The sequence below is a fragment of the Lepisma saccharinum genome, chromosome 25 (genome assembly GCF_977018435.1).
Source record: "Lepisma saccharinum chromosome 25, izLepSacc3.1, whole genome shotgun sequence".
Classification (NCBI taxonomy): Eukaryota; Metazoa; Arthropoda; class Insecta; order Zygentoma; family Lepismatidae; genus Lepisma; species Lepisma saccharinum.
Window position 1 is genome coordinate 34,276,041 of NC_139253.1, and position 72,089 is coordinate 34,348,129.

General features: G+C 37.6%; 1 protein-coding gene across 1 annotated transcript; it reads left to right on the forward strand.

Moving 5' to 3' along the window:
• The first annotated feature begins 11,795 nt into the window (after positions 1–11,795).
• LOC145978711 (uncharacterized) lies at positions 11,796–24,949 on the forward strand. The gene is made up of 2 exons (XM_083111517.1): positions 11,796–12,965; positions 24,890–24,949. Exons 1-2 carry the CDS (start codon positions 12,248–12,250, stop codon positions 24,892–24,894), a joined length of 723 nt encoding a protein of 240 aa, XP_082967643.1. The 5' UTR covers positions 11,796–12,247; the 3' UTR covers positions 24,895–24,949.
• Positions 24,950–72,089: the final 47,140 nt, after the last annotated feature.

Consider the following 72,089-nt stretch of genomic DNA (forward strand, 5'->3'; position numbering starts at 1 on the left):
CAACGCGGGATTTTTTCGAAAGTCGGTCTGGAGAATTTCGAGACTTTTGACCCAGACAAGAAAGAAACACTACCTTCTACGTTCCTTGAGGATTTTAGGAGGGATTGTTTGTTGTATGGGATCGACCAATCTGACTACCTGAAGCTGATACAGAAACTACTAAAGGGGAGTTCCAAGATATGGTTAGGTCAACAGTGGCCGAAGTTTAACAACTACGAGGAATTCGAGAGAGCATTCTTGCAGCAGTTCCAATGCAGACAACTTGTGGAGAGAAGAATAACACAACTACGAAATAAACGTTTCGAAGCTAATTCCCGAGATACGTATAAGCGGTTCTTCTGGGAAAGAGTGAGCGAGTTTCGTACTCTGAAACCCGGCATCGACACAGTGGAGATCCTGACTGCAATACGAGCGATGTATCCCAGCTTCGTTCAGCGACAACTTACAGGAGATACGCTAGAAGATTTGAATAAGATGTCCCTCATATTAGAAGATCTGGACATGTTAAAAGAATCCGAGCGACCGTCGTGGGAAATCAGACCACCCCGAGGGAAAAATGGGAATTTCGAAATGAAAAGGCAAGAAAATTTCCCTCGAGTGAATATGGCAGCTGCCCAGAATTCAAATAATGGACGAGGACGATACCACACCGAGAACCACCGAGGATTTTTGGACGCCGGGGGGCGGAACCCCCCAAAACGACCAGAGCTTCCGTTCTGACCGTGACCAAAGAGGGAGAAGCCAGAGGTGGCAACAGCGCAACAGAGGCGACACCGACCGGGAATATGGTAGAAACCAGGCTGTGAACCTAGTTACAACAACCTGTGGCCCGCAGAACAAGAGTAGTTCCGAAGACTGGCAGGAGGCTACAACAAGTCGGGATTTAAATCCCCGAGCTCCGGTTTACGAACCCGAATCGAGAATGCAGAAGTAAATGAGGAGAGAAAATTACCCCACAGCACATAGATAACCTCAAAAAATGGAACTGTTCTCAAGAAAAGAGAAAGATGTGGCTTCAACAACTAGAAAAACCTAGAGTACTGAACATCGAAAGAGCCTTTAAACTTGTAAGTTATTCTGTATACTGGTGTAAATAATTTAACACAATTATAATATTATTATTATTAATAATATTAAAAAAACTGAGAACTTATATATATATATCTATATACATATCAATATCTGAGCATATATCATGTTATGTTAATGCCAACATTAATAACGTATTATTTATATTCTTATTACCCAGAATGGATATTATTTAGTAAAGAAACATGTATTTTAAATGGTTTGGATTGATGATAAGAAATATTTTATGTATTAACTCAATAATTCTGAACTATATCCCAAAGAGTGATTTTTCATTATAACTTAGAGTGTGAATGTAGTAAGTTTACATATGTATATGCATACAAAATAGGATAAATCTCATAAGTGTTAGCAAGGTGTTTGTTAAATGATCAATGTTACAGAGTCAAGAACTGCAAATGAATGTTGAGTAATCCTGCAATTTTATGTTTGGTTAATATTAAAGGTAATGATGTAAAATTAATTGAAAAGTGCAATTTAGTCTATAGAGAAAGACAACTATATATTCCAGGGTTCGAGTCCCTATTCGAGCGCCTATGTGTAATAATTAGGCAAGATTTAACGTTAATTATTAATTGTGTTTTGATGAATTTCCCCTTCGCATATAGTCTTAAGCTCAGAAAAAAATCATGTGTAAGGAGAGGGGAATGTTATAACGATAAAATCTCGCTGATTATCAGGTAAATCAATTAATCATCGTAATAAGCAATAATATGCATTGGATTGTGGCTGTTCACCGGGAGTTGGACGGCGGAGAGCGAAGGACTAGCCTGTTTCCCGAGAGAAGAGGCCGAGCCTCGGGTAAAGAAATATAAAAATACAACTTTATTACCAATGGTCAGATTCAACTGAAATTAAAGACAGCCCAGCAGCAGATTATCATCGACGAAATCCCCAAAGCAGAATTTGATAGCAGATAAATTAAGCCCGATATTAAAGGTTAAACAGCTAGACTGGATAACAATAGCTACAGACTCCCTGGCACTGTCTTCGGAACGAACGTGCAGGTTACAATAGGCCCGGTCTTTGGGTAACCTCTACTCGAGGTGCTGCTCGAGAAGGGTCAAAGAACTCCAAATATACGGGCGAAGATAGCAGGACAAGAGGCTACGATTTGAGGACAATTTAGCAAAGCTTGGACAGAGAGGGTACCGTAACGAACCTTTTGAATAGCAAATAAATAGACGAGCGGAGAAGCGGAAGACACCAGTTTTACTCAGATTTTCTTCGGCGTGTTATCGTACACAATCTTTCGCGAACCACCCGCTTAAAGTATCCGCTTTGTGTGTCGCACCGTTCCGTGTTGTGTTGTTTCGCACGTGTCTGTGTACTATCAATATGGAGTAGAGACAGAGAAAGGCCCTGCTGGGGGGCGTCCGACCCAGTTGCCAATCCTTGAAGATGCGGAGATCCAATCTTTTCGCCCGGAAGCCATCTATTGACCACGCCGCAAACATCCACGACTTCACCACGAGGACTTTAGCCTGAGCCGACAAAGGTAAGCCGGAATGGACGTGAAAATGGATAAGCTTCGTTAGCCCCGTCGTGACATCCAATGAACTCGCTTAATTACATTAAAAATCTCGAAATGACATTGCTTATTACGGTGATTAAATTGCATCAACTATCATTTTAACATGTAAAACCGTACAGCGTTCAATTATCCATTCATCCAAAGTATTTAACATTCAGATTGTACGACGCTATAAATTGTCAATATAATTATATATCAGTGATCCTTGTTAACCTCAAAATTAACAATATCTAGATTAACATTCATTCAACAACAACAACTTAAAAGGAGTAGTGTTTTGTCGTACAGGTGAAGCTCCGACCGGAACATGTTTTCCCGGAAATGCAAAAGTAAATGTCAAATTAAGAACAGTTTAAATTAATGTAGCTAACTTTAAACATGCCGCCGAACTATTATTGTACTAATTACTCATGTCTTTTGGATTGCCGAGATACGAATGTGTGAGTGAATGTATGAGTGAAATGGGCAATGATGTAATGTTTATGCATGTGCTCTTTTATAGAAATTACAGTATATATATATAGAACTAACCCTGTGGTGTGATTTGTTCTACCCTATGTAATCTCTTGGGCTCCGACTGATGGCACTTACCCTGGGACAAAAGGTAAATAGGTTATTAATGATTGTCTTTTGTTTATTTGTTTAATTGTTTTTGTGGGTCTGACATTACCATTGTAGCGTAGAACCAGAATGACGTCAGGCACGTTAAATAAGTAGACGTCGCGTTACACGTTTATTTTGAAATAAAATTCATTTCTACTTACCTCATATGCATAGCGGAACATTTTTCAACTTGGGATTACTTTTTTTTTCAATGAAAAAAGCTTTATTTTTAACATTATAAGTATTTATTGGTCGTTGCTAATTGGCGGCCAAATTTTGACTCACGTTGTCTATCATCAGCTGATATGCAATGTTTCCAAACTTATGAACCGATAAATGCGGCACAAACTATTCACAAAAGGATTCTAAGCGAAAATTGATCCACAAACCATTCACGGAAGGTTAGGTTAGGTTCAGTTAGGTTAGGCAAACAGAAAATTAAATTGGAAAAAGAAACCCCGCTCGCACGTCATCTTGTAAAACTACCGCGTGGTTGCTACACTAACAGGGGGTTACATAATCGAACGCACGGAACATTTGATTCACGTAGTCGACGGTAATGGTGGCACGAGCTATCGTGCAACGGAGATACACGAATGTCGAAAAATGCCTTATTTACAGGCCGAATAACTTGCACAATTCGAAAAATCACTTTTCCCAGCTTCAGAAATTCCACAAGAACTAAATTCCGTAAGTACTTTCTGGTCTTTTCTCCTCTAAATTTCAAGAAATGTGTTTCCGCTATATCTAATCGTTACCTAAAAAAGGTCATCAAGTTTGTTTCTTTTAGGTATTGTGTAACAATAAGGCATCGACTGAATCTTTCTATTGGATTCGTAACAGCAGTTACTGTCGCTTATTTAAAAAATGGATCTACGAAACAGAAAGTTGGTTCCCAGTAACATATATGAGGATGTCTGCGAATAATAAGCAGTGGTGTGTTGTCTCAGCCAGAGGGGACCGCGCAAATGGACATTATGGGTCTCCTCCGAAGATTACGTAGCTATAAAGGTATGAGTTGAGGGAAGTTTCCTATCGATCGCCGTCTATGAGCAAGTAACTTAATTCTGAATTCCGTTGGAGACCCAGAATGTCAATGTGCGCGGCTCCCTCTGGCTGAGACAACACACCACTGCTTATTATCGCAGACGTCCTCATATATGTTACTGGGAACCAACTTTCTGTTTCGTAAATCCATTTTTTAAATAAGCGACAGTAACTGCTGAATTTCTGGGATTATATAAAATTTCAGGATCACAGATAGAGAACATATAGGGGTCTCTCCGTAAGGAATATATGGGATCATCATATTTTTAACGGATTGTGTCTGGCATAATAATCGACTTATAAAACAACTTCCACTTCCAACATGCGGAGAAATTAATGCTCTCTCATTTGCCTCTGTCGTTTTTTCAGTAGCAGTAGACATTTCGACGTTATTGAAATAAGTGTCCAACTGGTGCGAAACTGTCCCTCGTAACCTTAAGTCAATCTTACCCTCCTAATGTTTGTTAAGTTAGCACTACTGTTCTCTGCGGTATACTTTTCTTATTTGCTTGAATATACAGAGTGTTCCGTTCAAACCTCCCACATTTCAATTCATCATTGCTAAAAGGTTATGAAACATAATGAAATGAGAATGATACTACATAGGTAGACGAGAAACTCAAAAGAAATTTATTGCATGACCTCGAAGTTCACCGTTCTCTCACTATGCAGCGCCACAATCGCATAAAGCACAATGGCGACTCCGCAGCAGCGCGCACAATCTGTATTCTGGTATACAGAGACCAAATCATCATTACAGTGCAAAGAAATTACCGGAGAGAATATGGAGGTGAAGTGTTAATAAACAATCCGGAGGTTCTCAGATTGGATATTATTCGTGCTACAAACGGTGCACACATAGAGGTGTGTTAGAGTTCAGTGTAGAGGTGTATTCGTGTTTAATGCTTCATGCAATAAAATTCTTTGAGTTTCTCTTTCGTCTAGTACCAGTCGCATTCCATTATGTTTCATAACCTTTTTAGCAATGATGAATTGAAATGTGGGAGGTTTGAACGGAACACCCTGTACATACCGTTTCGTTTATTGCTACCCACATATTTTGCTAATTCATTGGTGTTGTATCAAGTTGATCCAAATTTTGCTGCTTTGCATTGATCAGATTCCAATTAATTTACAATCACTTTTCATCCTCTCTTCGAAGTTCTAAATGCAGTAAAAACACATTTTCTCTCACTCCCTTTTTGTATTTAAAATTACCGAATGTACAGCCATCGTAATCAATCCAAGACCACGGTCACTCAATCAAGTTAGTAATTAATACACATTCATTTCAGAGTGACCGATATGACGAGAATATAATTGATCATACAGGGAATAAACAAACCAAGTTCTCTTCATTACCCAGAACAGACGAAACTAATCGAGAAGTTTGATAATGCAATTAATGTCTAGAGGTTCGAAAGTGCTTTGGAGGGGTTAGTTCTGGATGTTTGTTCCAGTTTTTACAACCAGGTCGGACGGGTCAAGGGTTTATAGGTTTAGAAGTGTCTACAGTTAATTTCTCACATTAGTAATACTTTTGCATTACTCTTACTAGTCCCGTCTAGTTTCGCTGCACTTTTTAAGCCTCTCTGCGTCTACTTGGTTACACGTTGCAGCCAGTGGCGTGCCCAGGATTTTCGAAAGGAGGGGGTTATGGCTCTGTCCGAAAGGTACAAAGTACAGATTTGAAGTTTGGTCTTGGCGGAAGTGACGTCACCTAGTACAGTTCGAAAGCGCCAAGAACAGAAGCACGCAAGTACAGAGCTCGCAGTGCAGATGGTTGGTGACTAGGTCACGTGATTTCCATACTCGTTCTTCATTTGTTTAAAATCGCGGAGGTAGAAAGCCAGCGACACAGGTAGATATACGTTATGGGCCAGCAAGTTCTTGGTTATAGTTCTTCTAATGTGTGGAAATGTATGGGTACGAACATTTGAAAATGCTATGTGATTTCTATGGTGAAAAATAAGTGTTTAAAACTCAGTTTTATCTACTGATCGTATTTGGCGCTGCAGTCGAAGTGCAATTCGAAAGACGTGTACTTCCAGTCCACGACTTGAAGACCGCACTCCAAGACTATACTCGGAGGATGCTCGCTTCAAGAACGGTCTTGCACCTTTCGGACACGGCCTAAGTCTACTTTCGTTAGTAGTCACACCTCATTTTGTCATCTTTTCCTGTCTTTGACGTTCTTATTTTAGGAATACTGGGCCAAAAGTGGGGTTATGACCCCCTTGGGCACGCCTCTGGTTGCAACACCGACTCGTCTACTTCGTTGATTTTCTGCACCGTTTGCGCTACGTTCTGGAGCGGTTTAGCGTGTGGCGTACGCTCACATGGTGTGTGCTAACTAATCAAAGGAACGTTTAAAGCAGCAGACAGGCATTTGCTGAATCTTCTGAAATTGAACACCGCTATTCGTTTACATGGTTGCACATTTCCTTTCACCAGCCTGACACCTGGACTACAACTAATTTCAAAAAGTGCAACGAACTAGACGAGGTTACTATGACCAGATCGTATTTACGCTCGTAGAGAAATTAATTAGCTGCTATTAAAATGTTGCCAGATCGGTGGCCGAGTGTGTTGTTCACTTCTCAATGCTCCCGGGTTCAAATTCCGGTGTGGGCATGAGTTCTCTTTCTGTCTCTTCATCTCTTTCATCGTACTATCGATCCTCATCGTCGCGACTGGCAAAGTGAAATAAATTAGAGGTAGGCCACTTGTGACCCTGTGATGCAAGGTTGCATATACTGGGTTGCCTACTCAGAGCCTTCTGAAGCCTGTTCGAAGCAACCGATTGCGCTGAAACTTGGTATAGAGGCTATAGAGACCATAGGGAAACGAATGGTGATGAAAAAATAATTAGTTCTAATTTTCACCACCAGGTGCAAATATGGCGCTTGGAATTAAATTCCCTTACTTAGAGCCCTGTGGAGTTCGTTCGAAGCAACAGATTGAGGTGAAACTTGGTATAGAGGCTATGGAGACAATGGGGAAACGAATGCTGATGAAAAAAGAACTAGTTCCAATTTTCACTACCAGGTGCAAATGTGGCGATGGCATTAAATTCCCCCTACTCACAGCCCTCCGGAGCCTGTTCGAAGCAACGGATTGCGCTGAAACTTGGTATCCATGCTATGCAGACTACGGAGAAGCGAATGCTGACGACAAAAAAAAAAATAAAGTTCAATTTTTTTACATCCGTGACACGTCAAGCAATGTATCTGTGTGCAAGTAGCTTGAATCGACGCACCCATCGAATATTTATACCGAATAGTCACCCAGACGCTTGTAACTTTTGATACACACAAACTACCAGACCTCGTGAATCGGAAAGTAGTAAATTGAAGACGTACAAACTGCGCAAATGTTGTTGGAATCAAACGACTAACGATCACTAATGAGAGTTGTGCACTTGTTCAATCTACACCTGGCATCGTTAATGAGTGACAGTTGTAATTCAATTTACAATGAAATTATATACCACAGTGATTTGCGCCGTGATACACTTCTAAATAAAACTGGATCAAAAAGTAATTCGGTCCTCTTATAGCGTCGTAATTATGGGTCAAACTGTAGAAAATATCCCGAACCCACTTGCTCGATACTATGCCTCAGTGAGAAGGAATGTTAGGCATTGTGTTGTGTTGCCACTTTGTGTAAAGGGAGATTATTTCCGCAACATCTTTGGCTGTTATGTATTTGAAGCATCGGAACGAGTCACAACTCTCGAAGCAGCCAATCAACCATGCGAGCCGCTGACGTCATCTCAACCAAGAACCTATCGCTAAGCTCTGCACACCCACTAGGCTCGCTAGACAGACTCGCTCACTCTGCTGGCGATGTTCCGAAAGTAATTGGACTCTACAGTAAGGCTAATCGGGACTGGACCTACAGTCTATGGTGCCTCCACTGCGTATCGAACCCGGGACCCCTTGATTACAAGGCGACGACGCCATCGGGGAGTCCCGTTTGGCATTGTGATGATGGCACCTCTCCGTTTGATCATTTCTTTTTTCTCCCCTTGCCCCGTTTTCTATTTGATCATCATCTTCATTCTTTCTCTCTCTCTCTTGCGCGCGCTATTTTCTTTCGGTTTCTCTCTACTGTAGCTTCTTTCTTTATCTTTTCTTTCCTTTCTCGCTTTCTTAGTTGCTTATAATTTCTCTTTTTCTATCTGTCGCATCTTCTTCATTTCTCTTTCTCTCTCTCTGTCACTTCTTTATTTCTCTTTCTATCTCACTCACACACTTCTTTATTTCCGTCTCTCTCTCTCACACACTCTATCTCTCACACACACTTCTTTACTTCCCTTTCTCTGTCCTTCTTTATTTCTTTTTCTCTCTGTTGCTTCTTTCATATTTCACTTTCTCTCTGTCACTTCATTTCTTTTTCTCTATCTGTCATTTCTTTATTTCAATTTCTCTCTGTCACTTCTTTATTTCCCTTTCTCTCTCTGTCACTTCTTTACTTCTCTTTTTCTCTCTCTCATTTCTTTATTTCTCTTTCTCTGTCACTTCTATATCTCTTTTTGTCTCTGTTGCTTCTTTCACATTTTCACTCTCTTTCTGCCTCTTCTTTATTTCCCTTACTTCTTTCTTATATTTTCCTTTCTCTCTCCCTTCTTTATTTTTATCTCTATTTGTTCATATTCTCTCCATATGTGTTACTTCTATCTTTCTAATTTCTTTCCTTTCTATCTCTCTCCCCTTTCTTCTTTTATTCCCGTTTTCTCTTTCCCTTAAGACCAGGAGGGTTATAAAATTTGGGTCCCTAGGCTATCCTTTGTTTTGTGGCCTGCCGACATCCTCATCATCATCATTATTATAATTATTAACAATTTTGTTATGGTACTTCACTTCTACTAATTGAATGCTCTGTATTAATAACACTTGTAATGTTTAAAATATAGACACATCTTTCCTTCTACCTTCTTTCATGAAACAAACACGTAAAAGGACTTGACATGTTGTTTTACTATTTTAGTGCTATGGCAATATTAATAGTCGACGGTATTTGTTACTTCTGTCCCTTAGGCGTTTCATTTTTTAGCTCCTCCTTACACTTGTGACCCTTAGGTTATAACCTAGGATAGCCTAGAGGCAATCTTCCACCTGTTTAAGACGTCTCTCTCTTATAGCAACACGTAAACACAGCGTCAATACAATTTCTCAAGTTTTTTTACTCCCCTTCGGAAAATTTTCTCTGGACACCTGTGATTCCGAGTTTGCTTCCCAGGAGAGACAAATTGTTCAATTCTTGTGGCCCTGATTAACCAATTTGGGTATAAACTGGGTTTAAAACAAAGTTAGAAGTAGGACAGAACCAATGTGCATTGTGCTTCACACAGTGGCGGCTGGTGGTCTGGCTTATATTTCATGATTTTTTTAACACGAATTTTTTACAAATTTCAAGTATTTCGGACATTTTCCAGTAAACCATGAGAAGACCGATGTTATTGTGCAGTATGTAATTCAACATTCGATAACCTGACAAAATCACTCAAAACATAGAAATACCGATCTATAATATCAACACTATTGTCGATTTGCAAAATATTTCGTAAAAATCTTCTCCCCCGCTCCGCTGATGTTAATGAACAAGGAGAATTGGCGTACACCAAAGAAGCCGATACAACTACCACATGGAGGAAATTAGTTGTAATCTGTTGTTTATTTCTAATGACAGACTGATCGAACCAAGCAAATCAAGCGAAATCAAGAGAATAATAAATCTTAAAGAAAATTACAGTACTCAGTTCACACTGCCCTGCTTAATACTTCAGAATTTTCCCTTCCCTTCGGTCGTATCCATATATTACTTCAGTTGCAACAGGCTTTGTAGCTAACTTCCCTCTAAAAATTCAACAACGTTAAATATTAAGCCTCTGCTTTCGCCATGTACAGCTTCCCTATTCATCATGAAATGAAACACTTTGCACTGAAACAGGAACAATCTTTTGACAGCGCTAAACAATTTTGCAACGCAGTAACAGCCACACAATGCAAAACAGCTGACTGAATAATGTACGCTCCCTCCTACTACTGCGCCACAGGAACCGTTTATTTTGACCAAGGTGCACTAATAGGCAATACCAGACATGTTTAAAACGCCAGTTTCGCTTTCAGTCGCCCCCCCCCCTTCTTTATTGCTCGGAACAGGATGAGAGGGGCAATATACAATCGAAACTTTCCTTTTCTAAAAAAAAAAATATCCCTCAATTTACAATGATGCATGTGTGTGCCTTACATCATTACATCATTCGACTCCGTCACACCATCTCGAATGAAATGGGTTTGCAACACTACATTTGCTAACACACCAATTGCTGTGTTCATTTGGTCTCCTTATCATGCAAAATCCCCTGCAACAACGTCAGAGGGAACGAAACTCACCTAGCGCGAGCCGCGAGCGGGCCTCGGTCTACGCGGGTTGAAATCACTGATCGCTCGCTTCTCCACCACCTCTCTTGGTGAAGCGGCGTGGGAACACTTGATGTTTCTAAGGAGACAGAGTTCAATTATATAATAATAATAATGATTTGCTTTACAGATTTATTTGGGTGTGCACGTGCGAATAGGCAGAAGCTGCTACTGCTTCCACAGAGGATCGATTCCGGGCCTTTTGATTACAAGGCGACAACGTTACCACTGCGCCATCGAAGAGACATGAATGGAAGAGAGACGTTGAAAAGTTTGCGAAGAAAGACATATATAAAGGATGAAAGATAAAGAGAATAAGAAAGACAAGAAAGGAAAATGCAAACAAAGAACAAATAGGAGAGGAGAGAGAGTGCACGCAAAAGTAAGGCAAATTAAATGTTAGCAACCAGACACCAAATCAGAGCCCACTAGCGTACGCAGGATTTTGTTTTCGGAAGGGGTTGAAATTGTAAATGTGGATAATGCATAGTTGCGTTCCGGTGGTGGGGGGTTATTCACTATAAAATATTATAACCTTCTTTTTAAAAGCTGTGCAAAGACAAAAATGGCAATCTGGGTTAATTTTAAGCGGGGTTTACATTTACCACCTTGGTTTTTCCCGAGTTTTTTATAGCCGACCTCAGTAGCGGAATGATTAACACAGCGCGCTACGATGCAATGGGTTCCGGGTTCGAATATCCAGGCCTGGGCATGGGTGTTCTTTGTGTGTGCCTTACATCACTCGTCCTCATCTTCGCGATTAGCTAAAAGTGGCAGAAAAGTGAAGTAAAATAAACCAAATCAATCCTAATGCTTTCGTTTTAAAATTTTGATTTTTACCACTTTCGGGCCTATAAAAACCGCATCAGCTCCCCTTACGCACGCCAGTGTCAGAGCCCACGTGAAGAATCCTCTGGTGACGTTAATGCTCACGAGGTTACACACACGAATAAAAATCGTAAAAAAAAGGGGGAGCCCCTTTTTGCGCTGTCAAGCAGCAGGTAGTACGCTAAACGTGGCAACACTGCAACGTGGAGAAGCACATGGTTCTCGGAGCAAACTCAGTTGCAGAACGTGGACGGCTCGATCGAGTGTCGGTTCGTTCTCTCCCTTCCTGCTTGCTTACCCGCGGCGCCGAAGTCTTGTGCGACGCGATTTTACTGCTACAGTTCGAACTGGTAAGAAAGTACAGTTGATGTCAGTGTCAACAAAACATTCACACAGCATAACTTACTTCATGCTAATCCTGGCGGTTGTGAAATTTTTAAACTTTTTCGTACAATATTATCGCGTGATTGTTTTCTGACGTGAGGCGATAACGATGAATGTGAAAATAAAGTTCATTTGACTGGAAGATAATACACAGTTACGTCCAAGAAGAAAAGTTTATTTTCATAACAGTGGTTTCGCTCGGTGTGGTGTCGCGTAAAAAGTGCCTCAATTTTGTAAAATAGGAAGTGGAATAATTACTATTTTCTGAGGTGAAGCTTATTGCGCTCTTGCCGAATTTGTGTGCGTGCGTGTTTGTGGTGTACAAGAATCAATCATGGTGTTATTGTTGGTGTTAGTGTTGATGCTATACGGAAGCTCTGCGGTTGAAGTTACTGTGGAATCCGATGATATAGTTAACATACATTCTAGCGAACGATGGTATTTATTTCGAAAGCCTGATGATCTTGAAAATATTGCAGTCACTTCTGGAGTAATGGTGAGCTTTGTCCTAAGTAGTGTTGAGAATACAGTGTTTACGCGCCACCTTTGTGATTCAGATTTCATCCTCCATCACGCCAAATTGAATCTACCCAATGACCACGTTGGGAGTGTAAGCAACAGGACACCAAAGTACGGAACGTTAAATATGTCAGTAAGTTTAATGCATCCAATCTGGGTGAAGCTGTTTTCCGGTCATTACTGCCCGTCGTGTAACCAGTCGTCCAATATTAATGGCTCCAAGTCGGAAGGAGTTCCCATGAGTGCTATTTGTTCACTAGCTGATGGGGCGGAGAGCATATTTGCGTCTAACACCAGCAGTGCTTTCGTGAGTGCGTACGAGCCTCGGATTGACGTCACGACTCAAGTGCGTCAATTCTTGGATACAACAATGTTTTGGAACCGTCCAAACACAAGTCTTGTGCTTATGTTATTGCCCAACGGAATGGGTGGGTCGAGGAACAAGGCCTTCGTTGGTGGATTGCAGTTTGAAGGAAAGGATTTTGCAATGGAAGAGGGGAAGTTTTTTCTGCATCTGGACTACTCGCTTGATAGTAAGTACAACTTAAACACTTTTATATCGTACTTTACATGTAATACTGACCCTTTCACATTAATGTATATCCTATCACGGATTTTGTACTCTCTTTTCAGATGCAAAATTCTAATCGAATGAATTTTATTTCATTGTTTTCACTGAAACTATGTAAAGAAGTATGATCTGAAAGAAATGGCAAACGTTATACAAAATGAAATCATAACATACAATATACACTACCAAAGAATTATTTTCGACTTAAATAATAGTAATTGTTATTTTAATCTACTTATAAATTTTGTTTTGAAAAATGGAAGATATATATTTGAATGACCTACTTACTGTTGGATCTTTTTCAAAATGTATTGTCACTATAATCAAAGTATAAAGTATAGCTATGAGACGAGATTGTTCAAGATGTTAACAGGTGCACACGAAATATGAAATAATACGCAGAATTTTTTAGTCCAGTAGGAAGTCTCCGCACAATTATTAATCCAATTAATAAATTCAAAATTTATACTTATTATCGTAATTACTTCAAATAAGTTGAAAATCGACGTATATTGATTGAAATGTATGGACTTCCGTAACGGCAATAGCAATTGGAAAAGTTAATTTCAAACCTTTTGCAAGTAAAAACTAATTTATTTAAGCTTTGTATTGCAAATTCCTTGAAACCTGCCCGAGCCCTTGATTCCTTCTCTGCTGGAATTGTGCTGAAACATTATTGTACTCGGAAATCTCTCTCCATAAGCTATCGTCGTGCTAAGGGAACAAATGTTTACTTTTTGAATAAATTTATTATTATATAATAATTAAATTAAAAGAGAGTAAGGGTTAAAGAAATAAATTACTAATAACCTTTACATAATTCCATACACGTTGCATTTTTGGAAAACAATTACGCGAATAAGATACACATGCATTACTGATAGTGTGCTACTTGAGACATTTTATATCACAATATACAACCTTTATGGGGAATACATTATAATGGTATATTTAATTCAAATTTTTGAAGTCATTTCTCGATGTTGTCCACTCTAAACGCCGATAAGGATATTATCGTTGCGCACAAGGCAATACCGCCCTTTGCTTGTATATGAGAAGTTTCATCACACTGTTAAAGACATTTATTTGCGTTATCTAAAAATATCTCATTTACAAGGCTCAGATTATTTCAGGAATGTCCATCATCGCTCCTACGCTACGCCCCACTTAACACTTATGAACCAGTAGTAAGTGTTCTGTTTCCTGCTGTTGTCTTTTCTGTGCATAATTTACCGTCCACATTATGCACTGACACATTCGCTTTCCATCCTCTTTCGGGATTATTCTTGTTCAGGTGTTAATATCTGCATATTGCGACACTGTCGTTTCGTCGTTCCACATTCTAAGGATACATTAACAAGCCTCCAATATTTCAATGCGCACAACAAACTCAAGCAACAAACTTAAAGTGACACCTTGGAGATAGGTCAGGGTTGTTGCGACGCTAATACCAAACTAATTGTACACAGCAAATCCCAATTTAATCATTGTTTGAGTGAGTGTATCTTCTAACATTTCGTTGTAATGAAAATGGCAGTCATGTAGAAGAATATTATACCCGATTCGTTGTTTGTCTGGTTTTAAAAAGAGGCTTGTAAAGTTTGTTCGTGTACGCGTTTTTGTTATGCCTTATGTACGCTGAGACAAGATTTTAAAAAATCATTCGGTGTATCATGTGATGATGTAAATTGGTCTTTAAGTTATTTTTCATGACATATGTTTGGCACCAAAGATAAGGTATGTTTCAATCAGATTTGTAGTGTTTTAACTTCTAAAATTTGATGGACCATTTCTTCAACTTGTAAGCTATATCATGCTATCATTGTTTTCCATCTTTTGTCTTTCATCCTAAAAACATATTTAAAAGAGAAGGAAAAATTATGGTGAAATATAAAATTTTGTTGCCTGTTGGTCACCTTCTATCCTAAGGCAATTGGTTCGTAATGTAAGGAAATAGTAAAACATTTAAACACATATTTTTATTTCTTTTTATTATTGTTGTATTGATGATTTGAAACCTATCTGCGATTGCTGATGATCAGGTAAATAAGAAAGTCCAATTGTCACACTATGGAAAACTAGCAAATTAAGAGTTGTTTCTGGGTTTACAAATATTTGTGCCTATATACCCTTTTGATGGGAATAAGGAGGACGAAAACATTCTCAGGCGTGGTTTGCTTCGGTGATCATGGCTGCTGACGTAAGATGAGAGTCAAAATTTACAGTTAAAATTACGCACAAGGCATTGTGTGCATTTCATAAGATGGAAAAAGAAAAGGTAATTCCACATCGTGTTAATCTTAATATTATGAAACTTCAATAATAGCACCTCATTTTTTTTTGTTTTAATGAATATACAGATTAGTAAATTAAGGTACTGTTTTCCATTTTAACTAATTTATTTAGCATGATTTTTCGCAATAAGGAGCGTGTGTACTGAAAATGGGTAAACGATAATGGGTACTATGTGCTATAAAGGAATAAAGATTTAATAAATTGTCAGTGGTGTGACCTATATATAGCGAGATTGGACTCGAGGTAGGTGTGTATTTTTGTTTTTTGGTATAATTTTCTAACTTTCGTCATGAGAATTTTTAACTTTGTTAGGTTTCTGTTCCAAATTTCCAGTTTTCAATATACAAGGTGGCGCAAAAAGAACACATGTTTTTGGAATAAGTGTAACGTCATTGATTTTGAAGATACAAACGTTTTATTAACACCAAAACCATCGTTATGAAATGCAGTTTGGATTGGTATACATTGATGATTTAAGTATGGAAAGATGACGTCATTGTTGCTGCACACATCTGGAGCCTCTCCTCAAAGTTCCGCATTGCCCTTGCCAACATTTCGTCTGGCACAGCTGTAATTCATCTTTCCGACATCATCTTCCATACTTGAATCATCACTGTATACCTATCCAAACTGCATTTCTTACCGATGGTTTTGGTGCTAATGAAACGTTTGTATCTTGAAAATCAACGACGCTACACTTATTCAAAAAAAAAACATGCGTTCTTTTTGCGCCACCCTGTATGTATTGTTTCTGGTGTTGTTTTCTTTACTGCCGAAAGAATATGTTGTGTTGATTCTGCCGCGGGGCCTACGCTCTTTAGTTCTGTCCAATTGGTTTGAAATTTTGATTGTTTGTAATTATTATTATTTATTATTTGAAGTAGGTTACACTTAACCTTCAATTTATGTTACACTGATTGTCTTACTACAAAAACAGGTTTCTGCCCTGCAGTTCTTTTGTGTGTTTGTTTTTCTCCGGTTTAGTATCTTTTCAGTTTTCTCTATGTTCTGTGTTCCCAGGTGTTCTCTTTTAATTCAAATGTTATTATGTTACTGTCACTTGATGTTTCCATGCCCTAATACCCTACAGTATGCTATTTCATTTGTTGCTTTTGCATTACTTAATGTTACATCTATGCTTGACGAGGTACAGTCATGTTCAAAAAATCTGTCGCATGGATTTTTTCTAAGTCCAACGTCTTACGAAATTATGTTGGTAGCTCTGAAACAAGGAAGTGTTGTGAAATCTACGATCCTCCAACCAGAGTGAAGTTCGATTCGGAGGAGCAGGAGGCGTGACTCACGGTCTTGTCCACAGGAAGTTCAACCAATGCAGCATTTCCAAATATGAGATAACGTCCCCATTGGTTAAATATTGTTTCAATAATGCGAATCGGCAGAAAGATTGCGCAAAAGTTTACTTTGTCGTTTTAATTGCCTTTAATCGTTTCAAATTAGTATTAAATTGTCCCAATTATAGTTCACGAGCTTAATATAATGTATTCATGTATGTGTTTGACAATCATATATCACTCATTAGAACAATTTTCACATTGTTTTCACTACGTGAGATGACATTTCATTTACATTTACGATAAAATAGTGGTTTGGGTGTAATAACAGTTTTCATTAATTAATTTAGAGATGCATTTTTATTTCTTGAGTTAATGATTAGGTTAATTCGTTATTTCTCGCGAAAAGAGGGAACCACAGCTGAAAGAAAATACGCAACTTGTATTATTGAGGTCAAGAGTTCGTTTTAACATCACTTTTTGCACACATAGGCTAATCACGACTCGGGATACATTTAAATTTGAATCTGAAACATTATGCGACCTGACTGGAACTCGGAAAAGGACACACTGATTACAAGACGTCGATACATTACCACTTGGTCTAACGAACGCCAATAATAATGAGGGGTTGTGGGAGTGGAAGAGGGGTGACGGAAAGTAGAAAATAAATAGTATTTTTGGGGGTATTTAATGTTATATTTATACACATACAAACCTAAGAAAATATTTATTTTGATACATGTGTGTGGGGGGTGGGTAAGGGGGAAAAGAGAGGGACAGAAAAATATTGGGAGAGATGGGACGAAGAGGTGATTGTGGAAAATGTTTTATTTGACGTTCAGTACTAAAACAATCAAATCTTGATGATTATCTTATAAATACCATATTTAATGTAAATTTGTTTTAAAAATGGGGGCGGGGAGCTGTTTGATTTACGTTCAGTGCAGGATAACAAGTGGAGACACATAGTGGTTCGTATCTCACTTTCAACTGTAGGTCCAGGCCCCATTAGCCTATCTGTGTATAACGTGGATTTAGAATTCAGTAGAAAATAACGTCGATCTAGTATTTTGGATTTTAGATGTGTTGGGACCACTAACATTTCCAATTCTTATAATAAGAAACCTGTCCTCATATTACCATTTTGAAAGAGAGAGAGTTAATTGTATAATCTTTAGTTGTTAGTTTCAAAGAAGACTAATTCAAATAGTAACAATGGGAACGAATAAAGCTTACGAAAAGTTTTTGCCACCGTGGGGATTTGAACCTACGACCATTAGAGTGACAACCCAGTGCGATAACCACTACCCCACGAGTTTGTTCCTTCTTACGGCATGATTATGAGTTAAGACCAATTCGTTCAATATGCATTAGAAATATAATCCCCACCCGCCTCTTTATAAACAACACACCCAAACGCTCCTTTGTAGCAAATGAAATAAAGGTGGTATGAATGTCACAAAACATTTAAGCAAAATCTACTATATTTACGACGCAATCGTTTTACATGGAGAGGCTACAGCTTCGAAAATTGAGGTTGTGACGTGGCGTCTTGTAGTGATAGGGTAGATATTCGTATGGCAAGGTTCCAGCGTGCACTAGCCAGTAATTTCCGAGAAAAAAAAACTTCAATTTTTTTTATGATGGTAAATTGGTTCGGTGATAGGCTATCAGTATTACACGCCGAGGATTATAGGTTTGACTTCTGTTTGATTAACCCTATTATTATTATATATAGCAACTAAGTATTGTATTTAATTAATAATTTAAAGAAATAAAAATGTTATATATATATATTTTTTGAAAATAACACTCCTTTCTAATGATTTTTCAATGTTATTTTTGAAAATAATTTTTCAGAATATGTTTTTGAATTTCTCATCATTTTACTAGGATTTGCATAAAAATGATCCATGCGTCATATTCGACGAAATGCCATGTACAGTGAAAGTTATACATTTTTATTTTAGGGAAAATTATCAAGAAACAAAACAAATAAATACTATTGACATCCTTTTGTGAATAGTATTATTTTACATTATATTTTGTTCACCATGCATAGTTGTATTCTTGTAAAAAGCATGAAAAACAATATATTCTCTACATTTCGCAAAGCAAATAAGATACGAATTTTCGTAATAAGTAAAATGCAATAAATAATTTTTCGGTTTAATAAGAAATAAAAATCGCAGAGTTAACCGAACGGTGAATCGAACACAGAATTTTTCAACCCATAAAATGCCTTGTAGCCTTTGCAATGAAGTGATGTAGATTCAAGTAATACAATTTCATGTAAAATCGCACGTTATAAGATTGTTCAAATATATTAAATCAATGTGTCCATAAGTTATTATACTGTCAGCCATTTGGCACATCTCGTTACAAAATCTCAACACATCACCATTCACTAGTTAATCGAATTGAATATTGATTCACTTCACAGTTCAATGTGCAACAATAGTTTCGACTCATATCACGTGAGATGTAAACTCAATTCAATTCTCTCATTGTATGTAACTTGTATGTTGAGCTCATGTAGAAATATCAATTATGAGCTCTAAGCTAAATTTGACGCTAGAATCGCTTGATCAACTCTTGCGTCTCGCTGCGAGACATTCTACGTTCCTGTTTGCTCCAGGTCGCTTCTGCATTTCATTATCATTGTTTTTACCTCTGTTTCATTCTCATCGTCGTTATAAACCTACGTAATTTCTACTGTTTACAGTAGACAGAATCTACTGTTAGCAATTGTAGTACTCTACTATGTCTCTCGGAAATCTACTCGAAATCAATGATTTCCTACTGAACACTTTCAGTAGGCCTAATGTGTAATTACAGTTGAGGAACTACAAGTGAAATATTCTCTTCAGTACTACATGTAATATTGCATGTAGTGTTTGAATTTGAATTCAAAATTTTGGGTGCGTCAGCACTTAGGCTATCTTGCACCTGTCACTTTATACGGGGTCCAGTCCCTTACCAGAACTAAAATAACATAACTGTAATGTCGTGTTGTAACTAACATATTAAAATATTCTGAATTCGGTTAAAAGCTGAGGCTGTAAAGAGGCACTCAGCACCCACAAGGACCAAACACAGGACAACACAGAAAATTACACTGGCCATGGGGCCAGTCGCCAGAACCTCGTTCGTCTGCAAACTGAAGTCCAGGGTGTACTACGTGGAAGCAACAATTGGGTGTACATACTTCGTGGAAGGTCATCCCTTACACCCTTGTAGTGTGTTTAGCTGAGCATGTTAGCTGTAAATATAACTTTTTATTCCTCCTCACTAACAATTTGTTTTTATATCTATTTAAAATTTAAACCAACCTCACTTCCATGTAGTACACCCTGAACTGCATTTTGCAGACTAACGAGGCTCTGGTGACAGGACCTACTGTTAGTATAATCTTTGTAGGACTGCTTGTGTATTGTCCTTGTTTGTGCTGACTGTCTGTCGCTTTACAGGCTCAGCTTTTAACCCAGGTAAGGATATTTTAGTTTTCAGACATGCTTTTATTTTTGTCATGATAAGGGGCTGGACCCCGTATAGCGTGACGGGTGTAAAATACCCTAAGTTTTCAGGCACACAAATTGTAATTCAATTTTAAAAAATCTTAACATAGAAGTTTCAAAACACCTATTGATCTACTGAAACCAGTACAGTAGAAAAACTGCAAGTGAAATTAATTTATTCAGTATAGTGTATAATATGTTAAGTTTAATATTTTGGCTGTAAATATTAATTTCATACCCCCTTATTATTTTTTGTATTTATATCTTTATGAAAATCTGAACACAGTAGATGTTTCAAAACACCTATTGATCTACTGAAAACAGTAGACAAAAGTTTCATTGGAGTAAGTAGAAAAGAGTCATGAAATAATACCCAAAGAAGTCAACCATTATGAATTAATGTTACATACTTTTTGTTATTTCACTTTCCAAAACCTAGGAGCTCGAAATAATACATGGCATGCGATTTATTAGACAGTCTGCTTTTCTGTGATTGATTCGTCGTGCCCAGTCGGGGATTACTTCCGTTCAAGGTAAAAGGGAAGGGGAAGAAATCCACCAGAGTACCATGACGTATGAAGTAACATGTTCACAGGCATTCAATACAACTGATAAGGGTTCACCTGACCTTGAAAGTGTGTGAAACACGTTTCACGCTGGTTTCCAGAATGCTGTGGCTAAATCTGGAACTAACGGTGGAATAAGAAATACTTTGTAACATTTAACAATGACATTTCGCATTTACAAAATATGAGATATGTAGACTTTGATTTATTTATTATAGTAGACGGTAGAGAATTACTTACCACGAAAGTCAAGTTCTAAATTGCAGACATCAAAATCTACTCCAGGTTGTAAAATACATTTGTGATAGACAGCAGATAGGTTAATAAGATTTACAAGATTGCTAACGACTCTTAAGACAAATGTTCAACGAAGGTTATTGAGTGAGAAAATGGGAAATTGTTAAAAATAGCGGCCTAGTTGAGTGAAGATCGAAGGTTCGAATCTCTTATAGAACCGGCTATTTTTTGACACTAATTTTTGGTGCATAATATATTTAATGTATTGTCGACATTTATAAGAAACAAAATATGAAAACTCTCCTCCTCCGTAACGGTGCGGTCTAAGACTCTGTGCTTTGAACTCCGACTGCAGCGGGACGGCATGGATTCGAGTCGTCCTGGGTTCTCGGCCTGTTATCTGTATAGGACCGGTGGCAACCCACCATCGTGAGGAAATTGGGGAGCTACGAGTGACTGGTGTAACCTGCTTTCAGATATCTTCTATAACGGCTGAGGGTTCGACGTGCTGACCAACGTCACCTCGTTGCCAGTTGAAGATAACTCTAGGTAGGATTGTGGAAGGGAGACTGACAGTCGGGAGATAGCCCATGGCCCTTCGAGGTTTCAAAATATGAAAACTATTCCTTCCGTAAATCTAATTTCTCGTCATTGTCACGTGAGATTTCTTTTTAGTATGACTCCTGCAATACTAATTAGTTCCTAAGTAGGATAATGAGATGGACAGAGAGATATTAAATTATGAGTTCACTGTTTAAAAAATAAGCATTAACACATTTTTATATTCACATACCTCTTTACCAATTCCTGAGCACGTCACTACAAATGAACCAATCTAGAGCACACTAGAGACTTGGCTTATCGATACCTATGGGGTATCCTACAATTACAGTCAAACCACAACCTCAATTCTCGAAGCTGTAGCCTCTCCATTTAAAACAATTGCGTCGTAAATATAGTAGATTTTGCTTAAATGTTTTGTGACATTCATACCACCTTTATTTCATTTGCTACAAAGGAGCGTTTGGGTGTGTTGTTTATAAAGAGGCGGGTGGGGATTATATTTCTAATGCATATTGAACGAATTGGTCTTAACTCATAATCATGCCGTAAGAAGGAACAAACTCGTGGGGTAGTGGTTATCGCACTGGGTTGTCACTCTAATGGTCGTAGGTTCAAATCCCCACGGTGGCAAAAACTTTTCGTAAGCTTTATTCGTTCCCATTGTTACTATTTGAATTAGTCTTCTTTGAAACTAACAACTAAAGATTATACAATTAACTCTCTCTCTTTCAAAATGGTAATATGAGGACAGGTTTCTTATTATAAGAATTGGAAATGTTAGTGGTCCCAACACATCTAAAATCCAAAATACTAGATCGACGTTATTTTCTACTGAATTCTAAATCCACGTTATACACAGATAGGCTAATGGGGCCTGGACCTACAGTTGAAAGTGAGATACGAACCACTATGTGTCTCCACTTGTTATCCTGCACTGAACGTAAATCAAACAGCTCCCCGCCCCCATTTTTAAAACAAATTTACATTAAATATGGTATTTATAAGATAATCATCAAGATTTGATTGTTTTAGTACTGAACGTCAAATAAAACATTTTCCACAATCACCTCTTCGTCCCATCTCTCCCAATATCTTTCTGTCCCTCTCTTTTCCCCCTTACCCACCCCCCACACACATGTATCAAAATAAATATTTTCTTAGGTTTGTATGTGTATAAATATAACATTAAATACCCCCAAAAATACTATTTATTTTCTACTTTCCGTCACCCCTCTTCCACTCCCACAACCCCTCATTATTATTGGCGTTCGTTAGACCAAGTGGTAATGTATCGACGTCTTGTAATCAGTGTGTCCTTTTCCGAGTTCCAGTCAGGTCGCATAATGTTTCAGATTCCAATTTAAATGTATCCCGAGTCGTGATTAGCCTATGTGTGCAAAAAGTGATGTTAAAACGAACTCTTGACCTCAATAATACAAGTTGCGTATTTTCTTTCAGCTGTGGTTCCCTCTTTTCGCGAGAAATAACGAATTAACCTAATCATTAACTCAAGAAATAAAAATGCATCTCTAAATTAATTAATGAAAACTGTTATTACACCCAAACCACTATTTTATCGTAAATGTAAATGAAATGTCATCTCACGTAGTGAAAACAATGTGAAAATTGTTCTAATGAGTGATATATGTTTGTCAAACACATACATGAATACATTATATTAAGCTCGTGAACTATAATTGGGACAATTTAATACTAATTTGAAACGATTAAAGGCAATTAAAACGACAAAGTAAACTTTTGCGCAATCTTTCTGCCGATTCGCATTATTGAAACAATATTTAACCAATGGGGACGTTATCTCATATTTGGAAATGCTGCATTGGTTGAACTTCCTGTGGACAAGACCGTGAGTCACGCCTCCTGCTCCTCCGAATCGAACTTCACTCTGGTTGGAGGATCGTAGATTTCACAACACTTCCTTGTTTCAGAGCTACCAACATAATTTCGTAAGACGTTGGACTTAGAAAAAATCCATGCGACAGATTTTTTGAACATGACTGTACCTACCTGCCCTTCGTCTATATTTTAGGGGATTGTTTGGTTTATTCTCCATGTTTAAATTATGCTTCGAACTATGTGACATTATCTGGTGTTACACCAAAGGTAGTCAGGGCTTCCAGAGTGGTATAGTAGAACCAGGGTGAATAAAAAATCATGATTTTTATTAAAAACTCATTTTTGATGTTTAAAATTCCTGGAATGATTTTTGGCATATATACATATAGATAGTTTTTTTTTATATAGAAATACTTTTTCTAGTAAACGGCTCTTAAAAATATTTGAACTGTTTGATAAAGGGAAATAAGCCCACACAGCGTCGAATGACATGGGTACCCCTGGGGGGTAAAGGCGGTCAGGGGCGTGATGCTGATCACATCACCCCCACTCATGACCGGATCAAGAAAGTGTGGGGCGTTACCCCCACACCCCCTATACGCCTTCATGGCGTGGTGCTATGCACAGGGGAGCACTTTACCTTTTTTATGTAAATATTCATGTTTCTGTTTCTAATACTATGTATATATGTGAAACTAGTATGGAAATGTTTTTTGAGTGTGTTAATGAGACTATAATACATAATTTCACTAACCTTCCAGTCAAAATAAAACATTCTGGATGTAGCTACTACGTATATAATTAATTGTAACTTAAAATATTTCTCAAAGTCTTTGTAGCTGAATTTTGGCAATTTTTTTAAATGATAGTTTGCCATGTTTATTTGCAGTTTACGGTTTAACATGATTAGTATTTTGTATATTACTCTGCACAAAATATTTGCTATTTTCATCTATAAAAATTCTTTAATTTTAAAGCAAGATAATTTAAGTGTGTTTACATATTACATTTTCTCCATTCGTATAAGCTTCACCTCACCAGTACATATATTTTGTTTCTTTTTCTTTCTAAGAGCCTTATAAACATCATTAAATGATTCGAGATTAATGTACTTTCACCAAAAGTGATTCTGATATCTATGTACATTATTCTACAAATTATTTATTTACAGTGATTTAAAACAGTGATTTTTTTAAAAAAAAATCACCTGATTTAAATCGCGGTTTAAACCAATCCACCTTGAGAAGAACGCCGTCGGCTTGAAATCAGGGGCTTGGTTCCCGGCTGAGGCACATTCCACAGCGGTTCGGAGCCCACTTCATATACGCCATAGGTTCAACCTCGATTACCAATCTGAGCATAAAACTCAAATAAATTATACCAAGGTGAGCCAGCGCAAAATCCCCAATACAAAAGTCGAATGACAGGATTTGAATCATGTTAGATATACGATGCACTTAAACACAAGGGAATAAAAGAAGACCGTATTCTGGAAGATTTTAGTGTTTGTGTTTGGTAATTCTCTTGTTGTACATCACATTCCTCCCTCCTCAGCCTAACCCTGATAATGACAATGGATGATGATTGCATGAAATTGATGAAGGGACACAAAGGAACAGCTGTATCCACGCCAAGACTCAAACCTACGACCTGCGGTAACGATATCTTGAGCCCAGCACCTAGTGTGCTCAGTAACTAGTGGTGCTCGTATCAAATGTGGTGTTCAGCGTTTCATATTTTTCCTCAATAAGGTAGTGCTGTGTAATTATAGCAATAAGCATTAAAAAGTTACTCTTTTACGCAGTGGCGTGGTGGGGTAGTTGCCACCACTTATCATTTTATGTACATGTGAATCATCAAGAAATATTTAAATGAATTGTAATTGAAAATTTCATTGTTTCAGTTTTAGAAAAAAAATACTCAATTTCTGTAGGTGATTGCATAGTGTTGCCATATAGTAACAGGGTGTAAACATGTTGGTTAGAAATTTCTGAAAAGCACAAAAAAATGTTCACGTGTCTCCAAATAAAGTTTTTAATGGGAGAAATATTAAAAGATCGACACAAATATCCATGCGTACAAGGATTAAATTAAGGATAAAGGAAAGATACATTTTTTTTAAAAAAGAATGTTTTGAAGAACATTCAAAAAGAAGCATTACGATACAATATTCCTTTAGAACTCTTTTTATTCGTTATTTTATTGGAAAGTTTAGAGCGTATTAGCATTGTACTCTTTCTTGTCATTTGATCCACAATTAATCCTTTCATATAACGGACTTTATGATTTATGCTTTGCAGAACATAACATTGGATTTATTGTATGAACTCTTTTTTGTCTTATACTCTTACAAGAAATTTTCCTTGCTAAGATCTGAATCTGCTTCCGGGTATCATATCACGCAAAGAATTAAGAGAATGCTGTTCAGGGTAGACTTTTTAAAAAAGAATCTCTTTCATTGGCTAATTCAAAAGCTGATCTTGGATGTCTTAAAATTTAAAGTCAAGGCTTTTTGTTCTCTCTCTGTGTGTAAAAGCAATAAGTAGTTTGAGAAGATGGGAAGCGCAAATCAAGGAGAGATGAAAATAATGCTTAAAATTTAATAAATCTCGAGCATCAAAGGGATAGGACAATATAAGCGTGGGCATTGATGCAGTTTGAATGTCGACGAATGAGTTAATTAATCGACCATGATATAAACGTTTGGAATTGTTATAGAAATTACTACAATATTGTACAAGAGAATTCAATGGAGTATCAATGCAATGGAGATTCAAACGAATACCTTAATTTGATTTACTTTTTTTATCTAGTAAATTTCAACATGTGAGATTGCACAAGTTTGCTGCATTTAACATAGATCCATTGCAGATCCATATATCTACAAGTCGGAGTTAGTGCCTGTATACATGGATGAATTGATTTATTTTACTTTGCGTGGCTAATTATGAAGATGAGGGTGAATGGTGATAATATGAGATTGATGAAGGGACAATCACATTAATACATAGGTACAGTGGGATCCATGAGTATTACCGTGCAAACTGTCCATCACCATGTTCGTACACTTTATTTGACCTAATAAGAGCTTCAATAATTAAGAGAAAACTCAAAACAAGCTGTTGACAACTTCTACACCAGCATACATAAAAATTCATCGCTTGAAAACACATAGGATGTAAGAGAAAAATTAATGAAAATAGTCATGGACAATTTGCACGGTAATACTCATGGATCCCACTGTACCTATATGGACAACATAACACGAGTCCCACGGAGGATTAAACTGGCTGTGAGTCGAGACGCCAGATTGATTGATTTGAAGTTTTAAGTGCACTTTATGCACAAAAAGGCTAATCGGGACTGGACCTACAGTTTAAAGTGGTATCCGATACACTATGTGTCTCCATCGGGCATCGAACCCGGGGACCCCTTGATTACAAGGTAACGACGCTACCACTGCGCTATCGGGGAGGCCTCCAGACGCCAGAACCTCGCTAGTATGCATAATGCAGTACAGGGTGTACTACATGGAAGGAGGATGACATTTGGGTGGCTTGAGAAAGGGTCACTCCTTGCACCCCTAGTGCCTGTATACTCCAAGAAGAAGAACCTTGGGGGTGCACGTGCAGCATGAGCTACTGCGAAGCACTTTCCACCCGTCTGCCTGAGAACCGAGGCCATTGCCAAACTTCTTCCTCCATTTGTAAACTTGTGGTGTGGTAAGCCTGCATGTAGGTTTTGAATTTACATTTACCGGAATATTTCTGAAAGTTTTAGGCTTCCAGAGAGCAAGGAACCACTGATCTTCACTGGCGCAAGTGTGCGGAAGAGGCGCCATCTTTAAGAATTACAAAAATGGTGTTCCGAAGCTCACTTGCTCAGTGTTTCAGCCTTGGGGACGTTTTGTGAAACACTTACAGGGAACGTCTATGTCCAGACCGTGATTCGAACCCGGAATGTTTGTCAGCGAGATGTGATCTGACCGCTCCGCCACCGGATAAGCAATAGCAGTATCGACGGCCGACCGGATTGAATGTTTTGTGTTGAATATCTCACCACCGATTGTCCGAGGTTCGAGTCCTGGCCTCCTGTGTTAAAATCTCTTCATCCATTTATCTAAAACTCGTCATAATCGTCACAATTAGCCAAGGGAAGCAGAAACTCTACGTGAAATAACATAAATAAATGTGAATAAGTACATGACGGCACATAATAAAGCTACTCTCCAACTAGAGCAAGAACGAAGCAAGTCTAAACAGAAGAACGAGACATTTGGGCGTCCCCATTGGTTAGTTCTCAACTCAGCTCGTCCATATGTTTACTAATCGTTCCTGCTGAGCATCTCTCGTCGAAATCAACCAATAGGATCTTTCAAAGGTCACGTGACTTGGTCTACATCGACTTTGTAGGGCATACTAGTGCTAGGATTTCAATGCACAATAAAAATACCAGAAAATGCAGTACAAAAATGCAATAATGACCCAAAAACCACAAAAAATGCTCTTATTGCAATAATTTCAAAATGCTCTTTTACTACAAACACACGTGTTCATTTTAATAATCCTGTATTGCAATGCTCTACTAACAACATACGTAGTTTGTCAAAGGAAAGTAACTGCCGATTGTTTCAACCCTAGCATACCCGAGGGGGAAGGGGGCTGTCAGGCCTTCCACCTCTATTTTTTAAATTTTTCAACTGCGAAATTTTTTATTAAAAAATAAAAAAAAAAATTACATTGTTACCTAGGGTGTTCTTAATATTCTGTATTCGTTTTGTTCATAAAAAACATAAATGTACAAATGGTGGGTACCAAAACTACGGGGGAGGGGGGAAAGGTGTCAAAAGTGGTAGTCAAGGTCAGTTTACTTTCCCTTAGTGTATAAGGTTTAGCCTAGTGCGGGAACAAAAGCAGCAAAAAGTGGGGGGCAACTGCCCCCATAATCATCGCCACTGATTGGTAATGATGGTATTTTCTTGTAATTATTATAATTAATAAACAACTGCCCCTTTTTATACAAAGAAGCATTAATAAAATAATATTATGGTTTTTGTAAGTTTTAACGAATGGTAAAATATGGGCGTAACACTTATGCAATAATGAATTATTATTTGTTATTAATTACATGATATTTTTTGTAATCATTATAGTTAATAAATAACTGAACTTCTATGAGCGAGAAGCAATTCAATAACAAGATGGTTTCTTGAATTTTAGTGATTAAAAAAAGTGTGGGCCTGTGAGCACCCCCCCCCATCTCAGGTAAGTAAGTTTCTCGTACGGCACGGGTAAGCTAGGATATACAGAGACTTGAATATTGAAAAACCCCTTTCCACCTCCACCAGTTTGCAAATTCGCTGGTAGTTCCTCAGTAGATTTCCACCCCACCCCCCACACACAGAATATCAGCAAGCCAACAGAGTGCTAATCCCTCCATTTTGGTTCAAAACCAGGATAATTTTCTTGTCTACTTCTTTTCGAACCGTCCCACGACCTTTTTTTTAAGTCACGTGTCACCTTTTTCACCAGGCCTTTGTTCCAGAATGAAGGATTTACCACATTTCATGGCGCCAAACAAGGATGCCCTGAGGATTTTTCTCGAGGGGGGGGGGCAGAGTCACAAACTTGTATTATTATTATTATTATATTGCTATTAGTACTGCTGTTATTATTGTTTTTATTTTTGTTATTATTACATTACTACTACTAGTGCTACTAATGTTTTTTTTTTAAATTTCATACATTTGTAATTTCCATATTCCATATTTCCATATTCTATATATCTGCAATTTGCATAACTGTATACTTAACATTAATTTATGTAGGACAAGAAGCTGTTTTTATAGTTAATCAGTGTAAAATAGACTGTAAGCTTAAATGTAACCCTATTTCAAATACGTAATAATAATAATAATAATAGTTACCGTAACTTACGGCTTGTAAGTCACAGAAAACAATACTTTTGTTATAAAATATCTCTACAATTTCACCATTCCAACTACATTAACTCTTTCCATAAATCTCGGGGGGTGGGGCAAGTGCCCCCTCTTGCCCCCCTGCGGGCGCCCATGGTGCCAAAGTAGTTGTTCTACAACTTTCGTACTGGCGAGAAACAAGTGGGTTGCTTTGTAAGTAAATAATAATAATAATAAAAAAGAAATGTCTCTTCTCACATAAAGATGCTGTGTATTTGCCCATTTTGTTATGAAACTCATGAACATTTCTAACAGAGCAATGTATTGGACCTTCGGTAAAAAGATGCAAAGTCAACTAAATCCTAGCGTTAATACTTACAGCTAACAAAGAAAAATACCTTATATTGGGTTCAACACATACTTGCTGACTTTTCACTAACCGTTAGACCATCGAAGGCCGACTATTTTAGTACTTAGTTTTGGAAAGAAATATTTTCCCCATAAGACTACTGGTATTAAGGGTCTATGGGGGAAGTAATTTTTTCCATGACTACACGATACAGCATAATACTATATCGTTTTCCTTCGCAGGATCCTCTTGTAAGTAACTTATCTTGCTTAAATTCAAACTTGAACACACGTTAAAAGTACATGTCATATTTTTACGATCCAATATTGCGTATTTACACTACAATCTCCATTGATGTAGTGGAGAGTTCAATACTAAGGGGAAGGCCACAAATAAATATTTTTATCGCTTTTCTCAGCTCCATGAGAAATACCATACTTTTATATCTCCTTCGGCACTTTTCATTTTTTCTTTGCATAAAAGGCAATCTTTGCTACGTTCGTGCTTCTTTAGTACCTCAATAACCTACGACATTCACTCTACGTGTTCTGGTTCATGATATATCCCTTAAGCCGCTTATCTGAGCTACGATGCTCCATTCTTTCTAGCGTATGCAGAATGCGATTCTTTTTCACGTGATATTTATTCAGCAACAACGCGATGCGTATACTGCCGTTGCCGCCTGATGCGTGGGGAATTTAATAAGTTGGACCTGTGTTTAAGACACCGTGAGCATAGTTTCTGTATGTCATTTTCCAGAGCGCGTGTCTTGTGTACACACAGACCGATTTAAGCAATTTTTTGTTGCATTGGCAACACTTTTAGACATCTTTCACATGCAAGCATTTTTCTAGCTGTTATATACATCCTGAAATATCCATGTGCATGAATCGTTATGCCTATATATCGAAAGGTATCTCGAAACCCATTCACGAACGTACATGTATTATTATTATTATTATTATTAGTAGTAGTAGTAGTAGTAGTAGTAGTATTACTTTGTGTCTATTCATTTGTGGTTGGCGGTGGAGGCACTTAGTGGTTCGGATCCCACTTTAAACTGTAGGTCCAGTCCCGATTAGCCTTTCTGTGCATAAAGTGGACCTAAAACAACAATTCAATTTAATCATTTGTGGTTCGCGTTCCGGCTTCTGAAACCACTTTAAGCACTGATGGAGGCACATTGCACACTAGTTCGAATCGCACTTTAAGCTGTAGGTCCAGTCCCCGATAGCCTATTTGAGAATAATATTCAAATAAGTTTGAAACCTTACCGGAACATCGTAAGATACCCTCGCATTTGGCGATGTTCCCTTTAATTGCTTCTCCTCCCCCGCAATAAAGAGATTCTCCCTCCCTTTTCTTTCGCAAGTCGACAAGTATGCAGTGAAATTCGAGCACAGCGACAAAACCAATGACAGGGAGAGCATTTGCGTACTCCCGCGGCTCTGATATTCATCTCAGCATTTGCACCGAATCCAGTTTCCGTGGATGTAGACCAACACTGTTGCCAATTCACTCCCTTTTTCACCAGAAATGTTTTTTTTTCAGTGACGCAGGAAGAAGGAATGGTACCTCGAGCAAATGAAAGAATTTTAGACTCCACTACAGAGACACTTGTGGAAGTTCTTATTTATAATATACATTTATTTTGATTTTCGTTATTTAGCACCGCTTTTCTTCTCCTTTTGGCTAATTGCGACGATGGGGATGATGAAATTAGTGAAGGGATACTCACAAAGAACACAAATTCCCAGGTCAGGATTCGAACCCGCGGTATGCTATATACGTACCGGTATTATTTGTACACCCAACGGCAAAAGAAATGGTAGGTGAGTTGTCCATCACCATTTTAATTCAGTCTGTTTTCCAAAGGTGATGATCATAAATTAAAATTAAGAAACGCCAATAAGTAGAGGACAATACCCAACACAGGATGTAGAATAAAAAATAATGAAAATAGCGATGGACAATTTGCCTACTATTTCTTTTCCCGTTGACTGTGCGGATTCTGTGTGTAGACCAATATTCTATCTAATTTTCCCTCTGAATTCTTGCGGTTTTAAAGCGCTACTTTTTATTTCTTTAAAAAGAATTTACCACTTTGCTTCAAGACTAGTCCTCATGGGCTGTAATGTTGGTCTAACCTTGTAATTTGAAATTTTGTGTATTACAATAAAATTATAGAATGAAAGAATAGTGACAGTGAATAAAAATAGTTTCAGCATGTTACAATAATAATGATGACGACAATGATGGGCTATCAATTTCTTTAAGTTGTCCATATTATACGCAAGAGATGGATCTGTGATTTCAAATCAATATTAAATTTGATGAAAGGTGTTAGAGGGGTGTAGACCCACACTTCCACGTAGTACACCCTGATAAAATGCGTTTTTGCCGGCCACTGAGACTCTGGCGAGGACTGTTGCTCGGTGTTTTGTCCTTACAAGTAATGAGTGCCCCTTTGACTGGTTCAAATAGCCTAAGTGTTGACGCAGCCACAATTTCCACTTCATTCGAAAGGTGTTAGAAAACAGCATGCATAATGAATTAATTAATATTTTGATAAGTAGCATAAGATTCCGTGTGAAATTCATATTACAACAATATCGAAGAGTTGTTCCAGATAGGAGAATTTTCAAAAACTAACAGACGAATATTCAAATCGTCCAAGTATATGACAAATGAACACTTTTTTTTTTTTTTAAAAAAAAAGATGTAATTAATGAAACAACACAAGAAATGAGTTTGGCTTGAAGTGTAATCAGATTTTAATTACAGCTTCATCGAGTGATAGATTTAAAGAGTCTTTAAACAATGTTGGAAACCTAGGAAGCATATTCATCGCCAGATGGTTACATTATTTGTGAAATCATGGTTTGGAATTTGAATTCATGTTGCCATGGAGCAGTGTCCATACTTGCTACCGGCATTGAGTTTCCAAGATAGAGTGTAATCAGTAATTTTTTTTCACAAGTCGCTCTCGTGCATGTCAGAAACTGACTACATTGGAGTGCGAAAAAGTTCGATATATATGTTTCCCAGTTACTGACAGACAGGAGTTTCTGCGGATAAAGTATTCTTCTTGTTATTTCCAGACAAATTACGTTTAACCCGTTACGGGAAAATGGACGTGTTTAGGAAATTTAAATACAGACAGGTTTTTTGGTTTGTCTCCATACACACACATACGGTATAGGTGTAGTATGTCTCCACATTAGAAGAAGAAGAAGAAGAAAGACAATAAGTGTAGTATGTCTCCACATTTGAATAGGTTGGAAGTTCTTTATTTTACTTTCACGTAGGTTAGATTAGGTTAGGTTAGGAGTGTTCAGTGAAAGAACTTTTAGAAGAATGATGAAAATGTTTGCAAAGAACATGACACCAGTGAACACTCCTAACCTAACCTAACCTAACCTAACGTACCCTACCCTAGCCTTACCTACGTGAAAGTAAAATAAAGAAAACATACAAAGGATCAGTTCCTCCGATTTTCGTATGTCGAGAATGTGGATATACTGCTGTGATTAAATGTGGAGACATACTACACCTATACCCACACATACACTATTTATCTATATATCTATGTATATGTACAGGGAGGTTATTTCAGTAGTTTACCGCGAGACCGTCGGCCGCTCAACGGCCCCTTCATGCAACAGGTCCTGGCAAATTGCGTTACAGGAAGTCCGTAACAGAAACAGCTTGTTTTGTAATGTTTCCAGTATTCACAATTACAGTTACAATTACAATTGAAATAAGCACATACCTTGTCGCAAGGATGCTGGAAGAGGTGTCCTCCCAAATACAAATATTTCTGGCACATTATTTCTGACATCTAATCATAGCTTAGACGTCGCTACTTTATCCTCAGTTGACAGAAAGGGAAGACAGCATCCCGGCGCATAATGATGATCACTAACCTCCTGTGTTATAAGAGATGTTGAAAATGACCTCCTTCAACAGCAATACAACACGTTTCTTAGGTTCAAGAGATCCTGTCTCTCGTAATTGCCTGACCACTTTTCTGCAAAAGTTCGTTCTCACGTTATTATCGTACATAAAAACCCCTCCCAGATTTTTGTAATATTTCGCATACTCACTAATTGAGGCCTCTAATCACGAATTTGAAGTTAAAATTTGGGGATCACATGTAGAAATTGCAAAATAAGTTAAATTGAGTGGTCCGCGATCGGCGCTATTGCTCATTATTTACCGGAAGATTTTGTGTTTCCAATACTTAAAAAACGAAATATACATTCCTGATATTACTACGGCCCCAAATTTTAACTATGTTTGCCTATCCTAACCTAACCTTACCGTGAATGGTTCGTGGGACTATCCGTCAATGGTTTGTGGGGTTTGCATGGTTTTTCGACCCCAAATTTTAACTATGTTCGCCTTGCCTAACCTAACTTAACCTAACCTTATCGAGAATGGTCAGTGGGGCTATCCGTGAATGGTTTTGCGCTAATTCTGATTACGAACCGATAAAAAATCTTATTTTCGTAACACTTTAACGGCAAACGTTCATCATCGAAGACGCCATTTTCGTATTCTGCAATTTTACGATCGATGCACTGTTGCCAAACTTACCTGTAATCAAATCAGTCCACATTCCACATATTCGTCTACATCGTGATTGTCACTGTCACATGTAAGCACCTTCTTTGGGCAATATACCGAAATCCATAAGTTTATTAATTAGCCCACTGCAATCCTCCTGCATATTCCACCTAAAAATCTATACATCATTAACAACTTTTTTACTGTTCTCTTCCGCCACTCTTACACGATCCATGCTCTCCAAGTATGAAATCAACAGTGTGGCAACGCTGTAGACAGCGTAACTAATTGCGAACGTCAATTGTTCATATCAACAAATATGGCTACCATACTTGTATACGGAGAATCATTGCGAGAATTGAAAAGCTTATTTTACAACTTCTAAACGTTAATGAACAATTTTTTCACCTCACCCCAACATGTTAACTTGAGATAAATGATCACGTCTAATTATTTCGTGAGTATAAGACGTAGCATAGAAATTACAGAATGGTTCGGTATTGTAAATTCTTGCCTTAATGAATAATAGGGGTGTACGGACAGATTTTTTTGGGTCCGGACGGGATCGGGACGGGAATTTTTTAAATCCCGAAATTCAGGACGGCAAAAATTTGCAATTTCCCGACCTAGTCGGGAAATTTTCGGGACGGGAAATTTCCGAAGCCCTGGAAATCTCGAATTCTACACGTCATTTTCACTTTAAGTGTTTGTTTTTGAATTTGTAGAATAAAAACTTAAAATTTCCGATAAGTTCCAGAAACTTACAATGCAGAAAACGTCGAGAATTAACGACTTTTTAAAGTGACCATTCGGTATTTCCCGACTGCTCAGGATCCCGAAAAGTCGGAAAGTCATTTCCCGAAATCGGAATCGGGACGGGAAATTTTTTTTTCCGATCCCGACTTTTCGGGATCCGCAAACCCCTAATGAATAACGTTGAGTCACTTACTGTTGTTTATGTTATCTGAACTCATACATGCTGCTCCTGTGAAGAGATAGATGTTGGTTGGTGATGCTGTATTTCCTGCAGTCTTTAACAATTCTGGTCCCATTCTATTTCTCTTTTTTGTTTTTGTATCACTTAACACTGAAAATATTCTTTACGTTTCCGCGTTAGAATGTGGCAATGTTAGCACTATTTTCGCGAGAGTGAAAATGTTTTCCAAAAAGAACTTGCCTTGAAAGTTCTTGGTAACTGATAACATGTTCCAAAATTCTGATGGAGATTTGTTAGTTAGTTCTTTTTTCTCCTCCTCGCTAAAGTATCCAGATAAACTAATCCATTCATTCCAAAGCGAAAACGAAGAAAGTGCGACTGACTGGCGAGTAAGCTTTGCACCTTTGCATAATAAAATGTTATTTACCAAGATTGAAAATAGTCCCTACGTTTTCCTTCATTTGGCAAATCTGTCCCTACGTCCCTACGGGGGCGATATATAGTGAAAAGTCCCTATGCGTAGGGACATGTCCCTACGGTTGGTATCACTGCCGACAGGTGCAGTATGAAGTGCCCTCTCGCGGCTGACAACTCCCCGATAAGCTGCCGGCGCTCTCGCGACAACTGATGATAAAGTAGCGATGTCTAATCTAAGATTAGATGTCAGAAATAAGGTGCCATAAATATTTGTATTTGGGAGGACACCTTTTCCAGCATCCTTGCGACAAGGTATTTACGTGCTTATTTCAATTGTAATTGTGACTTTAATTGTGAAAAGTGGAAACATTACAAAACAAGCTGTTTCTGTTACGGACTACCTTAACGCAATTTGCCGGGATCTGTTGCATGAAGGGGCCGCCGAGCGGCCGACGCTCTCACGGTAAACGACTGAAATAACCTCCCTGTAGATACATTAAGGGTTCCACGCCTTCACACCCACGGCTTTTGTGCAGATGATGTGATCAGCAACATGTTCTGGCCGCTAGGGTTGCCTCCAGGCAACCATCTATTGCAGGTTTGGTAAACAAGAGAACATTAAAATCACCCACTTCAAGAACTGAACCTGGGTCTCCCACATGACGGCTAGTCGCCTTACCGACTGGGCCACCGCATATCCATATATATTTTCAGAGTCTACCTACTGTATTGGCTTTTGATTGGAACTTTTGTAGTTGAAGAGCTGCGAATAAGGCAAGCATGGTTACTAGACCTTGAAATATTTCGAATTTTCCTTTAATTGCTCATATCCGTAGCAAATATTTTTGTTTTTTCTTGCGCATAGCATTATTTTTGTTCCGTAAATGTTACCATGTGGCTGTTTCTTGTCCAAGGTTTACATCTTTTTTGTTTGTGTCAGGGTTTATTTCCTTAATATGTACCAAGTTTATTTCATATCGTTTACATATTTCAGTTTAAGCAGAATTTTGATGTACTTTTCCCATCACCTGTATACATTTTTGAATTTCAACTTTCCAAATACAATTAAAGGAAAATTCATAAGGCCGATTTAGATTCGATTTTGAAATGCAAAGACCAGCGCCAAAGCATAAAGGAGAAATGTCTTAGAAAATGCTTGGGAATGAACCTTAAAAATAGTTTTCCTTTTTTTCATTTCGGGACTGTGTCATACATTAATGATTAAATATAAGAGGTCATTAAATGAAAAGTTATTTGTAAGAACTCTAATCATTTTGATTTACTTCTAATTTTCTTTCTTCTCTTGTCATTTGTGCATCAAAAGTACAAAGGAAGATTAAGGTTCTTTCTAATTCTTTATCTTCACATACTCTATTTTTATTCTTTCAAAGATGCATTATTCTTTACATACGAGGGGGTATCAAAAAGTTCGTGCAATCACCCGGAAGGAAACAACTTTGGACAAGTACAAAATCATGGTGGTATTATTCTTTCTCCACATAGTCGTCATGCTTGGTGACACATTTCTGCCAGCGGTCTTTCACGTTGCGTAACCCGTTTTTATGGAACACTGCATTTTGGGCCTGAATCCACTGTTCCACCTCAGAAATGACATCTTCCCTCGTGTCAAAGTGGCGTCCTTTGAGTGGACGCTTCATTTCCGGAAAGAGGAAGAAGTCACTCGGTGCCAGGTCTGGGGAATATGGAGGGTGGGACAAAATTTCGTATCCTAATTGAACTGTTTTCGAAATGGGTGCATGGGCAGAATGAGCTGGTGCTTTGTCTGCCAATAGCAGCACTCCTTTTGTGAGCTTTCCTTGCCTTTTTACCTTCAAGTTTTGACGTAACCGAGCTAGGAGATGACAATAATAGTCACTTGTGATTGTGTGAGCCTGTGGCAGGTAGTCCGGTCAGGATGACTCCCTCACAGTCCCAGAAAACGGACAGCATCACCTTAGCGGCTGACCTTTGCACTCTTGCCATTTTGGGGGGCGGTGAGGAGCTGTGTTTCCACTGCTTACTCATCTCCTTTGTTTCTGGACCATAAAGGTAGATCCAGCTTTCGTCCATTGTAACCAGTCTGCTGAAAAACTCCTCTTCATCCAGCTCACAGCGGCCTAACATCTCTAGTGCTGCTTCCTCTCTAGTCCTCTTCTGGAAAGGTGTGAGCAATCGTGGCACCCACCGTACCGGCACTTTATGAAGGTGCAGCTGGTGATGGATGATATTCCAGATGGACCCATAACTAACACCAATTACAGACATCACACTTTCAATGGTGATCCTCCTGTCTTCCATTATCATCATCTCCACTTTCTCTATCAATGTGACATCATTTGTGAAGGACGGTTTCCCTGTCCTACGGGCGTCGAAAATTACCATATGACCGGTTTGGAACTGCCGTTTCCGCTTGAAAACCATCTCATAGGATGGGTTTTCCTCCACGTACACTGCTTTCATCTCATCGTAAATTTACTTCGATGCTTTTCCCTGGAGATGCAGGAATCAATCAGGACACCTTCATTTGTTCACCTGTTAAAAAGGATAGCAATAAACATTCAAAACAGACAAAAATGTATGTGCTTAACCTAGAAGGGCCATAGTACAATACACATATCCGAGGGGGTTTCTAGTTTGTTTCCTTCCAGGAGATTGCAAGAACTTTTTGATAGCCCGTCGTAGAAATTCACGAGCGGCACAGCAAGCAGTGATGTCTTTCAATTGGTTCAGTTTGATCTATTATTACTACCACTTGATAGTTACGTATAAATTATAATTTAAAATTATATGCTTATGCCTCTTCAATTAAGAGGGTTAAAGTAAATTTTGTATGTATTTGGAGTTCCATAGTATTGTAGAATTTTAAGGATTATATTCTGCAATGTTAAATACTCCACGATATCCTAGTAAATGATATTTGAAAGCACTTCTCGATTTTGTCTCGAGTTGTAAATTTCCCCATTGTTTTCGGTCTCGTGTGGAGTTACCCATTCGTTTTGGTCTCGTATCGAGGTTCGAAGCAAGAGATTGTCACCGTCAGTGGCGTAGCATGGGCATTTCGGGTGGGAACGCCAAGTCCGAAGGAAGGGTCGGCCCTTTTTTGCTTACTAATTTACTTATGGAATTAGTCGCCACAGGTATTGTTTGTTTGCCTGAAGTCAGCTGGGTTTTCAATAAAACATCATCTATGCATGTTTTAGGTAGAAAATGAAATGCCTCACTATGCCACAAATGTTTTGAACTCTGGTGTTTTAACTTTTCGGTATGACGCAAGTCATTAAGAAACCTACCTGAATCACAAGCGCCTCTGAACAACAGTAGACGTCATTGTTGTAGGCGATCCAACTACTGATTGATTTGGTTTATTTTACTTCGCTTATCTACCACTTTTGGTTAATCGCGAATATGAATATGAGTGATGATATTAATGAAGTTGATGAAGGGACACTTATAAAGAACACCCGTGCTAACGTCTGGATTCGAACCAGGGACCTCTGTCGTCTTGGCGCGCTGTGCAAAACACTCTTGACACGGAGGTGGGTGGATGATCCAACTTTCGTACATTCTACTGACGTAACAGTGCCGATTAGTAATTCAGACCACTGTTTATTGCATCTTGGAATGGTGATAAACATTTTAAAATAATTTTGTCCACGGACCATTCGATGTTAAGAGTTTTCAGATGAATGCTAAACATTTCCATTGACACAATATTAAGCAGTTAGATACTAACGAAAAAATAATAATAATAAAAAAAGAATAGTTTTGGGGGTTAAGTGGTAGAGCAGGCACAGGCTGAACTTCTACCACGAGGACTTCACCAACTTATTTGACAAAAACTGTGTTGATCTTTTAGTTTTTAATACACATCGCTGTTCGTGCGATAAATTATACAATGCAATGGTCATTAAGAAATGGTATATTTGAGTTTGGTAAAGTTACGTCAGTCAATATTGCGTATTGTAGCATCACATAGCACGAGTGGCACGAGCGCGAAGAACCGGGTAGGAATTCTACCGCTGTCGTCTGCTTCAGAAGGCAGGAAGGGTCACATGAACCAATCACGTAGCCCTCTGCTCCATACGTTGGCGTACGAGAGAGCATTTGCGCGCGTGCTGTAGAGATCCAAGCCTGTCTAAGCTTTCCTTCCAGAAAGACAGCAAGGAATATAGAGTTCTTTACGCCGAACCTGCTCGGCGTCCAGGCAGGAAAGGCATTGAAAAAAAATGCTGGAACGAGTGTTCTTAGTGGAGCGTTGAAAGCGGAGCGCGAGAAATAGCTATTATAATGTCATGAAGGTCAAACATATATGAAATTAGTCAAGATTTACTTTATATTTACAGCATTTACGTTTTTTTTTTGAAATTTTAAATCAGGGAACGCCGGGCGTATGGGCGTACTATAACGCTACGCCACTGGTCACCGTACATAATGTCACAAGGTGGAGAAATAATTAAGGAAATTACTTTACAGTTTATTCTGTTTGATACCTTACTGTGCAAGCTCAGAGTTTCCAGTAATGGATTGCAACAAGTAGGCGGATTAGCCCGTTGCCAAGACACACGACACACCGGCTCGGTCCCCTCGACAGACAAAGACCGGGCGTCGCTGCCTACCAAATATCTTTCTGTTATAAATATATCAATGCCACGACTACGCTCAGTTCCTGCGGGGCATGAGACCCCGCATCCCAAAGTTCGGGTAAGGGTCTGTTTCAAGATAATAATATAATCAAAAGTTAAATTTACACTTACATAACCAAGACTTCAAATTATATTAGCCCTTTCTCATGCTTGAACTCCACCGCAATCGCACCCGCATCCCACTGACCAGTGAGGATACGCATACGATTCGCGATTGAAATCAGCATAATCAATTCTGGCGTCCTTTGGATTGATAAGGCCTCCGCCTCACTGACCAGTAACGGCGGGACACCTCTCCAACCAAAAGGAAGTCAGTTAATTTATACTTATTAGGCAAACTTACTACAAAGAAATACCAAATAACGATTATAAATTTATTTACTAATCCATATATACGTTAGGATAAAAGAAAGTATACAATCTTCAGATCGAGAGAAAATTACAATGCCAAAATTTAATTTCTGTTCAAATAACTTCCGAAAAACATAGACTGAAACTTGCTTTCTCATAAAATACAATCCAGAGAGCTCTCTCTTATATATATATATATATATATATATATATATATATATATATATATATATATATATATATATCGTCCATATCCCAGCTTAACTTGGTTTCAATAAACAGGTGACAAATTAACAGTAATGATCGACAATTTCCATTAACCAAAACCAAAAGAAAATTACATAAACTTCTTATCCGTAAATATCTATTTGTGCTTCTGTCATATTTTCACTTCAGTATTATGTTCTTTAGAACTCTCGAGGTATACTACCCTCTTCGGGGCCAACCTCCAATAACATTCATAACTAAAGATAAGGGGAGCCTGTCTCTACCCAATTACCAAAGCCATCTCTCGGCCACAAACTACAAATGTTCGCTTGGAATTCCATAACATAACAGGGGACACTGTCTACCCTCTTTGGCTACTTACATTGCAAAAGCAAAACAATAGACTTTTACATAAAACGAATTTCTATAAAAACATTTACTCGACCGGTCACCTATTATAACTGTTTCTAAATTATATCTAACATAAGACCAAAATAAGAAAACCCATTAAACGTTCCGGATACTCAGACTTTAGAAACAGACGTAAAACTATATAAGTTATTAGATTTAAGAGACATCCTCTGACCAGAGGTATGCTCTCGGATTTAAGTATCAAAGAAACAAATTTATTTAAATGAACCTCCTGACCAGGAGAATTCAAAATGATTTAAGAATTAAAACAAATAACTCGACGAGAAGGAAGTATAACTTGAATTTATACCGGAGTCACACTGACCAGTGCCAACTTCGATAGAATTTATGAAACAAAATTTTAAATTATTAAGATTAATTATGTATAAATCAAATTATTTACAAGCCTGCCAAAATCCCCTTTAAGGATCATGCTGACCAGCACAAATCCAGAAAGGTGGCTTACGGAAAACTCAGGACATTGTAGAAGGGAGAGCTGACCAGCCACTTCCCTCACAACGCCTGTGTTCTCCCAGCCCTGGACCTCGACAAGCGATTTAATCACCTAACGATTCCGGAATCTACTGCTATACTCAATTAATCTGCCAGCGAGAACGCTGATATTTATACTTGCGAGATTGCGCAATCCTATTTCTCAACAAAAGATTTCGACAAACTGAAAAGTTATTTTTAGCATCTAACAATTACCCTTTCCAAAAGACATATCCAGAAACACAATGCAAGCTAAACTTATTTACAAACCCACGCAGCGCCGAACGAAAAGAACTCATTGTTGTTAAGGAAGAAAAACAACGCAAGCTTCTACTTGCTTTGCGTTCTTTCTCGTTGGGCCGAAACTGCGTTACAATGTTAACAAAGATAAAAGATAAAAATGTACATTCAAAAGATTAAAACTCCAAATGAATTTATACGAGGGCTATTAAATATTAAAAAGATTTGCCAAAAATTTTTCAATCGTTACAGGATTAACTGTGCAATTACGATAAGCAAAATATCTGATTTATCTATGAATATTAAAATATCTTGAAAATCTCAAAGTGTTTGGTTTCGTTCGTTTCTCGATGTTTGTAAGATCATGTCGATGCCCTCCCTATCGATAACATTTCGGTAAATGATAAAGCCTTATAGTACTCGATTAAACATGATATTGGCCAAATGTGAGTATGCGATTAGACGCACCGATTCGATAAAGTGAAGGGTAACTAAAGCGTTTGAATGTTTGTCATTTGCAGTGAATGCTTTGTAAACAATTTCTCTCAGCTTCTCCCCGTACAACATAGTAACGCTCCAATGGATTTAGACTACGCTAACAACAAATATTTGATTTATCACGTATCCTTCCTAGAGATAAGGAAGGGCTGCAATAGGCAATTATGTCGATTCATTGGGGATGAAATAGGCGGATGTTCATCCTTGGCAAAAGGAACTAACATACCCCTACGAATTTACGTAGTCGAATTATAAAATACCCATTTATTCCCACATTTCTAATTAACTGGTACAACAGACAGACAGACTCATATTTAGGTGCTAAGTTGGTATAATTTACCTGGGATGAGTGAGGACCTTCTCCTGAAAGGATGCCATTCCGTTGCCGGCTCTAATTCAACTCCCCCTAGTCTCATTCTTCCTTTTCCTCCAAAACACCCTATCATTCACCTCTCTACGTCAACACCCTTACCACATCTTACATTAGCACCATTCCGCATTCCAGCTCATGCCGACGCTTACACTTCCTTGTTCCTGCTTCTTTCCTAATATACCACAATCAGAGCAACTACTTCACATTGCCCTTTGACAGGCTCGATTTTTCATGAAGACAAATAATTCAGCAACACAACAGTGGGATGGCACTTATGTGCAATGTAGGATAAAAGTACCCTTGAAAATGGCAAGTTGACAGAGTTCGTTTTCAAAATAAATAAGATTTGGGAGCAAGTTTCCTATCCAAAGGATACAAAGACGAAAACCCGTAAAAAGGAGCACCAGGCTTCAGAAAAAGAAACAATGCAAAGAAAAAGAAAAAAAATCAGAATAAGTGACATCTGTGAAAGTAGACATTGATGAACACTTAAATAGGAAGAACCTGAAATTATGTAATTTTAACGTCCCACAGCAGGAGTGAGTAAACCGTCCTCTGATTCTGTCACTCCATTGGAACATATTTAACACAACAACACGTCACAGTGTCGGACATAGTCATAAAAACAACTCATATGAAATTTCCATGATCATGTTTTTCCTAAGACGAAACATTGTTTGATGCTATTTGCATTTACTCTTGCATAGACTAAATGGCTGCCAGTATAAAATTGGTTCAGTTTACTATATTTTACGTGCTTCTCTGCTACTTATGCCTAAGTATGCTCTAAGAATTGTTTAAAGCCTCCCATAGTTTTAACGTCACTTCACAAATTGCCAGGTTAGCGAAAGAAACAAGTCTAAATGTTCATAATTAATATGGAATCTAGTGTTTCCTGAAGCCCTTACAGACTTTGGTCCGTACTCTTTGCGCACTAAGCTAGCTTTGTGACGAATCGTTTCATCTGTCTTCAGTTGTTACAGTTCAGTGAGCAAGTTTCAGCTGCGCTAACTATTGCGTAGGCATTCGTAAAGTTCTCTTGACAATAGCAGCCATTTCCCTTCCTCTGTCCTAATTCCACCCCCTAACCTCCCTCGCCAAGGTAGGAGGTCGCTTAATTTCACTGTTCCATACCTCTTGGGGGCATCAAGTTCCTTCCAACTCCTTGTGGATTTATCTTGCTTCATATTTCATTCTTTTGGCCCCCTAACATATGCGGCGTACATATCATTATGATGGTTTCTGCATTGGAGCCACACATTTTCTGCTGTGCCTTGCTTCGATTTGAGGTTTATAGATTTTACCTTTTTAGCGTAGACAACGCATGTTTAAAAGTTTGAGCAAAATTACACCAAAGTTTTGGACTGATGCCTGTTCATCTCTCATATTTGTCACCAAGATCTTCATTAATTTATAAAATATATCCCACAACACGTATTTATTTTGATATCCTCAAACGTTTTCATGGATTTTCATGAGTAATATTTTCTTGTTGATACGTTAATAATGTTTTGGCATTTCCTCTTATAGTAGGCGAATTGTCCATCATTGTTGCTTGAAATGGGAAAGGTAAACTAGAATATTACTGTTTTTTATTCACTAGCATAGTTAGTCTTTTAAACTGAATTCCTTACACACACAGACTGTATTTGGAGTTCTTTCATATTGTAAAATCTTAATAACGTTAGTTTCTGAACAAATGAAATTAAAATTAAATTTGTAAGGTCACCTAAATTGTTTACACGTCTCACAAATATCTAGAATACTCAGACAGCGTTGTCTGTAGTAGCGTTTTTATGTTGTTAATCTTTGACAAAGAAAACTTTCCATTACTTCTAATAATTTCGGTGTTCAAGTTGCATAGTTGTTCTTAGTGGTATGTCCCATTTTGAATACAACCAATAAACTATGCACATTTTACACAAAATGGATTCTATCAATACACTGAATATTCTTTTTAATTAAGTACATACATATTGCAAATGAAAGCAAATCTGATAACAAGAGAGTAATGATAATCACATTCTCCATGTATGTTTAACAAGATAATGTTTTTAATACTTCCTCCGCCATTATTTTCCGAATTGTTTTAAATTTTCCTATCGTCTAGAAGTTATACAATTGTTGGATCAGCTTTTCATGAAAAGGAAGAGAAGACTTTAATTTCCACTATTAAAGGAAACTAATATTTTTTTGTTGACCAAAGTTTACGTTCAAGCTTCTTTGACATATAAACTAAGCTGAATCTGTTATTGTTTTTCACTTTACTGTCTCTCTGGGGAAAAAGGATATCAACAGACAATCTTCTTATGCTCTTTTTAAAGCGTAAGAACACTTCGCAGACGAATATTACAATTTCACGGCAGTCCATTGCTGTATAACCATTATTAATGTCTGAATATGTGTTGATGTGTTGCACTGAATCAATCTCTATAGCGTTAAATTGTATTCTTAACAGGCAAACAAGGGGAAAGGTAGTTGTTACGTCATAGGGCACATGTTGAAAATCCAACCAATGAACTAACTGAACGAGCAAAGAGGACCGATAGTTTACAGGGTAGTACATTCAACGTGTCCACATTAAAACAAAGAATTACATAGCTAATTGTCTGGCAATATAAATACGCGTACATAAACATCTATAGGCGCCCTTAGGGAGGGTCAACAGGGGGTGAGGGGTAAGTTGAAACCCTCCTGGAACGAGGAAAATTTGCATAGTTATTCGTTGCTACTCCAATTTATTTGTAACTCTTTTCCCTGTTTCTTTTCTTGTACTGTATATTATTTTTAGCCTTTTCTATGTTTTGTATACTTTTGTTCGTGCTCACTTTCCCTCATATTGATCAGTTCCATTTCTGTTCTACCTCATGATTTCTGTCTCGTTTCCATCTCCGATTCTATCTTCGTATTCTTTCAGTTCTCTTCCTTTTCCCCTTCCTCTTACAGGTTGACCAAGATAAGAAGGCCCCTGCGGAACTCGTGAACTGAAGTGCACAGTCATTTGTTTTAACCCCACGCTTCCTCCTTCTCTCGTGCCTTTTGACAGTGCTGAACAATTTGTCAACGCAGGAACACGGGAACAAGGCAAGTAGCCGCTCGACTACAGCGCCCCAGGGGCATTCTTATTTTGGTCAAGCCGTAATTTCCACGAGCTGCTAGCGACAGCTTTAGCAACTTGGAAATATACTGTCAGCAGTGACCTATGGCGTCACGTATTTATTGTCCTCTGTGCAAAATACGCTAACAACACTAATCTTAACCTGCCTAACCTATTCACATGTTTATATCTGCTATTAGATCCATACGTGAATAACAGTGGCGGCGATTGGGTTTAGAAACTAGGGGTGCAAAGTGCCAAAACTGGGTGCGGGGCAAATACAGTATATTTCACTTTGTGGATAAGGTTTATCATGTGAGGGGGCAAAAGTGGTGATACGTGGGGGCCAACTGCCCCCCTGGCCCCGCCTAATCGCCGCTACTGGTGAATATGTTAGGCTTGACATGTTTGGTGCTGTTAGCGTACATCTCAAAGTTGCTATAGCTGTCGCTAATTTTCTATAATGAATGATACCCCATTTCTCTGTTCTGTTCAGCAAACTAACCATTCGATGTCTGCGGATTGCTCGGAAACTGTCACTGATGTAAATATAATTTCGTGTACTGGAAGAATCCTGTGGGATATTTATTCTCTTGGTCGATCTGTCCGTCTGTCTGTCAATGGAAGTGAAAATGGATAATAATCGGCATTATAGCAACTTACCGTGACCAATAAAATTATAAACATATTTTGCGGGGAAAATGCCGATAAGATAATAATTTTAATAAAATATTAATTGTATTGATTTGTGTAATGACATCGGATTCAAATGCTAATCAATTAATAATATAATATATCAACGTTAGCAATTCATTAAAGCCTGTAGCCAATAAACAGGAGGGACATGCACGTGAAGGATATTACCATTGGTTGCGTAGTAAGTGCAACTCAAACTTGTTTAGGGCCTCCCCGATGGCGCAGTGGTAGCGTCGCCTCCTTGTAATCAAGCGGTCCCGGGTTCGATACCCGGTGGAGGCACATGGTGGTTCGGATCCAACTTTAAACTGTAGGTCCAGTCCCGATTAACCTTACTGTGCATAAAGTGGACTTAAAACACCAAATCAATCAATCACTCAGTAGGTTTATTAATAATAGCCACGGAGCATCATGAAATGTGTTAGTTGATATATGATGTGACAAGGAATTCTCAATAAGAATTAATATTTCGTGAGGTCATCTACAGAGGTTATTACAAGAAAAGTTAATTTTAAATACCAAAATGTCTAGAATGTCGACTGGTTTTCGTATTTTATATGCATATGCTTCGTAGGGTTGGCAGCACTGGTGGGATTTATGTACACCTTTGATGAAGTAGAAGTAGTTAGCAAGTCCAAGTAGGAACTAAGATGAAGCTAGCGTATAATACATGACATTCCACAGTTAATTTCTTTGTTATTTCTGATTATTGTGACTTATATGTGTGGCAGTTTTTGACATTTTGCTATATGATTGTCATTTTGATGAAAAAAGTGTCATATAATTGCAACCATAATCCAGTTTTAATATTCCTCTACAAGGTGGAGCGCATGTGCAACAAGGTTCTCGATTATGGAAGATCTGTTCATTCGAGCAATATAACTGAAGAAATTTACCCGTTTTCTACATCATTAGTTTATATTGTGGTGCTATAACGGTTTTTGAATGTGAGAAAAACTTTGCAAAGCCGAAAGAAATATTTAACATGTGCTTGTTTATAGGATATACTTTTTTTGTGTGACACTCTGGCTTTCTACTCTTATGAACAAACAAAACGCTTTTAAATGCAAGTGGATGTCACTATATTTGAGAAATCGAGATAAGGAACTTCATTCGATCAGCATACCTCTATTAATGTGTAGAGTCACTTGGGGGAATACGTCCAACTTTTTTTTGGCGCTTTATAGCTTCGCGAAATGAAAGATTGTCGCAATGAAAAGGATGTCAAATGAAAGCTACATGTTTTGTTATTGTTACCTATAAGTTTTATTACTGTAAGTCTTATAGCAGAAGAACCATAGAAAAATAAACAGATGAACGTCAATTTGGGCAAATCACCCCGTGTTCAGGGTAAAATGCCCACCCATTAGGGGTAAAATGCCCAATACAAGAAACAATTGTTGTAATACTTGACATGACATATTTAGAGGAAAATAATACACAGCATTAACTGGAAGACTATTAACGTTTGTTTCGTAAACAGAACATCATTTGTAGAGACAAGCATAGCGTTTCTAACAACATTTATTTTGAATTTATCATAGCCTCTTTTACTGTTTACATTTGTGAGAAATTGCATTGCATTTTGGACACATGGACCTGAATTTGATACATATTTCATGCATCCACATACTTCAACGAATACACTGGATCAAGTCGCATTGTGGTTCTTTCTTATCATAACCATGCCCATGGGTATATTGTACTTAATTTCTGTGGGCATATCACCCCACAGCTACAATCAGAAAATTGAATCACTGGGTTGGCAACTCTGAGCACCATGGGGCAGTTTCACTTTGCATATATGTTACCATGCCTCTTGATCTTTACACCAAGTATAATTCAGTTTATTTCTCTCTTGGGAATATTATTGCACACTGTTAATACAGCAACGTCCAAAAAATTATTACCTCAAAAATTGTCTTCTGACCTCATGAAATTAACCCTGAATGGCTTCAGATTCTTCTCACAATCTCCAAACCTGCTGCCTCGTCTCGCCACGGAGGGCGCATTCAAACAAAAGTCGGAGAGTTGCCATAGCATTAACGTTGCCAGAGATATGAGTGGGTGGTCATTTAACCCCGATGGGCATATTCCCCCGAGTGACTCTAAGTTCTCATGTATATATACCGTATATCTAATCTTATATCTAGCATTTCAATCGTATTCGAAAGTGTCTGTTTTCAACCTCTTCGCTCTTCCTTCGCGAAGGAAATAAGTGTTTTGGTGTCGGTAAGCCTATGTATAGTCAATCTTTTCTATGTTGCACACAAACGAAACAAAGAGTGGGTGCATTCCTTTGGATAATAAGTACGTTTGTAAGTGCAAAAACTTTTTTTTGTATCGCCTGTTTAAACACAGACAAGGATAATGTTTACGTCGTTTAACTTGATTAGACGTTGTAGTCGGATTGCACAGTTTTCTCTCTTGCGAGCCGCCATGTTGGGACGTAAATTTTACTCATATGCGATACAATAGCAGAACTCAATATTACAGGAAGTTAATTATGTTGTAAAGGTGTAGGAAATATTTTTTTCGTGCACAACATGCTATACTAAAAGGAAGCAAGGAATGAATGTAATTTAAAAATGTAAGAAGGGAAGAATTATGTGCAAGGGGAAAATGTTCTATGTAGATTCTATCTCACCAAGTATTCCTTTACCCAAATATTCATTTCCACGGTAGATTTGGCTTCATATGTCTCGTTATGATCAATCGTATGTGCATACCCGTCGTTAGTTGCAGGACTAATGCCTTATTGCGTGAAATACGCATTGAATAGTTTGTATGATCAACATTGCGCTCACTTTCAACACAAAACTATAATTCTGATGTTTATAAACAAAAAAAAAATAACCCGTAACAGACTCGTGACTGTTCAAGTAATGAAAAATTACAAATATATTGTGCAATGTCCATTGGTATCTTGTTGAAAAATTTTGTGTAAAATTAATTCCGGAATAGGGCTATGCCCAAATATTGTTACAGTTTAAAGAATATAAATGTATTTATTATTATACTCTATTTTTCAAGTACTGAAGACAGAGTAACATCAAATACAGTACAAATAAAACAATAGAGGAAAATTTCTAAATATGGGCCCCCCCTTTTTATTTTGTTATTTTCGGACGAAAAAAAATAAAATATCCAACACCCATATCTATGAAATATATACTTAAATGTAAGAGCATGCTAAAGTATAGAAGGTCTCTATTTTTTTTTTAAAAAAAGCAATTTCCAAAAAATGGTAAAATGATGTATTTCAAAATTGTGGTCTAAATATGGGCTACTAGTGGCAATATCACAAAAATTTAAATAAACAGTCATTTATCGCTAAAACATTATAAAATTCATGTTTATGAATAATCTGTTGTTTTGAAAATCACGCGGAATGGGAAAAATCGAAATTAAGAAAGACATCCAAATATTTGTTGAAAATGTTATCTCAGCATTAGACCTCATGACATAGCCCATACTTAGACCATCACGCTATTTTTCTTCAATATATATTTTCGCTCTCTGTGGTACAGTCATGTTCAAAAAATCTGTCGCATGGATTTTTTCTAAGTCCAACGTCTTACGAAATTATGTTGGTAGCTCTGAAACAAGGAAGTGTTGTGAAATCTACGATCCTCCAACCAGAGTGAAGTTCGATTCGGAGGAGCAGGAGGCGTGACTCACGGTCTTGTCCACAGGAAGTTCAACCAATGCAGCATTTCCAAATATGAGATAACGTCCCCATTGGTTAAATATTGTTTCAATAATGCGAATCGGCAGAAAGATTGCGCAAAAGTTTACTTTGTCGTTTTAATTGCCTTTAATCGTTTCAAATTAGTATTAAATTGTCCCAATTATAGTTCACGAGCTTAATATAATGTATTCATGTATGTGTTTGACAATCATATATCACTCATTAGAACAATTTTCACATTGTTTTCACTACGTGAGATGACATTTCATTTACATTTACGATAAAATAGTGGTTTGGGTGTAATAACAGTTTTCATTAATTAATTTAGAGATGCATTTTTATTTCTTGAGTTAATGATTAGGTTAATTCGTTATTTCTCGCGAAAAGAGGGAACCACAGCTGAAAGAAAATACGCAACTTGTATTATTGAGGTCAAGAGTTCGTTTTAACATCACTTTTTGCACACATAGGCTAATCACGACTCGGGATACATTTAAATTGGAATCTGAAACATTATGCGACCTGACTGGAACTCGGAAAAGGACACACTGATTACAAGACGTCGATACATTACCACTTGGTCTAACGAACGCCAATAATAATGAGGGGTTGTGGGAGTGGAAGAGGGGTGACGGAAAGTAGAAAATAAATAGTATTTTTGGGGGTATTTAATGTTATATTTATACACATACAAACCTAAGAAAATATTTATTTTGATACATGTGTGTTGGGGGTGGGGAAGGGGGAAAAGAGAGGGACAGAAAGATATTGGGAGAGATGGGACGAAGAGGTGATTGTGGAAAATGTTTTATTTGACGTTCAGTACTAAAACAATCAAATCTTGATGATTATCTTATAAATACCATATTTAATGTAAATTTGTTTTAAAAATGGGGGCGGGGAGCTGTTTGATTTACGTTCAGTGCAGGATAACAAGTGGAGACACATAGTGGTTCGTATCTCACTTTCAACTGTAGGTCCAGGCCCCATTAGCCTATCTGTGTATAACGTGGATTTAGAATTCAGTAGAAAATAACGTCGATCTAGTATTTTGGATTTTAGATGTGTTGGGACCACTAACATTTCCAATTCTTATAATAAGAAACCTGTCCTCATATTACCATTTTGAAAGAGAGAGAGTTAATTGTATAATCTTTAGTTAGTTTCAAAGAAGACTAATTCAAATAGTAACAATGGGAACGAATAAAGCTTACGAAAAGTTTTTGCCACCGTGGGGATTTGAACCTACGACCATTAGAGTGACAACCCAGTGCGATAACCACTACCCCACGAGTTTGTTCCTTCTTACGGCATGATTATGAGTTAAGACCAATTCGTTCAATATGCATTAGAAATATAATCCCCACCCGCCTCTTTATAAACAACACACCCAAACGCTCCTTTGTAGCAAATGAAATAAAGGTGGTATGAATGTCACAAAACATTTAAGCAAAATCTACTATATTTACGACGCAATCGTTTTACATGGAGAGGCTACAGCTTCGAAAATTGAGGTTGTGACGTGGCGTCTTGTAGTGATAGGGTAGATATTCGTATGGCAAGGTTCCAGCGTGCACTAGCCAGTAATTTCCGAGAAAAAAAAACTTCAATTTTTTTTATGATGGTAAATTGGTTCGGTGATAGGCTATCAGTATTACACGCCGAGGATTATAGGTTTGACTTCTGTTTGATTACCCCTATTATTATTATATATAGCAACTAAGTATTGTATTTAATTAATAATTTAAAGAAATAAAAATGTTATATATATATATATTTTGAAAATAACACTCCTTTCTAATGATTTTTCAATGTTATTTTTAAAAATAATTTTTCAGAATATGTTTTTGAATTTCTCATCATTTTACTAGGATTTGCATAAAAATGATCCATGCGTCATATTCGACGAAATGTCATGTACAGCGAAAGTTATACATTTTTATTTTAGGGAAAATTATCAAGAAACAAAACAAATGAATACTATTGACATCCTTTTGTGAATAGTATTATTTTACATTATATTTTGTTCACCATGCATAGTTGTATTCTTGTAAAAAGCATGAAAAACAATATATTCTCTACATTTCGCAAAGCAAATAAGATACGAATTTTCGTAATAAGTAAAATGCAATAAATAATTTTTCGGTTTAATAAGAAATAAAAATCGCAGAGTTAACCGAACGGTGAATCGAACACAGAATTTTTCAACCCATAAAATGCCTTGTAGCCTTTGCAATGAAGTGATGTAGATTCAAGTAATACAATTTCATGTAAAATCGCACGTTATAAGATTGTTCAAATATATTAAATCAATGTGTCCATAAGTTATTATACTGTCAGCCATTTGGCACATCTCGTTACAAAATCTCAACACATCACCATTCACTAGTTAATCGAATTGAATATTGATTCACTTCACAGTTCAATGTGCAACAATAGTTTCGACTCATATCACGTGAGATGTAAACTCAATTCAATTCTCTCATTGTATGTAACTTGTATGTTGAGCTCATGTAGAAATATCAATTATGAGCTCTAAGCTAAATTTGACGCTAGAATCGCTTGATCAACTCTTGCGTCTCGCTGCGAGACATTCTACGTTCCTGTTTGCTCCAGGTCGCTTCTGCATTTCATTATCATTGTTTTTACCTCTGTTTCATTCTCATCGTCGTTATAAACCTACGTAATTTCTACTGTTTACAGTAGACAGAATCTACTGTTAGCAATTGTAGTACTCTACTATGTCTCTCGGAAATCTACTCGAAATCAATGATTTCCTACGGAACACTTTCAGTAGGCCTAATGTGTAATTACAGTTGAGGAACTACAAGTGAAATATTCTCTTCAGTACTACATGTAATATTGCATGTAGTGTTTGAATTTGAATTCAAAATTTTGGGTGCGTCAGCACTTAGGCTATCTTGCACCTGTCACTTTATACGGGGTCCAGTCCCTTACCAGAACTAAAATAACATAACTGTAATGTCGTGTTGTAACTAACATATTAAAATATTCTGAATTCGGTTAAAAGCTGAGGCTGTAAAGAGGCACTCAGCACCCACAAGGACCAAACACAGGACAACACAGAAAATTACACTGGCCATGGGGCCAGTCGCCAGAACCTCGTTCGTCTGCAAACTGAAGTCCAGGGTGTACTACGTGGAAGCAACAATTGGGTGTACATACTTCGTGGAAGGTCATCCCTTACACCCTTGTAGTGTGTTTAGCTGAGCATGTTAGCTGTAAATATAACTTTTTATTCCTCCTCACTAACAATTTGTTTTTATATCTATTTAAAATTTAAACCAACCTCACTTCCATGTAGTACACCCTGAACTGCATTTTGCAGACTAACGAGGCTCTGGTGACAGGACCTACTGTTAGTATAATCTTTGTAGGACTGCTTGTGTATTGTCCTTGTTTGTGCTGACTGTCTGTCGCTTTACAGGCTCAGCTTATAACCCAGGTAAGGATATTTTAGTTTTCAGACATGCTTTTATTTTTGTCATGATAAGGGGCTGGACCCCGTATAGCGTGACGGGTGTAAAATACCCTAAGTTTTCAGGCACACAAATTGTAATTCAATTTTAAAAAATCTTAACATAGAAGTTTCAAAACACCTATTGATCTACTGGAACCAGTACAGTAGAAAAACTGCAAGTGAAATTAATTTATTCAGTATAGTGTATAATATGTTAAGTTTAATATTTTGGCTGTAAATATTAATTTCATACCCCCTTATTATTTTTTGTATTTATATCTTTATGAAAATCTGAACACAGTAGATGTTTCAAAACACCTATTGATCTACTGAAAACAGTAGACAAAAGTTTCATTGGAGTAAGTAGAAAAGAGTCATGAAATAATACCCAAAGAAGTCAACCATTATGAATTAATGTTACATACTTTTTGTTATTTCACTTTCCAAAACCTAGGAGCTCGAAATAATACATGGCATGCGATTTATTAGACAGTCTGCTTTTCTGTGATTGATTCGTCGTGCCCAGTCGGGGATTACTTCCGTTCAAGGTAAAAGGGAAGGGGAAGAAATCCACCAGAGTACCATGACGTATGAAGTAACATGTTCACAGGCATTCAATACAACTGATAAGGGTTCACCTGACCTTGGAAGTGTGTGAAACACGTTTCACGCTGGTTTCCAGAATGCTGTGGCTAAATCTGGAACTAACGGTGGAATAAGAAATACTTTGTAACATTTAACAATGACATTTCGCATTTACAAAATATGAGATATGTAGACTTTGATTTATTTATTATAGTAGACGGTAGAGAATTACTTACCACGAAAGTCAAGTTCTAAATTGCAGACATCAAAATCTACTCCAGGTTGTAAAATACATTTGTGATAGACAGCAGATAGGTTAATAAGATTTACAAGATTGCTAACGACTCTTAAGACAAATGTTCAACGAAGGTTATTGAGTGAGAAAATGGGAAATTGTTAAAAATAGCGACCTAGTTGAGTGAAGATCGAAGGTTCGAATCTCTTATAGAACCGGCTATTTTTTGACACTAATTTTTGGTGCATAATATATTTAATGTATTGCCGACATTTATAAGAAACAAAATATGAAAACTCTCCTCCTCCGTAACGGTGCGGTCTAAGACTCTGTGCTTTGAACTCCGACTGCAGCGGGACGGCATGGATTCGAGTCGTCCTGGGTTCTCGGCCTGTTATCTGTATAGGACCGGTGGCAACCCACCATCGTGAGGAAATTGGGGAGCTACGAGTGACTGGTGTAACCTGCTTTCAGATATCTTCTATAACGGCTGAGGGTTCGACGTGCTGACCAACGTCACCTCGTTGCCAGTTGAAGATAACTCTAGGTAGGATTGTGGAAGGGAGACTGACAGTCGGGAGATAGCCCATGGCCCTTCGAGGTTTCAAAATATGAAAACTATTCCTTCCGTAAATCTAATTTCTCGTCATTGTCACGTGAGATTTCTTTTTAGTATGACTCCTGCAATACTAATTAGTTCCTAAGTAGGATAATGAGATGGACAGAGAGATATTAAATTATGAGTTCACTGTTTAAAAAATAAGCATTAACACATTTTTATATTCACATACCTCTTTACCAATTCCTGAGCACGTCACTACAAATGAACCAATCTAGAGCACACTAGAGACTTGGCTTATCGATACCTATGGGGTATCCTACAATTACAGTCAAACCACAACCTCAATTCTCGAAGCTGTAGCCTCTCCATTTAAAACAATTGCGTCGTAAATATAGTAGATTTTGCTTAAATGTTTTGTGACATTCATACCACCTTTATTTCATTTGCTACAAAGGAGCGTTTGGGTGTGTTGTTTATAAAGAGGCGGGTGGGGATTATATTTCTAATGCATATTGAACGAATTGGTCTTAACTCATAATCATGCCGTAAGAAGGAACAAACTCGTGGGGTAGTGGTTATCGCACTGGGTTGTCACTCTAATGGTCGTAGGTTCAAATCCCCACGGTGGCAAAAACTTTTCGTAAGCTTTATTCGTTCCCATTGTTACTATTTGAATTAGTCTTCTTTGAAACTAACAACTAAAGATTATACAATTAACTCTCTCTCTTTCAAAATGGTAATATGAGGACAGGTTTCTTATTATAAGAATTGGAAATGTTAGTGGTCCCAACACATCTAAAATCCAAAATACTAGATCGACGTTATTTTCTACTGAATTCTAAATCCACGTTATACACAGATAGGCTAATGGGGCCTGGACCTACAGTTGAAAGTGAGATACGAACCACTATGTGTCTCCACTTGTTATCCTGCACTGAACGTAAATCAAACAGCTCCCCGCCCCCATTTTTAAAACAAATTTACATTAAATATGGTATTTATAAGATAATCATCAAGATTTGATTGTTTTAGTACTGAACGTCAAATAAAACATTTTCCACAATCACCTCTTCGTCCCATCTCTCCCAATATCTTTCTGTCCCTCTCTTTTCCCCCTTACCCACCCCCCACACACATGTATCAAAATAAATATTTTCTTAGGTTTGTATGTGTATAAATATAACATTAAATACCCCCAAAAATACTATTTATTTTCTACTTTCCGTCACCCCTCTTCCACTCCCACAATCCCTCATTATTATTGGCGTTCGTTAGACCAAGTGGTAATGTATCGACGTCTTGTAATCAGTGTGTCCTTTTCCGAGTTCCAGTCAGGTCGCATAATGTTTCAGATTCCAATTTAAATGTATCCCGAGTCGTGATTAGCCTATGTGTGCAAAAAGTGATGTTAAAACGAACTCTTGACCTCAATAATACAAGTTGCGTATTTTCTTTCAGCTGTGGTTCCCTCTTTTCGCGAGAAATAACGAATTAACCTAATCATTAACTCAAGAAATAAAAATGCATCTCTAAATTAATTAATGAAAACTGTTATTACACCCAAACCACTATTTTATCGTAAATGTAAATGAAATGTCATCTCACGTAGTGAAAACAATGTGAAAATTGTTCTAATGAGTGATATATGATTGTCAAACACATACATGAATACATTATATTAAGCTCGTGAACTATAATTGGGACAATTTAATACTAATTTGAAACGATTAAAGGCAATTAAAACGACAAAGTAAACTTTTGCGCAATCTTTCTGCCGATTCGCATTATTGAAACAATATTTAACCAATGGGGACGTTATCTCATATTTGGAAATGCTGCATTGGTTGAACTTCCTGTGGACAAGACCGTGAGTCACGCCTCCTGCTCCTCCGAATCGAACTTCACTCTGGTTGGAGGATCGTAGATTTCACAACACTTCCTTGTTTCAGAGCTACCAACATAATTTCGTAAGACGTTGGACTTAGAAAAAATCCATGCGACAGATTTTTTGAACATGACTGTACATATTTCACAAACAAATCATGACATTTTAAAAGCCCACATTTGTTTTATGTACAGCTAATATCATAACCTATACAAAGCAGATGAGAATTCAGAAAACACTGAGTTAAAACATACCTGCAAAAAGATTTTGGAGGTCGCAATTCTATAACAGAGTCCAAGGCCGAAACTAACCACCACTTTCTCTTGCGAATTGGCGTCGCAACCTTTGTCCTTGACAGATAACCAGTTCCCATAGCCTCTGCCAGGCTGCAGCACCCGGGAGCGCTGATTACTCCGAAACCCATATTTAAACCTTCGCCCATATTTAGACCTCCTCTACAGATTTCTTTCCAAAGCGCAATACACACATGTATTAAAACACGATAAGAATACATTGCTAATACACGAAGAAAACTACAGGACCTGTCAATTTGTTTACCACAACAATTACGTTCGGAAACTAATTAACAGTAAATTTGTGCATTATACGCATTGACGAAGTTATTTAAGTGCTTTTTTATTATATATCAATAACATTAATGGACATTGTGTTTTTACTATGTGAATTCTATTTTTGATTGTGGACGTCCAGAGGGGGAAAGGGAGCGATGTCCCCCTGGAAAATTAATTTTAATCTAAAATTGTATCTTCAACACAAATAATGTCATTGTAGTTAAACAATATACCAGGAGTTCCCAAACTCTTTCGTTTCACGGAGTCCTTTCAAGTGTCGAGATCAAAAGTAGATCTTTCACAAGTCGGGACTTTTATACTATTATTGTTTATGAAGTGTATCCCCAGTCACTTCTACTTTTTTATTATTGTTTTTACGGTTCTTTATTAGCCAGTCGTGACCTTTCTCTTAACCGTTGTTTGGTAAATACTACTTGAAGTAAAATTATTTTGCTTTGTTTCTTTCGATGCTTAATAAGTTTGGAGGGGACCATTACATGCTCTGAAAGCGCCTAAAGGGTTAAATACACATACAGAGCACCTTGTATTGGCTATGCGCTTTCGACGTTGTTCAGGTATTGTAATACGATAACGCTTTCGGGAAAGCATTTTATCATGATTATCGGACGTGAGTCATTAAGCTGTTTGTTTGTTTTGAAGGCGGGCTTCTCTTGCTGCAACGAACGAAAAGCCCAAGGGCTTTTCCGAATGAATTGAAAAGTTGGTGAGGTGAATAGTTGGCGTTAGATTTCCTGAATGCCTATTTGCCCTTGTGTATTACGCAGACTTAAAAAAGAACAATGGCAATGAAAGAAAACTGGCTGCGAATTTACCACAAGCCATCGGAATAAACAATGAAAATTATTTTTCAGACAGGTTTCATAAGTTTTGGGATTTATATGTACTAAAAGTGTTGGATATGTAGCTACGTATATTTAGTTACTTTAATCAATATATGGAATGGACTTAAAATTGTGAAAAATGGCAATTTTCATTAAGCAAGCTGTTCATCCAGCTAAATATGATACATTAGCTTTACACGACATTATTTGCAATGCAAATTCAAATGCAAAATGTGCTTTTTTTGTTACCAAAACAATGGATTACCAAATTTTCTTTTAAAGTGCTGAAACGTGGATCACCTCCCTCCTGTTGTCCCTAAAGACAGATTTATGTTGACTGAAATTGAATTCAATATTGCATAGATTAATTGGTGTATATTAAAAATTTGCAAGGTATTTCACTCCGAAACCATATCTATTGTTGACAACGATGTTAGAACAACAGATGCATTAACATAGGCGCAACCATGAATTTTTGTCTGGGGGGGGTGCAAGTACCAGGATAAACGTACCAATAATAATAATAATAATAATGTTAAAATAATGTTAATAATAATGTTATTATAACATTATTATTATTATTATTGATTTGCTTTACTTTACTTCGCTTCTTGTGCCACTTTTGCCTAATACCATTTTCGAGAATGGATATTCGCAAACATCCATGTCCAAGCCGGGATTCGAACCCAGGACCAACATTATTATTACTATTAGTAATGTTTGATAAATGCATTCCAAATATATTTCTTTTTTACATTAACATAACTTTCATGCACGATATACTCGTATGTTTGACATATATGCAACGTGGAGTGACGTGGACACTAAATTGTGTACGTATTCAAAGTTTCTTTAATAGATATTATATATAGAGCATATATTCATCCATATCACAATAAACCAACCAGTAGCGTACGCAGGATTTCATCAAGGGGGGTGTTATTTCGAAAACTTTCTACAAATTCACATTACCATTGTTTTATTATACTTTAATAATAATAATAATAATAATAATAATAATAATAAATTAGTTAATAATTCTTATAATTAATTAATTAGTTTAATTACTACTAATAATTACTATTAATGCAGTTGCTATTTATGAAAGAAATAGAACAAAATTACATTTCTTTTGTTTCTTTGTTACAAAATAATCGTCTAGTCAACGGTTATTTGTATATGATAAGTGAGACATTTTAAGTGTGAAGAAAATCCATAAAAACAAGCAAATATATTAAATTTATTGAAATAATCGAAATATGAAACTCATGCAAGGAGCCGCGCTGGTCTAGTCTGACAACTTCGTGGGATATCCGGAATTGGTTGGAATTTATCCAGCCTTGTCTCCGCACCCAGCCTCATAGCAATGGGTACCTGAGAGCAACCTTGGGGGATGAAGGCTGCCGGAGCATGGTGCTGATCACATCACCTGCAAAATAGATCGAGAATCTTTGGGGCCCACAACACCACTACGTGTGCCTTCATGGCACGGTGCTATATGCACGGGAGAATTTACATTACCTTTACCTATGGAACTCGCCCAGGATGATGATGAAGAGCGAGAATACATGTTGCTAAATTCCACTAAGTCTATGTTTTCGTTGAGACGTACGTTTATAGACATTCCAACACATTTATCACTTCTAGGTGATTCACAAAGCACTTCTTCGACATTATTTAATGATGTGGATGTAGACTCAGCATCACTTGAGAGTTCACAAGGGGATGTGAAATCGGGAAGAACGTTTGCAATAACGTCGGCACACTGCGACGAAGCAAGGAATTTTCACAATTCTCGCGAGAGTCACTGCGCGACTTTTTGCAAAAAAAAATTGCAAAATTGAACGTTGCGGCCGCTTAGATTGTGTTTGGAATGTTATGTTTTTCTTCATGCTGCTTGGGAATAATAAATCAAATTATTATTATTATTATTATTATTATTATTACTATCGCAGATCTTTGACTGTGATAAATTAGCCATTTTTAATTATTTTTACATCATTTTCCATAATATTTCAAAAGCTCAAGGGGGGGGGTTTAAACCCGGTAACCCCCCCTTGCGTACGCCACTGAAACCAACATCAAAAATGACATAAATTGTCTCTGAAATGTGCACGCTCCCTTTCCTTCAAACAATTGTTCATGCATTTAAAGCAAATTCAATTAAGACAAGTCTTATTTCTCTGTCTGGTGATTTACAATGCATTACAGCGAAGAAATACATATTGCTTTGCTAAGCGAGCAAGAAAATTTTTGGATCCAATTTTTTTGTAGGCTGAAATCAATATTAATTTAAAAGGGCGGAAATAATTTCACGGAACGCCAATGCATTCTCTCTTTTACAACTTGTGTGCCTCCCCGATGATGTAGTGGTAACATCGTCGCCTTGTGATCAAGGGGTCCCGGTTCGATCTCAATTAGCCTTTCTGTGCATAAAGTAGACTAAAAAAAAGCACAAATCAGTCAATCAATTTTACAACTTTTTTTTCATTTAGATCGTTCGGCGACCGTGACCGTCTCCCGCCGTCCCCTAGCTACGGTCCTGAACTTGACAAGACTAAGAAAAGCAGGCAATGCGAGCGAAGTGATCAAGAAAATTTTACGAAAAGTATTTTTATTTGCATAAAATTTTAAGCTCTGGGCGGTAATTGCCCCCTGCAGGTACACTTTGCCGTCAATGTTTGCCCCCCCTAGAACTCATTTCCGACCAAGGTTGGGGGGAAATCTCCCCCTGCCCCCCTTTAGTTGAGCCACTGTGCATTAATGGTCTAGTGTCAAGATTGAAGATGAACAGAGTACAAAATGAACAGAATACAGATGAATGGAAAATATTTTAATTTTGAGTTAAAATAAGTAAAATATTTTCTAAAAGCAACAAATAATACTGTATGTAAAACATAGAGAAAAAAATTGAGCTTACGTACACGATTCGCGAAGGTAATACAAAAGAGAATGTTTATATCATCATATGAGGACATGTATATAAAATCAGTTCTCTGTTTATAAGAAATCAATCGATCAATCTTTTATATTGGACCTAACAGCTTTTAAGCTGCCTTTTGTCCACGAGTTCTTTCTAGAATATACATAATTGCTTTACATTTAAATTATCATTGTATCTTTTCCCCTCATTATTTTACAGAAGTTATATTAAGACTATTTAGAACAAAAATAAAATATTTTTCTTTTACAATTGCATGTTACATTTTCTTAAGAATGTTAAACTCTATATCACGCGAAAAATCTGGATTGTCCACCAAGGCTTTTACTTAACCCACTTTGCAATTATTTATCACCTTGAAAATATTTTACAATTCCAAACAATTGAGGTGGTAAGATACATATTATATTAATGTATGTAATAATGTACTCACATTTTCTCTACCTATCATATCATTCTGCTTAGATTGCACTTGATTTAAAAACTTTCATTTTTGATCTCGCCATCAAATTTCCCGGGTTCGAATCCCGGCATGGGTATTCTTGTGAGTGTTCGTTGATTAATTTAATATAATCGTAACTCATCGCCGTCATCGCGATTAATCCAAAGTGGCAGAAGAGCGACGCTAAATAACACAAAAACAAATGGATATGAAGTTATTGACTGCATTCAGCGAAAGCCTTTGAAATCGATTTGTTTAGAGTTTGTTTTCTTTCGGGAGCGTCTACATCTTTCACGTTGGATCCAAAGTTGGAAATTTCTTTCAAATGCACTGTGTGTACACAAAGGCTATTCGGACCTGAACCTACAGTTTACAGTAGGATTCATATCCAAACAATGAACTTTATTCACGATTTATGCGAAATCGACAACCCTTGATTACTAGACAGATTCCTAACTACAAGTTTTTCTAATAGTTCCCAAGTGGCACCAAATAAAACTCAGTATTAGATTTAGAATGGGTCTGCGTACAGAAATTAATCCCCGCATAAAATTGCTAAAGTTTTGTGTGTTTATGTTATCCTAAAAGGCCTGAAAGCTGCAAAAAATAATTCAGAAGACATTTAATGAATAGTAAATGAATGAATGGAAAATAGTAACCAAATTACTACAAGCCAAACAAGGGGCATAGGATTAACATGGTAAATTACTCGTGAAAGACCGTCAAACGCGAGATTGTCAGAACAATAAGATAAGTTGTGAAAATAATGAAAGGATCTATGAGCCTTAACGTTTGAGGTCAAGATTATATTACTGATGAACAGCGGAAGAAACTAACCACAGAAAAGATCTATGGATAATTTATTTAGATGAGGAGGAAAGCAATGTGATACTTGAAAGATTTCCGTTGGGAGTAAGGGATTCCAGTAACTCTTCTTTCGAAGCATGGGAATAAATTATGTAAACAGGATCTCCCAGAGGAAGGAAGGCGGCGGGGGGGGGGGGGGGAGCGTATTCAGATCGGGGAGGAATTTCCGGTAACTCCCCGACAATGTAGTGAACATTGAAACATGCTAAATTATTGATTTCGACAAATACGTAAGTTTTCAATTGATACCTATTTTCATTTAAACAACTACATACTCCTATTATAATAAATGTTTCGACCTGTTTACTTCATTTTGAATAACTCTGCATTATAATTTTGGGGGATTGAAATGAATAAAAAACAATAATTTTAAATGGAAACTTATTATCTTGATTTATTGTATTTTAAGACAAATATTTTTACTATAATGGATTTTCAACATATTATGTAAAGCTGACCTTTGTGGAGGAGTGGTTTTCACAGCTCGCAAGGACGTCAGGAGTCCTGGGTTCGAATCCCAGTCTCAGCATAATATTCTTTGTGAGTCTCCATCAATTTCATCATATCATCATCATCATCTTGATTACCAAAAAATGGCGGGAAAGCCACGTCAAATAACCTAATTAAAACATTCAATCAACACATGTAAATAAATATTTACTCTTTTTTCGCGCTTGTGATTGCCTTCAACCTCTGCACAGAACTTTCCATATATTTCTATATTCTCCTGTCTGTCACTTCCATGCATTATTTTTCCTAACCGAATATTCATTATATTCTGATATGTGTGAAACGAGCCTGTCACTCTCAACGCTTGCGGAAATTTTATTCGGCAGATGTTTCTTTCGTGCTTCTGTTCACTAATTCTACCTTTCTCTCTTCGAATGTTTCATTTTAGTCCCATTCTTGCTTTCGCGCAATTTTTGCACTCCAGGAACCTTTCATTTTCGTTTAGCATCCGATTATAGCTGATTTTGAATTTCCACCTTTCACCTATACCCTGTCCCGGGAATCTCTGGAGCAAATGAACAAAAACAAGACCTCTGTGCAAGTAGGATTCGAGAGGGCTTGATCAGTGAAAATGTGAGAGGGGATGTGAGTGCATGAAGGGTTAAACGCTAGCATCCGCCTGCAGCAGCGTGCAGTGCTTTGTTACGCCCACTCGCTTTCTCCCCTCCTCTACCGTTATGCTCGGTCTTGCTTCACAGAATCCAGAGGCAGAGTGTAAATGTTTCCTATTTCATCTATATTTAACACGAGACGTTTTTAACTGTATTAACAGCGCAACCCTCAATCAAATATAACATTACAGCAAATTTTGTTAGATAAGGGATAATACGGTACAAGTACAAGCTGCATAGCAAGAGGAAACAATAATGACATAAGTGGTTTTTTTATTATGGAATTTAAAGTTTTGATAGGACATGAAAAGTACAGTCATCCACAGTGTGCGAATTAACGGGGGCGGCGGAGATTTTCTCCTCACAAAACATTTTATCCCGGCAAAAGAAAATTTATTTTTATTCCTGCCAGGGATGTTTTTATTCCCCAGAAAGATAATGGAATTGAAAGCATATAGTGAACCATTTCTTAACTATGTAACCAAAACGATTAGTGGTCCAGTCATCAAGGATTTCTCTGCCTAAAATTATGCAGAAGAAGGACACCATTTTGGAACTGATCAACCTCACCGATCCGAGACAACAATTTTCCACTTAATTTTTCATGGCATAGTATTGATATTTTACATGTATCAAACATGTAGGTAGTTTAAATGTTATTCAGAAACTTGTAGGGTAGGTTAGGCGAACTTCAAGTTTGAACTTGGCAATATAAATTTCTCCAAGTTTTCGGTGATATTAGTTGGATACCGATAGCTCTTTTTGTGTATTAGTTTGGGTTTTCTTAGAATATAAATATAGTAAGTGTTTCTAAGTTATGTGTAAATGTTATCATAATATTTGATGAGCTGGGTTAGAACCAATGTTCTAAGATACTTTGAACCGCAAGACAATAGTTTAGTTAATTTCCATACCCAAAAAAACTACCTCCAAAATGAAATCACAAATAAGCCATTGAGTGGGCATCCCCCTCCCCAAAGCAGTTAGATCAGCATTTGCTGAACCTCGCCAAAGACTAAAGACCATTGAATTGAATTGAAGTCGCACAGTGGTCATCAATCTCCAATCGAAGTCAATCCTACATTCAAAGTAGGATTGATATTTTCATTGCATAACCTATGGTGTCTCAACAAAAGCGACGGATTTAATGTGCTTAATAGAATGCTTGTTTTTAAAAATGAATGGCAAATATTTTTACATCATTGCAACGGATAAATGTCACGATTTAAGAATGCCAAGTTTGATTTACGCAACATGTCTTGTAGTTGGGTTGGTAACACTGTTTTTACAAGGGTTTTTTTTATCAGTGATTAATGCGGCTTAGTTGACATGGAGCGTTACACAAAGGAACAACGAGTTTTGATAGTTATACAGAGACTGTTAGGAAGCTTGGTACAATCCTTGGACGTTAAAGTGCACCTAGTGAGAGTACAGTTCGCAAGTTGATCAAGAAATTTGAGAAACAGGTTCGACAGCAGACAATAAAACACCGCACTCTCGATCTAGCCGGGCGACATATGCCAGATCTCATCTTCCATTCTTAAATCGAAACATTTACCCGTTGTAATGATGTAAATATATTTTCAATTTTGTAAATATACAGTATTTTCTTAAGCATATTAAATCCGTCGGTTTTATTATAACACCCTTTAGTTGGTGTTCCAGCCATAATTCCTGGAACGATGTTTCTACGAGCTACTGCACTTGCTTTCGTAGATTCTCTTACGGAAACTCCCACGCTTCTGCAACCACCATCAAAACACCCTTCTCGATTCCACGAATTGCATAGCCTACTCCCACGTCGGAATTGGGTTTATGACTTGCAATCAACTTGACATTTTCAGACGTTTCATCCTGCAGAGACCTGACCCCTATTACGTATTCAAGATTCTTACTTTAATTGGGTCGAAGCCCAATCATGACACTACAAATTTTCTTGAATGTCAATTAGCATTCACATTACCTTGTCTGGAAATATATCCGTAAGCATTTATCCGTATCCAGATTCGCCACATCTCCATATGTTCTTCAGCACAAGCTGTCTGCAACACAGTTTGACATTTGACTTGAGAAGGAAATAAGAAAGTTAAACACAGTTTACATAGGAAGAATTGACTTTTAAAAATCACTCGAGAGAAACGTTCGATGAGAGTTCTGTGGATTCCACACTAATATCGATCATTTTACATGTCACGCCCTTCCCACCCCCACCCCTAGGAGTGCCAGGGGTGTCTTGGGGTTGAATGACATTTGGAGTTTCACTATTCATCTTAGCGACCCCGTAAACTATGGATTCCACACTAATATCGGTCGTTTTACATATCACCCCCTTCCCACCCCAACCCCTAAGGGTGCCATGGGTGTCTTGAAATTCAACGGCATTGGGAGTGTCACTATTCATCTTAGCGACCACGTAAACTATGGATTCCACACTAATATCGGTCATTTTCGGAACACAAAGTCATATCAGCCTGAATGTTAGACAACCCGAGAAACACTATCGTTGTGCGGATTGCATATAGTCACGGATATCTGTTTATGCGGAATTTAATATCTGTGGTTTTCGAGTATTTTTACATGTCACCCCACCCCTAAGGGTGTCAGGGGTGTCTTACCTCAAAAAATATTATTTCCAGATTGCAAGTGATACGTGTACCAAGTTTTGTCGAAATTGCTCCAAGCGTTTGAGAGTTATGCCGGAACGAACATATATACACCCCCACACACACATACATACATTTTTATATCAGGGTGGATCAGAAGTCCCTTACCACCGCTTGTAAAATCCGCAGTGATGTATTTTCATGGAATTTGATGATTAGGGGGACACCTTTCGGAGTAAGTCATTCGGATGGAGGCCATCTTGGTTCTGCCATCTTGAATTCAACTTTTTTATTTAAAAGATAGCTGGGTCATGTAATATATCAAATATCAAATTCCATGAAAATACACCACTGCAGATTTTACAAGGGGTGGTAAGGAAAAATAAAATTTTCAGTAAACGGTATATTAGTGTCATTATAATTTTTGTACCTTCTTTGTGCTAACGTCTTGTGTTTGAAAGTGCAGGATGTATGAAAAGTTTAATAAATAAAGACAATAGTCCTTGTGAATAACATTAACACAAGAATTAGGCCCATAATATTGCTTCAAGCGTCGTTATATCTTAGATTGTCATAATTATTAGTTAACAACAATACCTTATTGAACAGCACCCTTCAGAGAAAGACATGTGCTAAAGGATTAATCTAGCCCAGTCAGTACAGGGCCCAGATCGGGGTTGGTCATTTTGCCCATGATTTTCGAATGAAAAAAAAAACTAGCTACGCTCTACTGGAATCTACGATTCCATGGGAGTTTTGAAAACTACATATTTAATCAGTTTCTTACTTTACACACCTGATAATTTTGTGAAATTGACAAGATTTCAACCACTCAATCGTTCTTACACGCAATTAATTGCCCATAACTAGTGGTTACTGCTGTTGCCTTGTCATCAAAGTGTCCTAAGTTCGATTCTCGGTGGAGACAGATAGTGGTTCAGATCTTACTTTCACCATAAGTCCAATTCCTATTAGCTTGTCTGGGTATTAAGTCGACATAAAGTAAAGATTTACCAAAAAAATCTCCACCTGAGGGATAGTACAAGTTAAATGACGTAACTTTCTGAGAAGATTGAATTGAAAGTATTATAAACTTTACTAAGCATTTTTTTTAGAAACTTTACTCAAAGTGTTCACTATTCGTCGTGTCTTACAATTCGTAACTTGATGATGTAGAAATTTCCTTTAAACTAAACTGTGCCCACATGGATCCACATGTGCCTGGATTCCAAGTACAAGGTCAGGTACATCAAAATATGGTCACAACCCACCCCTTTATAAATTTTCAGATACGGCACCGAGCACAACCCATCATTCAAGCACTAACTGTTTTGAGATTTTATCAAGATAACGTTTCCTCTAACACTATAAAATCGATGATGAACGTTCTCGAGTGTCATGAGAATGGATTGTCGTTTGGGATGCATGAACCTTTCATCTGTTCCGCCTTTGGACTTATATTAGTGTGTTCTTCTCTTCGCTTAAAACGCTAAGGTAGGCAGACTATCTGTTTGACTAAGAAGTCGCTTTGAGCCTCCATTCGTACACGGAATGTTTGCTTAATTAAATTGAGTGCAGGAAGAACTCTCACCGTAACATTCAACTCTCGTACATTAAGATGTGTAGTCATTTATGGTCTATCTTTACGGACCTTTACGCGCAGGGATGGGAGTGACGGTTTTATCTCCCCCCTTTCCTGGATAGGCTTTCGCTCACGGATATTTGCGTGCAGGGTGGCCCTTCGCTATCATTTTGCAAGAGTTTTGCTAAAGCGTATTTTAGTTCTGCCAACAAGCTTAATTGTGCTCACTCTTCGTGTCTTTTCTTTTAGTGTTGTTCTGTCGCAACAAAAGCCGTGGAATTCGGCATCTTCCTTCAGTAATGAAGGTACATGCGTTGGGATGAACTCTATTGAAAGCAATATTTAGTCTTCTATTTCAACAAGCCGATCTGCGTGGCGGAGTGGTTAGCACAGGGCACTTGCTACGTCCTCGTAGCGCTGTACTTACCACCAACGACGTGAGAACACTGGCGCAACCTACCTTAGAGTGCGCGTCAAATCTCCTGCATATGGCCTTGAACTGCTGAACAGCACCAGCGAATCACAGACGTGCGGCGTTGCCTAGTTCAGAACCTGTTTCACCTCGCCACTAAATCGTGTACCTGGCGCTCGGATATAAATATATTATTTCAAGTGTCAGTAGTTCAACAGATGGAAAGATAATGATTTTGCGAGTATGTACGAAAAACAAGCGTGATTGTAGCTTATACCGTTCCCTCTGTAGAAGCAATGTTATTATAAACGTATTTGCATTGTATCGTTTTTGTTCTCCCTTCGTTCCTGTCGCATTCCGAAACTTTCCGATTAGCGAAGGGAACAGAGCAGGTTCGTTCCCAGTGATGTTAGAAGGAGAAATTGACGAAGAGGATACCGTCACTGTTCGTTTTTCCCACGTCTTTAGTGTGTGTGTGTGTGTGTGTGTGTGTGTGTGCAGCATGTCGTTGAGTAAACCAAGTGGTAGTGATAGCGAGAGAAGAGAGAACAATGCAGTGTTGTACGAAGCCAGGCACGACAGGTGATTTTTTAGGTGTACAATTTTTTTTTAAAAAAAAAATGTTCGAGTGAAGAAGAGAACAGTAAAATCGACTTTAAGAAGTGCCAGGCTCTAACAGCTCAAGCGTGTGGTGTGAATCAAGCTACCGTTTCTCGGATATGTTCGGGGGCAAAACAATGTGGATCGGGGCCTGCTCCAATGTTTCAATCACCTAGAAAGCACATTAACGTACCAAAAAAGAACGACAAACTTAGATGACTTTGAAAAAGACGTAGTTCGTAGAACCGTCTTTGAAATTTACGATTGTGGCGAATTTTCTACTGCCAAAAAGATAACGTACTCTTCACGGGACAAAATATCTTACAAAGGCTGTACAACTTCCACCTTGAGAATATTGAAACAATTATGCAGTCCCTCTGGCATAATCAGGTATGTTCTTTTCTCCCATTAAGTTTATTATATGTTATATTATCTAATGTTCCGTGCTCTCCGTGACAAGGCGTTTCGCTCAACCACGCTGTCTCTTTTCCGTGTGAGATTTCGACATGGCACCGCTGCAGTGCGCTGCTATTGGCTATCGCCATATGCAGGAGATTTGACGCGCACTATAGCAGCTCAGTAGAAACATGATTGATATATATCTCAGGGTTACAGGTAGAGATACTTGGCTCCTTCCCGTTTTCTCCATCTGTGAATTCCGTTGAGGTCCACGTGTTCACCCGCGATTTCGGTACTCCAACTCGTATTACTACTTTTAAATGAAAAACCGGAATATATTCTTTATTAGAATGACGCATGAGCGTATATCACTTCAGACAAAAAAACAACAACAACAAATCCAGTTTCGACCGGTTACAGAGAGAGATGCGTAAGCCTAATTTTCGGTTACGTGAAACACTTCTTTACTCTTGATCGTCTTACCGAAAACTGACAATCGCATTCAGGTGGCCGTTACTTCACTGAATCAGTAACAGCTCATATAATTTTTAAATACTAGAAAGGTGATACAAATTATGTATATATTTAAACAGTAACATATTGAAAAGTAAATTCAACTGACACAGTGAATTTTGATAAGTGATTGCAACAATGCAAACGGCAATGCTTAATCTTCACTCCAAGAGAATTGAAGGAAATAAACAATGGCTTTCCAAACAACGACAGGAAAGAATGGCGTCTGCCAAAAAAAATAAGTAAGAATAAATATCATGAATTTCACTTTGGCTTCACTATACTGATTGAAATAAAATTACGCCATTCTTTACAATGTTTAAAGGCGAATCAAACTATTGGTGAAACTGTTATGAAAATGGCTTAAACTTGCTGTTATTTATACATTTAAAAATATCTGTATATAAAGTTAACGATGATACAGGCGGCTATATTGGGAAATTTATAAATTTAGATGAATTCATGAATATAATATATGAACTTATATCTGTAATTATTAACTGCAAAATAAGTGAAACTATGTCTACTAATAATAAAGTTACAAATAATAAACATGAGAAAATAAACCATTCAGTATATAATAGGCTATGTGTTAAATAATAATATAACACAACGCAGTAATGGCCAACTCGGGGTCATTACACGCTACGTCTCTAGGGGGTTCCGGGTTCGAATCCTTGCCTGGGATTTCTACAAATATCAAATTAAATCAGATCTCAAGGTTGTTGGTCCTATGTTGCTTGCCGTAGCAGTTCCACTGATCAACAACATAATCAAAGAACCGTATTAATTTTTAATTGTCAGGAGCATCATATTGAATGCACAGCCAACCATCATCAACTCTGTCGAGTGGCAGAAGAGCTAATGCAGCAAACATTCGAACATGAAGTATAACATCTTCCCTCTCGTTTATTAGTTCTTATGGCTGCGCGCAAAAGTCCCGTGTGCGTGGAACTGTATATTTCCTAGCTTTCCCCTCCCACAACATTGAAGAAATTACACGCAATTGTCCGTTCGCGGAAAGGTCTTTGCACGTAAGTGTCCTATGTTCATCGTTCATCCTCAACGTCGCGGTTAGTCAAAATAGCCAAAAACGAATAAAATTAGAACCAAAACGATTGGCTACAGTGTGTTATGATTTTATTTCTGGTACGGAAAAGTTTCTTTACCGTGTTAATTAGAATGTGTCTCCAGTCTACATTGTAATTGTGTCTTAGTACGGTCAAAATATGGGGGTAGAAATTTCCAAAATATGAATTTGTAAGTCAACAAGTGATGTTTTGTTTTGGCTTAAGTACATTCTTGGGGCTATGATGCTGTGTAACACCTTTCACTTGATTAACACGCTGTTATGAAGATTTTACTAATACTTCATAGTACCGACATTATGATTTATTATTGGTACGAAACTCGAAATAAGGCGTATTTTGGTGCTTTGAAAAAACCGGGAAATCGGTTTACGGGTGCAAATGTCATTAAGAAGTCAAGAATAAAAAAAATAGACTTGAGAAGTTAGGCTAATTGAACGAATGTTGTGCTTCCCAGAATTATTGACTGAAAAAAGTCACACCTGTCACATTTTCTTCAGCAAGCTTCTTGATTATAAATATTTTGTGTAAAATATTTTCATGTTTTTATTTTTCTTGTTTTATTTACAACAGCGATACACACATTTATTTAATGTGATTAGCATGTAAAGTTGAGGACTCAACGTTTTTATATTAGTATGTTAAAGGATTATAAAATGGTCTGAAAAATTGAGAATACCTGAAAAACCTTGCCAAGTCAGTCAATTTGCTTTTGCTTATAGCAAACTGGAAACCATGAATATGGATTATATGTACGAGGCTCGACCAGAAAGTAAGTTCCGATGGTGCCCGTACGCTGCGTTAATTGTCGGAGCGCAACGCGCGTTTGCAGGCAGGAGGAAGTGGCAAATGGTTGTAATCTAGTGCAGTCGCAGCGCTGTGAGGACAGTCGTTTTAGGACAGTTGCTAAGAGAAAGATGGCAGCACTATTGCAGTCTCCTGCCGACTGCGAGGTACGTTACGGAATCAGATTTTTTGTACGCTCAGAAGATGACGCCGGCAATATCTACTGGGAATTGTGTAACGTGTACCGAGCTGGAGTCATGAGCGACAGTACAGTATGGTCAGACCATAGTGAAGACAAGTCGCAGAAGGCCGATCCCAATGTGCACGACTCCATACAGCTGAGCGCACAC

Bases quoted from the DNA above. Each gene is read 5' to 3' on its own strand.
- LOC145978711 (XM_083111517.1), top strand. From the start codon at position 12,248: ATGGTGTTATTGTTGGTGTTAGTGTTGATGCTATACGGAAGCTCTGCG.